Source organism: Pleurodeles waltl, chromosome 3_1 (genome assembly GCF_031143425.1).
Source record: "Pleurodeles waltl isolate 20211129_DDA chromosome 3_1, aPleWal1.hap1.20221129, whole genome shotgun sequence".
NCBI lineage: Eukaryota > Metazoa > Chordata > Amphibia > Caudata > Salamandridae > Pleurodeles > Pleurodeles waltl.
Genome location: NC_090440.1, coordinates 873,986,338 through 874,058,426, shown reverse-complemented (window position 1 = coordinate 874,058,426; position 72,089 = coordinate 873,986,338). Strand labels below are relative to the sequence as shown.

At 45.2% G+C, this 72,089-nt stretch overlaps 1 protein-coding gene across 1 annotated transcript; it reads right to left on the bottom strand.

Annotated features, from left to right (window-relative positions):
- Nucleotides 1-20,044: 20,044 nt before the first annotated feature.
- Nucleotides 20,045-71,590, bottom strand: ADPRS (ADP-ribosylserine hydrolase). Its single transcript, XM_069223836.1, has 6 exons — nt 71,219-71,590; nt 56,262-56,358; nt 44,506-44,713; nt 43,507-43,688; nt 24,499-24,599; nt 20,045-22,498 (listed from the first exon to the last, which is right to left on the bottom strand). Exons 1-6 carry the CDS (start codon nt 71,391-71,393, stop codon nt 22,188-22,190), a joined length of 1,074 nt encoding a protein of 357 aa, XP_069079937.1. The 5' UTR covers nt 71,394-71,590; the 3' UTR covers nt 20,045-22,187.
- Nucleotides 71,591-72,089: the final 499 nt, after the last annotated feature.

The following is a 72,089-nucleotide window of genomic DNA, read 5'->3' as shown; positions in this document are numbered from 1 at the left end:
TGGCAAGTCCAGTGGGAGAATTAGGGAAAACAGGGAAGAGTGACCACCCCAGCCAGGACCACTCCTAAGGTGTCCAGATCTGAGGTGACCCCATCCATGCAGAATCCTCCATCTTGGTTTGAAGGACAGGGACCAATAGGATTAGGTTTGTGCCCTCCTTCCCAGAGGGAGTGGGCACAAGGAGGGTCTAGTCACCCTCAGGGAAGGTAGCCATTGGCTACTGCCCTCTGACCCCTAAAACACCCCTAAATCTAGGATTTAAGGGCCTCCCTGAACCCAAGTTGTCAGATTCCTGGTGACCTGACAAGAAGAAGGACTGCATAGCTGAAGCTCCCAGCAGAGAAGAAGGAAGGCAACAATTGACTTGGCCCCAGCCCTACCGGCCTGTCTCCTGCTTCAAAGAACCTCCACAAGAACAGCAACGCATCCGGAGGGACCAGTGACCTCTGCCAAGCTCCAGAGGACTGCCTTGCACCCCAAAAGGACCAAGAACTCCTGTGGACAGCAGCCCTGTCCAAGAAGAAACCGACGACTAAGGACTCCCACCTCACTCCGAATGCGTGAGCCCTAACCACTCTGCACCAGACGCCCACAGCCTGTGTCCAGGTGGCCCAACCAGCTAGAGAGGATCCCCAGGTGATTCCAAGCAAGTGCCTACCTTGGTTTGACCTCTCCACCCCTCCATGATTCCGCCTGCAGAGGGAATCCCAAGGACCCCTCTGACCACGAAAGCTCAGGCCGAAGTAATCTGACGCCTAAAGACCCACTGCACCTGCAGCCCCCAGGCCTTGGAGAAACCAACACCCGGTGCAGCAACATTCAGCAGGTGGCCCTCCTCCCTGTCCAGCCTGTACTTTGCCCGAGATGACCCCCTGGACCTCGCCTGCAGCCTCTGAGCGACCCTGGGGTCCCCTCATAGAGAATCATTGGAGACCCGACATCTTGTTTGCACCCGGCCACCCGCTGATGGTGTATATTTGGTGCCTACTTGTGGCCTACCCCCAGGCTCCTCTAAAGCCCCCAGGTCTGCCCTCCGAAGTCGCGGGTACTTACCTGCCTGCAGATGTGAAACCGAGTGCACCCGGTCTCCATAGGACCCCATGTTAAGTTTGCCTACTCTTTGACCTCTGCACCTGGCCGGCCCCATGTTGCTGGTGGTGGATGTTTGGGGTTAACTTGAAGCCCAACCTGTAGACTTTCTAACCCCTCGGAGACTGGAACTGTAAGTGTTGTACTTACCTGTAAAACACTCTAACTTTTCTTCCCCCCCCCAGGAGCTGTTTCTCACAATTGCAGTGTCCCCATTTTTAAAACAGATTATTGTCAATATTTCAAGAACTATATAACTTATCGATTTCAAACAAAGTACAGTTGATACATGTGTGAAATACTAATCTATTGAAGTGCTTACCTGCAACTTGAAGCTTGAGGTTCTAAAAAGAAACTAAGAAAATATATTTTTGCTATATAAAAACTATTGGTCTGGAGTTGTCATTGAGTGTGTGCTTCTTCTATTGTCTGTGTGTGTACAATAAATGCTTTGTACTACCCTCTGATAAGCCTAACTGCTCAACCACACTAGCACAAGAGTATCTCCTTTAGCCTCTGTTAAGCCTCTGGGGCACCCCTGCACTATGTGCACACTATATCTCATTTTGATGTAGTATATACAGAACCAGATTCCTGCACACCTGTTAGGTGAATTTAATTTACCAGTAAGACCCTTGTAGAGTGGTATACCATGTACCCAGGGCCTGTAAATTAAATGCTACTAGTGGGCCTGCAGCACAGATTGCGCCACCCACAGGAGTAGCCTTTCAAGCTTGTCTCGGCCCTGCCACTGCAGAGCCTGCCTGCACAGTTTACTGTCACACTGACTTGGCAAGTCAAACTACTTGCCAAGGCCTAAACTCCCTTTTTGCTACATCTAAGTCACCCCTAAGGTAGGCCCTAGATAGCCCAATAGGCAGGGTGCTATGTATGTAAAAGGTAGGACCTATATCTTTATGTACTACATGTCCTGGTAGTGACAAACAGTCTATTTAGTCTCTCACTATTAGAAATGCTCTTACATATGTCTAAGGTATCTTCTGATCTATGAGGAATAGTTTGGGCATGTTATTATGTTTGGAATGGTAGTGAGAGATCCTGCTTATTGGTGTAGGTGTTTTTTTATTATCAAGGTAGAAATGCCACTTTAACAAAGTGGGCATTTCTCTGTGCTTATAACTCTGGTACTTTTGCAGCTTGACTCCAATCTAGGTCTGGTGGTAGATTGGCAGCTGGGCTTTGTGCATACTTTACAGATAGCCAGTCGAGGGAGAGTGGAAGTTTAATAGGAGTTCATCTGCATACTGAGTGGTCTTCCTGGGATGTGAGAGGTAAAGCACACTTACATTTGTATAGGCTGGTGCCTGCCCTGGCACAAAGGGCTTGTTTATCCCCACTGATGTCTGGAGCCAGGATGGATGGTTAGAGCTGGTTGAAAACCTTCTCCCCACTTCTAGAAGCTGGGCAAACTGAGTATAGGTTTAGAGGATGTTCCCCATGTTTTTGAGACACTGTTGGAACCTGTATGGACAGGACACTAGATGCTGGTTTAGGGACCGTGCAGGGACTGCACTGGGACTGCTCTGCAGTTGTGCTTACTTGTGATCTACTAGGTCACTAGAAGGGCCGCCACTGCTTTCATCAGCACCTCTGTGCTGGCCTGCCTTGCCAGGTCCTGCAGTCTTGTGCCCTCCTCCCTTGTCTCCAAGGGGTGGGGGAAGGAGGCCCCCTTTTCCCCCCAGTTCACTGCTATGTAGCGTGAGGGAAGCGATCTACTCTTTGATTGTAGCTCGTGCAGAGCGCTTCTCCCCTGCCTGACTCCAGCGCATGGTGAGCACTGCTGTGTGGTGCCCAGAAGTGACGGAAGGGGAGAACCTAATTTTTATTCAGAGTTGCAACCTGTGTTGAGTGCTGCACCTGACTTGGAAAGCGCATGTTGAGCACTGTGCATTGTCTGGAGGCGGAGAGGAACCCACCAGCAACCTCTCCTTGGGCGCAGGACGAGTCATGCTCTCTTAAGTGCCCTTGGGGAAGGCAGGCACCTTTTTTAGCTAAATCACTGACGTACCCTCCTTGTTATACTGTTGTTTATTATGTTCCAACACCTGATGATAGCTGGATGTCGCGCTAACCAGGTTGAGGGGACCACGCATGTTCCCAGGGCTCATAATTTGTTCATTTACTTTTGTGATAATGTGGTTCTGCACCTTGGGGTTTTGACTGGATGTATGTATTATGTCATGCTTGCCAGGTTGGGGTGACAAATATATTTTTTTTCAGGTACTTCCGAGCATGCAGTGGGAGGGTGTGCTTATAATGTAGACCTACAGAAAGGTTTCTTATTATGCACTGGATATAAATGGGGTTCCTGGTTGGCTAGGGTAGGCACCTCAGCCAGGCAGGGACCAACACTCTAGTCAAGGCAAGAGAGCTACACATGCAAGATAACTCCTGCTTACTCCCTTGGTAGCTTGGCACAAGCAGTCAGGCTTATCCCAGAAGACATGTGAAAAGCGTTGGCACAACACAATAAATACACCACAAAGGAGACACAACAAGTTATATAAAAATAAACTGTATTGTATAAAACATCATGAGACCAAACACATGTATCAGTAATACCACGAGCAGCTGTCAAAACATCACACCAGTTACTAGTACTCTGCAAAAGTAAGCAGTAGTCAGGTAAACATTATCACCTAAAGGTACATGTCATAACAAACACATCATCGTGATTGCAGACGAAGGTAACATTTCCATATTGCAGGAGTCAGGTAAAACATTACCATGCATGCCAACAAAAAGAACAGCACATACTATACAACCTCCTCGTGAGTGCCCATTGAAAGAAACATCTCCATATTGCCTGTCATGAACCCACCCTCCACTGAACAAAAGGCAGATCCTGAAAATATGAGGGGCACCCCAACCCAGCAGGCACAACCTAAACATAATCAGGTCACAAAGGGTGGAAAAGGATAAAGCATACAGGAGGGCAAGATTATTGCAATGAACTGTAATTATTACCGGATCATCTGTAAACACTTTCCATAAACGGGGCAACGGGGTAACACAATACACTGCATCCTACTCAGGAGCACCTGGGCTACTCTCACAGAGATTAAGGTAATCCGGGACGTATATGTTCCACTCCAGGAGCTGCTGCGCTCCGAGCAGAAAGCATGCAGTAAACAAGCAATAATGTTGGCAGAGCCCGCGGACCTCCATCGAGGGTCGCCACCCTGGCTTGTTACTGACATCAGCAGTGCTATATCACCGTGGCCCTCTCCTTTGGGGGTAAGGAAGAGGGAGGAGGCACACGGGCGGTCTGAATTAGTGAGAAGCTATCCCTGGGTCCCTCGCGGGGGAAAGGAACCATCAGGCAGCCACCAGCCTAGCTGCAGCAGCTGCTCAGTCCCGCGGTGTCCTTTATGGCCACCCGCCCCTCCAGGGGCACGTCCCGAGCACTCCCGGACTCAGTGGCCGGGCAGCAATGATCGAGGCAGGTCCAGTCTCCAGCAGCTGGGCCCACTGTCCACGCGGCAGTGATCTTCCCCCAAATAGGGGCCGGCTCGTGCCCAGGGGCAGCAACAGGTGAGCTCAGACAGAGGCTGCTGGCATGCTCCTGTCCACTTTCCTGTGTTGGGGAGGGGGCCCACAGCCACAGGGACCTCCAATGAGCCAAAAACGAAGCGCTCTTCACACGCTGCTACCGGGGACCAAGGAGCGCTCTATTCACACTCTACTCTGCCCCCGGATGCGCCACAGCGCTCCTCACATGCTGGGAAAGAAGCAAAGTGCTGTTCATGTACTGCTTCAGATTCACACACCCAGAGCTTTTCATGCGCTGCGGGGAAGTAAAGGTGCGCTATTCCACGCTCGTGATCTGACGAGCATAGCGATTCCCTTGCGCTGGATTAATGAATCATAAAGTGCCTTTCTTGTGCTTTGAGAAAGGGAAAATGTTAGGGAAAAGGGGGCACACCACCCAGCCCCTAGAGACAGCGGGGGGGAGGGGCACAGGACTGCAGGGCCCAAGCAAGCAGGCCAGCACAAGTGTTAAAAAGGCAGTGACAGTTCCTCTCAGTGACCTAACAGGTCACAGGTCAACAAAACAGAGGAGCAGTCCCAAAGCAGGTGAGTCTTTCCAGCAGCAACCAGTGTCCAATTCATTAGTCCATTAGTGTCTAAAAATCATGGGGCAAGCCCCCTTCTACATTATACTCATTTTGCACAACGTCCACAAAAAGGGAGAGGGGGGGTTTCCAACCAGCATTAACCAGTTCCAGGAGTGTCCCCTTCCTCCTTGACATCAGTAATAGGTAAGTGAGCCCTTTGTGAGAAATCAGGGAAGGGCCTTTATAGATGCAGGTGTGTCCCACCTCTTCCTCTCCCAGCCCAGGAAAGCCATTCAATATGCAGATGTACTCTTATTATACCTCCACCTTCCATGTGTATAGGCTGCCTGAAAAGTATGCACAAAGCCCAGCTGTCACTCTGCCCCACACGGGGTTGGAGTCAAGCTGCAAAACATCAGTCATAAGCACAGAGGAATGCTCACTTTCTAAAAGTGGCATTTCTATATAGGTAATAAAAATCCACCTACACCAGTAAGCAGCATTTGTCACTACCATTCCAACCATACCAAACATGCCTATGCAACCCCTCATAAATCAGACAATACCGCCTAGACATATGTTAGGGCATTTCCAATGCAATCCTATGAGAGGAGCAGAGCTGACAGTAGTCAGAAACTAAACTGGCTGTTTGTCACTACTAGGAAATGTAGTACATAAAGATATATGTCCTACCCTTTACATACACAGCACCCTGCCCACAGGGCAAGCTAGGACCTACTTAGGGGTGACTTATATGTAGTAAATTTGGAGTTCTAGGTCTGGCAAGTAAATTTAGAAGCCAGGTCTCTGTGGTAGTAACGTGCACATGCAGGCCTGAGTCCCGGTTTGAAAGGCTCTTCTGTGGGTGGCGCAAGCTGTGCTGCAGGCCCACTAGTAACATTTAATTTACAGGCCCTTGGTATAAGGATACCACTGTACAAGGGACTTACAGGTAAATTAAATATGCCAATCAGGTGTAAGTCAATCATACCAAGTTTAGAAGGGGGAGCATATGCACTTTAGCACTGATCAGCAGTGATACAGTGCTCAGCGCCCTACAGCAAACACAAATAGGTCAGAAAAATAGAAGGAGGAAGGCAAAAAGTTTGGGGATGACCCTGTAAAAGATATAAAATGGTCCAGGGGGATGCAATATTAAACCATTTCTATGCTAAAATTTTAACCACACCTAATGCCTACCCCAGACCATTTACTGGTAACAAACAGTATTGTACAAAGATGCATGCAGTACACCCCGTTACCACTAGGCACTGGTCAATATTGATTATACAGGCAGGAAATTATGTGGTATACTAAAAGTTGCACTTACCACTGATGCTCATGAATGGAATTACTGATGAGCAAGAACGTAAAAGCCACTGCTTGAGAACAATGCCTGAAAGGACCAACCAAAACTATTGTCCAGGGGTGCTGGTGCCAGGTGCTAGGTACAGCATCAAGAGTGCACATTATTCCCAGCAACTGCTGGGTACGGCTGCGAGGAATGTGTTCAGCAGGTACTGGGGTGGATTGTTTAAGCACATGGTGTGGCTGAAGGTTTCCTCTGTACACAACACCCACTGGGCACAGTCAAAGGTCATGACAAGTGAGGGTAAATGTACCTGGTTCAGGAGATGAGTAGACACGCCCTACTCCTAGTTGTTGAAGGGCATGGCCAAAGACTGGGTGACTGAATGCAAGGCTGAAGACAAGGAAATGCTCAGTTGAGCATAGCCAAAGGTAATGTTCAGCAGCTACAGTGGGTGTGTGGACAGGTGCTGGTGGGTGGCCATGCCAGGCAACCAAGCGGAATGCGGTGTGACCTATGACCATGCTCATTCTGCACCAGTGGTATAGAACAAGGGTTACAGGGCATGGTAAAAGACCACATCCCCACCACCTAGCACAAGCTGGGCAATGGCAGAAGGGCCTGAACTTTAGGTATTGGGGGAGAGGCACTGGGTGAGAAGTGACTGATCACAGGGTGTGGAAAGCGGGCATATCATGTGCTCACTGAGAACGACCAAACATCTCCAGGGGGCATGATGCAAGAGCTCTGAAAGGAGCAGGCGGCTAAGCCATGCCATGTGACCAATACCCACTGGGTAGGAAGACTGGGTCACATTGTGGCAGAAGTTCACTTCTTATACCCAGTGCTTTTGGGGTTGGAGAGTAAGCCCCAAATGACTGAAGGTCACACCCTGCACCAAATACCTCAGGTCACCACTTACAATTCCACTAAAAGACCAATACTTTGACCTGGTGTGTCTCCTTATATTCAAGCACATAGCTATACTACTGCTTTCCAAACACAGATCTGCCAGTGTGCCTCGATCAAAACCAGTAGCACTTCCTGCTATTGCAATACTAAGATTCAATATACAGGTCTGCCAAAGTATCTCCATTCGCACCAGTTGTCTCCCCTGTCAAAGTTTGGAGATTAATTTATTCATTTACTTATAACCTAGAAGCTTTCAAGGCACTGAAGTGGCACAGAGAAGATAAGGCTCCTTTAAAAATTCAATTAGGACTTTGGCTAAGAGTTGCTATTTAGTCTTTCTGTAGCACTGCCATTTGGTAGCCGCAGGGGTGAAGAGTGGGACTACACTCCGTTGTTAAGATGAAAGGGAACCTGTTAAATGAGGCCAGCCTTTTGTTTCGGTCTTCTTTGACTTAGTAGAATTCGAAGACTAACCCACTTGTTCCAGTTTCAAGTTCTTTGACCAAGAAGGAAGTGCTCCACAGAGTACTCCAAGAACTCCTTTGCAACCAGAGATGGTGTCTGCCCAACATATAGGTTTCCAGAGGTGAGGGAGGACATCAGCAGCAGCACTGCCTGGAAGGAAGAACCTATTCCACTGACCTGAAGCGCTTAGAAGTCAACCAGACTGCAGAGAGAGGGAAGGAGCCTGCCAACCCTGAAGGAGGTATGAATTTTAAGGCAAAGCCAGAAGCAGGTCCTAGTGTTGTGTGGGTCCACCAGAACAGGAAGACTCTGGAGAGACAGATGCATACCCAGGAGCACAGGTACAGTCTCCAGTCAGGAACCACAATAAGAATCTGTGACCAAGCGGACTGTGCTAGTACAGCAAATAATCTGCGCATGATTGGACTGTGTCACTGCATCTAAGAATATGTGCCTGAGCAGCTATGTCACTGCATTGATTGTGTCCATTCACTTTGCCACTTCACTGAAGAACTTTGACTAACTAAGTAAACTATGCCATTGCATCAGAGAAACTGTGCCAGAGGGAGATCACACCGCATCACAGAATGTGTCTGAGGTGGACTGTGCCGTTGTGACCTCTGACACTTGCAGCTTAATTCCCAGATCCCTCCAAGCCCTTTAGCAGGTTCTTTGACAGCCAGAGGCCTGCGTCGTTGCTGGAGCCTCACACTTCTGCAAGGACTCTCGGTTACCTGACAGCCATATGGCCGAGTCATTACCATAGATTCGCACATCTGCAGGAAATCAAGGCAAGTGGCTTCCACTGCTACCTGCTGAGGCCTAGAACTTCCAGTTGGCATGTTTTCTACCAGAACAGGGAGTGAGAAGAAAATGTGCTGTGGATCTCCGCTGACCGCCTACCATTACTGAAACAACTCTACGGTGGTAATAACTAACACAGGGACAGTTTCAGACAACCCAAAGCACACCATAATAAAAGTAGTAATCTGCAACTGAGCCCGACACCTGTCATGGACAGACTGACCTCAGAAATGAAGACCTTCCTCATTACACAGATAAGGAACATCTGGGAGAGAGGGGACCAGGACACAAAGTGCAGTAGCCCAAGTGCCAGTAAAGTAAATGTGCCTGTAGCCTATTCTGTGAAGTATTACATTTTACATGTGTATTAAAGTACTTTTCTTTCCCAAAGTAAAGCACCTGATTGGACAATCAGATATTGCCTTGCTGGATAATGCTAAATTCTGAGCTTACGTACTTCCACATTAGCTCCCCAAGATGCCTGTGAATGCTCTCCGTCACCATCACTTACAGTTAAGTGCTAAAGGGGTTATACCCTAGCCCAGTTTTGCAGAGCCATAATAGGATGGACCTCAGGACAGACAAAGGATTCCAGCCCCCCCACTGCTGAAGACCAGTAGCCCCGGCTTCCTCAAAGGTCCCCCAAACTGGTGTCTGGCATCTTCCTTCTTTCCAAAGACCTTCGAAACCTGGCTTGCCTCACATTCTAACCTGCTCCTTCCATCTTGACCTGCAATTCCAGATCTCATTCGATTTAATTCCTATCTGAAAAAGATCATGTGCTTTTACCAATTAAACAAAACCACATAAAATAACCACAGGGAGACACTGGCCAATGGCGCAAGATCCTAGCTAGTATGCTCTGGAGTTTTATTATAATTTGAGTGCATTCTACATAACTGCAGTAGTTGAGGAAGGAGGTGATCAGCTTCACAAATGGTCTACGATGTACATTGAAATGAGGGAGCAGGGGGTGTGGTCAAGATGGCGGGGAGGCGTGGTCAAGATGGCGGAGCGCTAGGACGTTCCTTTCTGCGCTCCGCCGCCTCGGCCCAAAAATCGACTTGTGGCCAGTCTGGGGGAGGCCTGGAGGCTTTCCCCGTATTGCGCTGCTCCCTCCGGGTGTCCCGGGCATGGCGGCACCGGTCGGAGCCGGGTTGCGCCGCTCCCGCGGGAGGAGCGGGGCGCGGCCCGGCAGTTGGAGTGCGGCCGCTGCGCGGCACGAGGCGCAGCCCGGGTCACGGGACGGGCCTTCCCCTGGGTGCTCCTTGTGGCCAGGGCGCCGGGGATTGAGGGCTGAGGGGCCTTCCTGGGGCCCCCCGACAGCTGGAGAGAGCTGCAGGGCCCGGCGCCTGGTGGAGGAGGTGCCTGAAGAGTAATAAGTGCTTCTGGTGCCATCTTGAAGCGGTGGCGACTGGCGGAGCTTCCTTGCCCTGGTGATTTGGAGCGAGGTCGGTGGAGCGCAGGGCCCTGGTGGACAGAGGGGACACGGTTACCTGGCTTCCGGGGGGCACACCTCGGTGCTTGGATCTTTGGCTGGCCTGGCCTGAAGTTCTGCAAGTGGGCGAGAGGAGCGGACCACCGTACGGGTGGCGGCTGGGAGCTGGGCCTTGGCGCGGTTCCGGAAAGAGCGGTGCCCGCCGACCGGCCTCGGAAAAGCGATTCTGGAGGACTCACGGTGCTGAGCTGGTGAGGTGAGGTCAGGCCGGTGCGCCATGGCGACATTGAAGGCCAAACGTGAGCGCTCAGTGAGGGATTTGTTGGTAGGGGCGCGCTCTGCACCTGGGTCTATGATGGAGGACTTACCTGAGACGAGGGCCTTGGAAAGTCGAGTTTAGACGGAGCTGGATGAGAGCTCTTCCGTGACGAAGGGCTTTTTGACCTCTCTGAGTCGCTCCGAGGCGATATCCAAGAGCTGCGTAGGGACATCTCACGGGAGGTGAAGGAGATACGAGGAGAGGTTACTTCCTTGGGTGAACGTGTATCGCAGCTAGAGGACAGTGAGATCCCTCGCGGCGAAGAGGTCGTGGGCCTGCAACAGGAGGTAGTTCGCCTCCGAGAGCAACAGGACCTTCTTCATATGGCGGTTGAGGACTTAGAAAATCGCTCGAGGAGACAAAATATCCATATACGAGGGGCCCCGGTGGGTGCGGAGAAAGGGGACATCCGGGGCTACGTGGTGGATTTGTTTCGCTCCCTGCTTGGCACAGAAGAGACACAGGAGGTGGTCTTGGATCGGGTGCATCGAGCTGGGCCTGCTGGGGGTTCTGAAGACCACCCCCCCAGACATTTTAGCCTGTCTCCATAATTTTGTCCTCAAAGAAAAGATTCTACAGCGGGCCCGCAATCTCCAGTCTGTCCTCTTTCGTGGGCATGAACTTCAGCTCTTTCATGATTTATCTGTGCAGACTTTGCAGAGACGGAGAGAGTTTAGGCCGATCACAGATCACCTTAGGGCACACAATGTGTCCTACGGGCCATCCGTTCCGCCTGGTCTTCCGTTGGGAGGATCAGCTTCGGCAGGTGAAATCGGTTACGGGGGCTGGCCGCGTCCTGGGCCTTGAGGACACAGGCCGGGAGGCGAGTGAGGGGGCGGCTCTATCGGCGGGGGGCCCTCCTCGGTGGCGGAGAAAAGATAAGAAAAGGAAGTTGCAACGACCGACGGCCTTGTAGCTGAGATCGGAGAGGGAAGCCGCTTTGAACATCGTGGCGGCTGGCACGTCGGCCTAGTTTGGGCCGCCAGGGGCGCCCGGTATCACTGCAGGCCACAGTCGTAATAATATGTTGATTGTTGCAGAGGGTCGGGGTGGCGGGGCAATGGATCGGGTTACTGAGATGGCGGAGTATACTGCCCCGTGGAGATTTTACCTTGCGAGGATGGACGATCGAGGACTTGTGTCATATGCACCGGTTGTGCTTTTTGGTTTTCTTGTTATTGGTTTCCCTGCGATGTTGGTCTTTTGAGAAGACATCCTCAGGCCTGTTTGCACTAGGCGGTCTAGATAATACTGTGGGTGGTAGTCCTAGGCTGTGCTTTTGTCTCCCCTGCTTGCTCTCTTCAGTATAAGTTATGACCATCAAATGTTTAAGCTTAAATGTTAGGGGGCTAAACAACCCTACTAAAAGGCTAGCCATCCTCTCAGCTTTAGAGAGATCCGGGAGTCATGTATATCTTCTTCAAGAGATGCACCTTGTCCTTAAAGATACCTCCCGTATGCGATCCAAGTGGTTTCCCAGGCAGTTTTGGTCCTCCCTGCTGTCAAAGCATGCAGGGGTGGCGATACTCTTATCACGCACTTTCCCGGGGGAATTCATATCCAAATTGCATGAGGTCCCGGGGAGGCTCTTGGCCTTTCGGATCCGATTGGGGGGTTTTACTCTCACGATCGCTTCACTTTATGCACCCAACTCTCAACAGGAAGCCTTCTTGAGACAGTCTCTGACTCCGATCCTACAGTCCCCTGATGGTGCTGTATTGCTGGGAGGTGATTTTAATTTGGTGATGGATAGGGACCAGGATCGTTCAGGTCAACGGTATGGTCAGACTGGATCCTTGTCGGATTCTGGGCGGCAGTGGCTTCATGAGTGTGGTCTGGTGGATGTGTGGAGGAGCGCGCACCCTAGTTGAGGGACTATTCCTTCTACTCGTCGGCAACCAAAACATACGCTATATTAGACCTGTTTCTGGCATCTCAGCAGCTTCTCCCCAGGGTTAGAGACCCAGCGATCGGGCCGCGGGCCATGTGAGACCATGCTCGGGTAACAGTTGAGATTCATACGGACATGGAGAGGGTTAGTCCATCGGGATGGCGACTGAGAGATTAGATGATTCAGAACGACGCAACGGTAGAGACAATTCGAAGGGCAATAATAGACTACCTTAGCTTTAACGATAACGGGACAAGCATTGCAACACTGTGGGAGACACTGAAGGCTGTTTTGAGGGGTGAGGTGATGTCGCTTTCTTCTAGGGATAACAAGGCGAGGACTCGGCTCCGGGAAGACTTGGAGCAGCGAGTAAGGGCGCTAGAGTGCTCACATAAACGCACCGGTGCTCCTAGAATATGGCGAGAGCTTGAGAAGGTTCGGAAGCAACGGAGGAGGTTGGACTGGGACAGGGCAGAGTATGCGGTAGTCCGACTCAAACAAAAGTATTATGTAGGAAGCAATAAGTGCGGCAAGCTACTGGTGCATAGGTTGAGAGCACAGCGCGCAGCGTCACTGATAAAAATTGTAAGATTTCCGTCTGGGGCGGAGGCACATATGAGCGACCAAATAGCGCAGGCCTTTGCGGAATTCTATCGAAGTCTATATATGGCTGAGAAGCCTGGTGACTTAGCCCCAGAATCCTTCTTAGAGGACATAGCAATCACGCCTATGTCGGCGACGGATTCAGCTTCGTTGGACCAACCTATAAGGGCTGAGGAGGTTATATCTGCGATTACTCGCTTGCAGACTGGGAAGTCACCTGGCCCCGACGGTTTCTCTGCGCTTTTTTATAAATCCTTCTGTGCGGAACTCGTTGCCGTTCTTGTGCGACTTTTTAACTCTTTTCGTCAAACGGGTGTGCTCTCGCCTAGTATGTTAGACGCTACTATCGTTGTTATCCCAAAGCCGGGGAAGGATCCAGAGGAATGCGCCTCGTATAGGCCGATCTCCCTCCTGAATATCGATGCCAAACTGTTTACTAGCATTTTGGCACACCGTCTCAACTATTATATGCCAGGGCTTGTGGATCCCGACCAGTCGGGATTTATACTCCATAGACAGAGTAGCGATAATACCAAGCGATTGCTCCATCTCTTGGATAAAACTGAACGTTCCTGTAGGGAGCCGCTTTTCCTGTCTGTGGACGCTGAGAAAGCCTTTGATAGGGTCCACTGGCCATACCTTTTCAGGGTGCTCGAACGCTTTGGACTGGGTTCAGGTTTTATAACGTGGATTCGATGCATCTATCAAGAGCCTCGGGCATCGGTCTGGGTTAATGGGACGCTCTCTTTGCCATTCGTCGTCCAAAGAGGCACCAGGCAAGGGTGTCCTCTTTTGCCCCTCCTGTTTGCGCTTTACATGGAGCCACTGGCGCAGAGGCTCCGGGACAACCCTCAGATCACGGGCATCAGGTTCGGGGGCGATAAGCATCTCATTTCGCTATATGCGGATGATGTTATTTTTACTTTGGCGGAGCCCACGAATTCACTGCCGGCACTATTGGGTGTTATTGAGGAATTTGTGCAGGGTTTTGGGATTCCGAATAAATATGCTTAAATCGCAGGCTCTGGGCAAGTTTATCACAGCGGAGCATGAAAGGGACTTGAAGGCTCGTTTTCATTTTACATGGACCTCTTCGGGCCTCCCATATTTGGGGATTGAGTTGGGTGCTACGGTCGCCAGTACAGTGAAGTTGAATTATTCTAAACTAATGCGAGAGGTGCAGAGCGACTTGGAGTCATGGGGAGGCTTAAACTCTCCTGGCTCTGCAGAGTTGCGGCGGTGAAGATGACCATCCTACCACGTATACTTTATCTGTTCCAGGTGCTCCCGCTGGAACCCCCGCAAACGATAGCGTCCCTCCAAGCGGCAGTCCTTAAGATTTATTTAGGAAGGGAAGGCGGCGCTGATATCACGGCAGGTTCTGTACCGTCCTAAGAAGGAGGGGGGGCTAGCAGTTCCCTGCCTTCTGCGATATTTTCAGGCAGCGCAGTTGCGCTTCCTTTTGGAATGGAGCCGGCCATCTTCGGAGAAGCATTGGTGTTTCATGGACCAAGCAGTGGCGGGCTCTCATATATGGAAGGAACCCTGGCTTAGGTGCCGCCACAGAGCACAAGGGTTGTATATATCACCAATAACGGAGGTTACGATGAAAGTGTGGGATCGGGTGGCCGGCAGGGCGGGTTTGACGACCTTCCCGTCCCCAATGACTCCACTGGGCGCGAATCCTGATTTTGGCCCTGGCTTACAGCCGGAGACATTACGTAGGTGGTATGAGAGGGGATGTAAAAGGGTAGGATACCTATTTGATGGGCAGGGGGTAATCCCCTTTGACCAATTGAGGGAGCAATATGGCCTGACTGAGGCCAATAGGATGATGTACTACCAAATAAGACATTGGGCATTGCTCCTGGTTAATAGGATATTAGTCGATAGGCCGTTAACCCCATTTGAAAAATGGATTCTAATGAAAAAGGACGATAAGCGTGTGGTTTCAGAACTCTATGCCCTCCTGCGGGGAGAGATCTGTTCAATCAAGACTAAGGGTCAATTGAGAGGGGAGAAGGAGCTTGAGAGGGAGCTATCGGAGGATGAGTGGGAGAGTGTTTTTTATAGGGTGCACCACACAGCATATAACGCAGCAGGTACAGACACAGCCTATAAAGTAGCCTCCTCCTGGTATTACACCCCTAACAGGATACATGCTTGGAATCACGATAAATCTAGTCACTGCTGGAGGGGGTGTGTGGGGGGGGGGCACGCTTGTGCATCTATTATGGCATTGCCCCAAGGTACACCGGTATTGGAAGGATGTAATAGACACTGTGGACAGGGCCTTTGACACTCAGATCCCTAGATTTCCTGCGTACATTTTGCTTGGTCTCCCCAACCCGCTCACATATCCCTTGAGATCTTTGAAAGGTCAGCAGATGGCCTTGGCCTTGAAAGGCTGCCGTGCAGCTTTTGCTATCTGTGTGGGGGACAGAGCAGATCCCGTCGATAGTCTCTTGGCTGCACAAGCTATGGTTTATCCTCGCCATGGAGAAGCTCTCCCTGGTCTCACAGCTGCGGGGTGGAGACTTTAGGGAACTCTGGCAACCGTTTTTACGTATCCTATCTGGGGAGTTTTCAGAGCTGACATGCCCAACTTACCTGAGGGTCCTGAATGTGAACTGATTGCCTGGGAGGTCCTCTACGATGTGATTTAATTCTGGACTAGAACTACATGGTAATAGAGCCGGAGATCGTGTGATTAATATATTTCCAACTAGCTGTGGGGAAACATAGTTGTGTTACTGTATAATTATTTTTCATTCATTGTTTAGCATTGAATAAGCTAACTATGCGCCTATTCGCAATATTGTGATGTAGTACATATACATGTGCGTTGTTCTAAAATTAAAAACTTAATAAACAGATTTGATCTATAAAATGAGGGAGCAAACAGGAGCCTTGGGAAAATCCTGTCATTGAGGTAAAATGCCGAAAGCAGAAGGAATGAGCGATCTATTAGGAAGCAGCTCAGTGAAGGACACTGCCCTTTACCGCTGTACGTTAGAGAGCAGAGTGGCATGATGAACCATATGATGGGAGGCAGAAAGGTCCAGGAGCAGAAGAGTCAATACTTCTTAGCGCACACAATACACTTGATGTCCCATGCCAGGTCAGGTGCTGTGTAACTCGGGCAAAATCCTGTTTGGATGTCAGAGAGATTATTTTCTTTTATTTAAGCTGATAATTTGAAAGATCGGCCTCTTTAAATCATTTTGCTAATGGGAAGCCAATTTCAAGTTATTTTTTTAGATCGAGGTTTGTTGGCTGAGGGTTTTTTTCTCCTTCAATTTAAACGGTGTGTTTCATGTTCATGACGTGTCTGATGGTAACTCACTGCCGGATATACACAATCCCTCATTCCCATACTGAGACCACATTCTTATGGTCAAATATATAAACTCAGTACTAATGCTTAGATGGTCATGTGGGCCAACACGTTTGAATCTCTCACATTTTGAATTTGTATGGATCATCAATATAATTTTGGGGCGACTTTTGCCACTTCGAATTACTCATTTCAAGAGATGTTGCCAATTATCAGACAACACCTATTCCATCTTCCTAATTATATGAGCAAAACAATTTCAGATTTTAGATCCTCACAATAACTTCTATAATTACATTATAATTTTCAATATGAGTAACTTGTTTATTACAAATTACTTAAACATATTCTAAACAAGGATGGATTGTTTACTAAGTAGTCCACATTTTATGGATTGTTTTCCTTTTGCAGAAATAATTCCTCATCTTATTTCTCAAGAAGGAATTTATATACTTTAGATTCAAATCAAAATAAACATCTCGAAAAGCTCTGCCATTTTTGGCAAGTTTTCAACTATGCAGACTGCTGTCAGCAGAAAAAGAGGTCTACCCATCTATCCTTCTAGTATTTGACATAGGTGTGCCCAAAGGCTCTTGCTTCTACACCCAGGCACAGGAGAGAAAAGTCATTGGTTCTGACTACAGTGGATTGTGCAATACAAAACCTCCCGTTTAAGCTACCCATCTGCCACGGTGTTTCCAAGTCTTTGGGTTCTATCTCTACAGAAGAGCCATACTGATGACTGGTGCTCAACGATATGCCTTGATTGACTCTGGATGCCTACGAAAACCTACTAGCTTTTGTATCGTACTACCAGGTGCTTCAAAAGAAGAAAATGGTGCATAAGTGGACAACCGTCAGAGAAATCACTTCTCTATGTGGATGGCAAGCAATCTGTATTAATTTTGTTAAAGGGCTACTTGAATGCTAAATAACCTGCAAATATACATTAGATATGTATTTGGAACACTAGTAAACAGAGGATTGGTATTGATCTTCACTTGCCGAAGACACTGGCATTTTCTGGGTTGTCATTCGGGGTTGTTCGTGCCCAAGGGTACTTTTTCCAGACGTGGAGGATCCTGATAACATATGATCTATAAATTCAATCGATGTAGCCCAGAGTGGGGTTCTCTAACCTCTTTGAAGGCCACATTTCACTTTTATGACTGGTACCTGGAAAGGACAACAATACAGAGGAGAAGAATTTTGATGAGCAGATTCCTCAGGAAGTTAGGGAAATCAATAATTGCCTCCCTCTTCACCAACTGAAGAATAGGACCAATGACAAAACCTGCAAGTGACAACCCACATCAGGTCTGGACCCCTTTAGACTTGAATGATGAAGAGGGTACTTCACTCAGTAACAGCAGTGCGGGATGTTTAACTCCTAAAGAACAGCAAGCAGGAGCCATTTCTCAGTTGGTGGACATCTCTGGGGCTTTCAATTGTCTTGATTGAGGAATGCAATTTAGCACTAAAAGAGACTTAAAGGAAAAGAAGGTGGGGGAAGAATGGTTGTACAGTGTTTACTCATTTTTGCATCAGGGCTTGGCGAGTAACTCTGAGATACCCCAGGTCTTATCCATATTGTTCAACATCCATGCGAAGGTAATAAAGGACACTATAAGAAAGCCTAGTTTTTCCAACTATTAACACGCTGATGACACAAATAAAGGTTTTACATTACAGCATGATAATACTACACACAACACCACGTGCACCTGCTCAACTGAGATGGCTTCAGGAATGAATGATTTAACCCCCTAAAGAATATTTAGAGAAATAAGATTCTTTGTCTTGTCTTTATTTGAGAAGTCTAGGACTCACAGGTGAAGTAGTCTGTATTCAGACAGCAAAAACGACCAGCACCAACAATACCACCAAGGCTGACTAGTAACTTTAAGACTATTTCTGGAAAAATCAAACCTACAGCAGGCGACATTAACTTCTTGTGGGCCTCCGTAATTTCTAAACTGCCAAGTAAGTATCAAACATATGCCACATTGAAAAAAGAACATTATTCAATGTTGCCATTTAGAGTCGGTAAGGCCTCGCAGTGGTCTAGGTCATGCTATCGGTTGACATGATGGGAATAGAGTGGAAAGGAAGTTGCGTTAAATACTGGGATCTTACTTTCTGGTTTTCTTAAAGACTGCGCAAACGAGTCAAAGGGGATTCTCTAATGTAGCTAACTGTATACACTATCCATATTACGTTTCGAGTGAGTAGTTAAAAGTTGGTTCCAAGACTCAGAATTTTTGTTTGGCTTTTACTTTATGTTGCTAAAAGTCCATTTGATCTTTAGGTTTAGAAGAGGGGCCTTTTTCAAGGGTTTAATCACACAGAAATTATTATTAATAAATAAATGAGTGAAACAAGAGCTAGGTAAGAAGACGGCACCTGTCTGCACACGTTACGTCCTGGGGAGACACTTATGGAGTAATATTACACATATGGAGCTTTTTCCTTGTATGCGCCGGGTACCATTTCAAACGGTGCGCCCTGCGCAAGCAAGGAGAATGCACAGTGTTAGAATGAATGTGCTGCCCCAAGGGCAGCCGCACACTTGCGCTGCTGAGGGAAGTGCATTCAAGTGAAATATGGAGCGGCTTTCACATTGCCGCCGCTCCGTGTTTCACTGTTCAGACGGCAACCCGCCTGCACTTTAAAGAGGGGTGAGAGATCCCCTTGCAGGCGGTTGCAGTCAGTGACTGAACCCCCATGCAGAGGGATGTCTGGGGGATCCATTGGACCCTCTTTAGACCCTCCAGAACGCTGCCATCAGGGGGCGCATTGACAGTGCACCAACGTTTGTGGCACACTGTCAGTGCGCTTCCTGAGAAGCTAATTTCCCTTTGCATGCACCTCTATAATATAGCGTGAGCGCAGAAGCAAAGAGATTTCCTCATTTGCATGGGGCCACGCTCCCATGCAAATTAGAGAACACCCTCTGTTGGTAGCAGTGGTGCTATATGTGCACCAGCGCTATCCGTATTACAGGAGGGGGCTGCATACGCATCTACTGCCCCTTATGTAACACCAAAGAACTCCGGGGGTGCGCAAATGCCCATTATGCCCCCGGGGCACATTGTGCAATACAGCGCATGATTGGCAAACGCTGAGCAGAACTGTCTACATTATAAAGGACCACTTTGTTTTAAAGTTCCGATGATGTAATTTTTTTTGGGGGGGTGGGGGGGCTCCCTGCTCCTTAGAAGGGGTATTGAGTTGATGGCTCATGTTGTACAAGTGACGTAAGATTTTCTTGACAGAAATCAATTCATATGCAATTACGTCAATGGTAATGCAACTGGTATAGGTCAAGCAGGATAGGAGGCCTGCTGTGTAATAAAAAGGTATGCCAAACAATAGGCAGATAAACTGACTCCAAAGATGGAAGAGTAGATTAGTTTTTAACATCATTCAAGTCCCTTATTCACAGACAAGCGGACATATTATTCCATTCCCCCAACTGATTTTTTTTAGGCATGATGAAAGTGAACACCACTTTCTACATATAGAACTCTTTCTTGTAGTGGCATACCAGTCTATCTGTTGAAAGAAATGTCTTGTTTAAGAACGCAGTGCTGGCCTAGGCAAAGAACAGCTAGTTAGAGAGAAATAAAACAAGACCACAAATGTTGCTATTGTTAAAACAATAAATGAAGCTGAATAAAACATATCTATGTTAAAGTGCACAGCAGCAGGCCTAGTGTGCTAAAATAACGTACATGGAGCTATAACTAAAATGGTTACACAACAATACAACATTTACATTAATAAATGAGCAAACTCAATGTTTCACTTAATGTTTATTAAAACTGTCGACAATCACCAATACAGTCAACTCTTGCCAAACTCACCCCAAAAAAATTCTACCAATTTGCCATGAAAACATTTCACTTCATAAAAATGTCACACGTAACTAAAAATCACTTTGCACATATCAAATCTATGAAGGACTTTCTTCACAGATTTAATTTGCGTAAAGATAGTGATTTTTTGTTTCGCGTGACATTTTTATTTCTCACTTTAGCTCAACCAGCCTGGCACTGTTTGCTTCCTGACTTTTCAGAACGTGCAAAAATAACTGTGGAGCCCAACCAGCAAAACAATAATCTTGCCTGAGAAACCAATTGCTAATGAGAAAAAATCTAAATACAGGCCTTTCCACTGGTGTTTCATAACCCAACTTCACACCGTTTTGGTTTAACACTGCTAATTGTTGGTTGGAGTATTCAATGGTCAAGCTCTACACGTGTTTTAATAAAACATGAATATATTTTCTAGAGTGTACCAACGCTTCAATAAAATGTTTTCTTGTGCAATGTAACCTAGGTTAATTCTCTACTGCACCAGGATGGTGCTTTCTCTTTATTCCAGTGCTGCAGGGCCACATGAAGTAGTTAATTTCGGCTGGTGGTTGCCAGTCGGCATCTATTGTAGAAGAACGGGGCACTATATATTTGTCCCACGGGTGGTCTTTCCAATTAGCAAAGAATAAAAGTAAACAGGACTGCTAAGTAGAGTTCTGTCAGGACAACCTTGCACCAGAATTATAAACTGCAACTTAGTAATTAAAAAATGTATTGCCAGACACAAAGCAATAACCATTAAACATTGATAAAAACCTCCATCTATTGTGGCCGAAAAGTCACTTTGGTTGTGGCTGACTGTATTAAGTGCCGTGAAGTCAGTCAGTCAACCAAATTACGGCTTCTCTCACAATATATGGAGATTCTTACGAATTAACTGAATGCACCATTGGTGGAGATGGGTGTCAGAACCCTAAAAAAAAAATTGGGAAACAGGCCAAAAAAAAAAAAAAACTGCGTGCGTTGAACAATTTGACGGTTAAAGTGCTGTCATTTCACTTAACATACAAGCTTATCCCCGCAGGACCTTTAATGTGGGAGTTAGGTGGGGAGGAAGCAGTCTGGTCACTTCAGAACTTGTAAATTGCTCCTCAGTATCAGAAAATTGAGCATTATTGGTGCTGCATAAAAAGACGTGCTCAGTTCTACTGGTACTATAGGAGTTCTCTGCTAAATCCTTCATGCAAGCGACTAAGGTAGTCAGTCCTTGAGATGGATGCCCAGCGCTGGTTCACGAAGCCCCAAACGTGCCCCATTTTCAGAATAACCACTAGGTAAATGTTTCATATTTGGATTCATTCACTGTATGTATATTCATCTCGAGCGAATATCATAAAAGTCGATTAGGGATCCAGCTCTCAGCTGAGACCACACTGTGACCATGGTGAACGTAACAGTTTCTCTGCACTGAAACTGTGCATTCTATCCAGGGCTCAACTGTTGTTCACAACTTCCTACACAAACCACGGCCAATAAGGACTCATTCTCGAATCAGTGAATGTGTGCATTCTTGCGGCAAATCCATCAACAGTGACGTTTACAGTACTTTTTTCCTAATTTGATTATCCAATATGGGCTGGTCCTCATTTTAATGTACTCAAAGACAAATGGCTGCATGTCAAATATTCGCACCTGCGATATTTATATTAACGTAGGGAGCATTTTAGAAGAAGGGTGTCACCCAACCACCCCTCTCTGCTGTGAATAAACACGAGGCACACGAATCCCCATACTTCTGAAAGCAAACTGCTCCCTGGGCTTCTGCCTCAGAGGGTCGCGGCTTCGAAGTCCTCGTAGGACATCTCCAGTTGGTCTTACTCTTGTGCTGCACGCATCTCTGGCTGGTCCAGCAGGAAGCGCGGGATGTTGCGGCCTCTGACCAGTTCTCAGGCTTTTCTGTAACTGTTTAAACCATTAGATGAATTACACCCAGCCCCAGGGCTTCTCGTCTGTTCATTCTACACCTCCTCGATAACACCCGGAACATGAACAACGCCACGCATAGTTGCTAAGGCATGTTGAGTGGTGTTTTAAGGCAGAATGACTGGCCAGGCCCAGGGACACTACACTGCGGCTGTGCTTTGACACCGTTTGGAATACAGTTCATGCAGTTCTTCCGCCCACTTCTCAGCGTCTTCGTACGCTTCGCAGCGCTGCTTCCAGCTGGAGGGCACCAGTTCCTCACCATAGTAGGCCCCAGCAATGGCTCCAGCCATGGTCGCAATCGTGTCAGTGTCACCGCCCAGGGAGAGGCAGTATATGATCGTTCTCTGGAGGCTGTTGTATTCCTCTGGAATATCAGGGTCGGGGGTCATGCAGCGGAGAAAGGAGTAGATTGCAGTGGGGACGGACTCCAACGCAGCAATGCCATGACCTGGTAATAAAAATAAATAAAAAAGTGTCAAAAATTGGAATCTGGCTCCAACGTAAACTCATCTTATATCCAGTATATTCTCCAGAGCACTTCAGTATACCAGACATGCTGGATTCAAGTAACATTCAAAACTACAAAAAGGACAACTTAGAAACAAAAGCGGTCAAATCGTAAGAATGCCCAAATCGCCCCGCCTTCTGGATGGACATTTATGAGGGTTTCTGTCCCTTTGCAGTATGGAAACACCTGGATTCTTGGTATTTAGTAACACCAGCCTACAATTCTGGCAATAATGACAAGGTTGTGCCGTTTTCTTTTCTTTTCCGACCAATGGATTTGCTTCCCAAAAGTCCCAAATTAGATTTGGAAGGATGCTGTCTTAATAGATGCACCAGGTTAAACAAACAAAAAAAAAAAAATGGTGGCGGGTCTAATCTCAGCATGCCATTTACTGGGAAAATAGCGTGATGTAGGAGCACAGCATGGCCATCTATGCTCATGCACAACATGATAAAACTAGGACAAAGCATTACTTATTGGCAAAAGTTAAATACTTGTGTTCCAATGTGTTCGTTATAGATCTGTCTTTTGAACTAATTAACGAATTAATTAACAGATTTCTAGGGTCTTAATATGCTACCTTTACACAGATGTGCACCGGTCTATAGTCCAAAGAGTTATTTGAAAATGCTGGACTGGTTTGTACAGACTGGACACCCGAAACCAACACCAATAGCCAGAAGTATAGTGTCCTGCATAGCTGCAGGTCATCACGATGATGAACTGGCCCCTTCCTGGGAAGCCCAAATCCCTTCCATAACCGGTAAAGTGGCTAATGCAGCCACTTAGAGAAATGTACCAAAAACCAAGATTTACAGCATACTTGACATTTTACAAGCATTATGAATCCATACGGTGTAATGACAATTATGTTCAGTATAAAAGGGAAAGCTTCAGGGTCGGTCTAACCTAAAAGGCCACCAGGCAGTGCCTGACAGGTCTGTGTGTGGGTCGGTTTTCTGGCTTTTTGTGAGACTTTTTTATGGTCTGTTGGTCCGGTTCTTACTGTCGATTTCCCTGATAATAAAATGACAATTGCCTGCAGCAGGCTCAAATCCGATATGTAGCTTCATCAAACCAGTGCTCTACACTCTCCCTGCGCGTCTCTCTAATTCTCGGCCTTGCCTACTCTGGACTGCGCGGCTCCTTCAGGGTCCAGGGCCTTCTCTGACCCCAGTCTCTCCCACCACGAGCAAGTAGCTTCCTCAGCCGTCTCCCTCCCTGGGATAAGGCATCCCATGAAGGCCAGAACGGCTCCCACTCACGGTTTTGTACCTCCTCTTGCCAAACCACTTCCTGCATTGTGTGTAAGAGCTCCTAGGAGGAGGCTTTCACCCACTGCGAGCCAGAAACTATGCCTCACGCCCAGAACTCCCCCCTCTGGTTTGAACAGCTCGCTAAGAATCAGTCGCTTAAGCGCTTGTCTGCGGAACTCTCACGAATACCCGGTCCTCTATGATTCTGACAGGTAAAGCCCCCAAAGTGGCCCAGCCCTCTACGGGCTGTAAAAAGCTTCACCATGCCAGTCCCCCAGTCACACAGGTTTTCCAGACACTCGAGTGTTTTGAATTATAGGCTGTATAACTCTCCCAGGTCTAATCTTATTGCCCGAAGAGTGCAGGTTTTAAATACGCCCATCCTTTAGTACCCTGGACTACAAAGCTCTTCCAGTGCTTTACCTATGGATATCTCCTTCTCAGAGCTTTTAAGTTTTTCCACACAACAATATCTTGCTTATTCAAGGCTGTCCAGCTCATTCAACCCCCAGCTTTTTACCACTAGATCTGTGCAGCTCTACTAGGAGCCCGTCTCTCTCCCTCTGGGGTCCCTGAAGGTCTTCAGAACGTTTAGTAGTCTCAGATTTTGGAAGATGCAACAAAGCCAGGCCCTAAAGGTAAACGATAAAAAATAAAGAAGAATCAAACAGAACAAAAACCTACCTAATTCCGATATCACATCATCTTTTGAAATCTGGCCCCTCTCCACAAACTCCTTAATCTTCTTTAATCGATTGGTGAACGGAAGCTCTACCAAATCCAGCCTGCGAGAAGAAAGAAGTTACAAATCAATGAAAGGGCACTTGAAATGCCAGTGATAGCGAAGTGCTGGAGGAGAATGAATCAGTGTACACGTCACAAACTAAGGCGTTGTTTGCCATCGTGTCCTATGTCATTACAATTTAGAACAAGCATTGCAAAGCCAATAGCTCTCGCCTATGCAAGTGCCATTGGCTTTGGCAATCTGATTTAGCCATTTCGTACACCAGTGTGGCTGATGTTCAGCATGACGAAAAGTTAGTGGCATGGAGTGTCCTACAATGAAGTAGGGGGAGTAGCACGTCAGAGTGGATTTGTTGGAGTTGAGTGTCGTAGAGGGGAGTAGCATGTTAAAGAGTGGATTTGTTGGAGTATAGTATCACAGAGTGGAGAAGAGGTGACTAGAGTTCCGTGGCTCAGTAGCAGAGAGTGTTGTAGAGTGCAGTGTCAGAGTGGAGTGGAGTAGAGTGTGGTGGAATGTGGTAGAATACAGTGGAGTGGGTTGGAGTGGACTGAGGTTGCGGGATGAATTGTATTGGAGCTAGAGTGAGGTGGATTTGATTGGGGTAGATCGGGGTGGATTGCAGTGGGTTAAAGTGTGGTGGACTGGAGTAGAGTGGGGTGGATTGAGTGGGGTGGACTGGGCAGGGGTGGACTGGAGTGGGCTGGATGAGGTGGAGTGGACTGAACTGGGGTTGGGTGGATTGGATTCGGGCGGGGTGGATTGTATCTGGGTGAGGAGGACTGGATGGATTGGGTGGATTGGAAGGGTGGGTTGGATTAGATTGGGTGGGGTGGAATGGACTGGGTGGATTGAGGTGGATTGGATGAGGTGGATTTGAGTGCAGTGAGTTGGAGTGGGGTGGATTGGGGTGTGTGGGGTGCAATGGACTGGGGTGGACTGGATGGGTTGGAGTGGACTATAGTGGGGTAGGCTGGATTGGACTGGGGACGATTAGGGTGTATTAGATTTAAGTGGGGTAAAATTGGAGTGGAATGGGGTGAATTGGATTGGTGTAGGGTGGACTGGATTGGAGTGGGGTGGATTGGACTGGAGTTGTGTGGATTGGAGTGAGGTGGGATGGGGTGGACTGGAGTGGGGTGAATAGGATTGGGGTGGGATGGAAAGGACTGGGGTGGGTGGGGTGGATTAGACTGAGGAGTAGGGTGGATGGATTGGTGAGGATTGGAGTGGGATAGATTGGAATGAGGTGGGTGGATTGGAGTGGTGTGTATTACAATGAAATGGGGTGGAATGGATTGTAGTGGATTGGAGTGAGTAGATTGGGGTGTGGTGGATGGGACTGGAGGGTGGTGGATTGGAGTGGGTTGGATTTGAGTAGGATGGATTTGAGAGGGTTGGAGTGAAGTGGGGTGGGGTGGGTTGGAGTGGGGTGGTTTGTGATGGTTTTAATTGGGTTGGAGTGGGATGTAGTGGACTGGATTTGAATGGGGTGGATTTGATTAGGCTGCACTGGATTCGAGTGGGGGGATTGCAGTGGGGTGGCTTGGAGTGGGATGTGGGGGGCTGGTGTTGTATGAATTGGATTGGTGTGGGGAGGACTAGACTGGGGTGGAATAGTGTGGGGTGATGTGGACTGGGTTGGAATGGGGCAGACTGGAGTGGGGCAGACTGGACTGAGGAAGATTGGTTTGAGGTGGATTGGACTGGGGTGGAGTGGGCTGGATTGGAATGGGGTGGACTGTAGGGTGGATTGTACTGAGGGGGACTGATCTGGGGTGGATTAGATTGAGGGGGTGGATTGGTGAGAGGTAGGGTGGATTGGAGTGAGGTGGAGTGGAGTGGACTGCGATGTACTGCACGATTATGTGATACAGCATAATTTCGGAAATTTCACATAAGAAAGAAGTCACTTTGCAATATTTAAAACAAGATTATCATCTCTTCAGATCAGCACCTACAAGCAAAAACAAGACTTGGTAAAATAAAAGAAAGTTCACTATAGAAAATAAAACTTTGCAATCTTGTTTGTCCTGCTCGGCATATTTTTGCCAGTCACACGACTTCTGCCTACGGGCACTAGAAGTAAAAAAAAAAAAAAAAAACAAAAAAAAAAAAGTACCTTAGACATGTCTGGAGCAGCCGACGGGTACTAATTAAGTTGACTCAATCAGTGCGTGGTCCCTACTCCACAGGAAGGAACAGAAATGAAGCTAGGTCTCCACTCACCAATTGCGAGGCTCTAAAGAAGAGTGCCACGCAAGTGAACATGCAATAGTGTCTCACAAGCGAGATGCTACTGCAGGCTCAACCCTAAAAAGCTAAGCAGCTGCAAACCTCCCCGTGCAGAATGGCCTGACGCACAATTTCCTGGGGATGCATCCAAAACATAATCTGGTTGCTTACAAACTATTTTAAATTACACTAACAGACCCTGTAAAACTGCCTGTGGACATTGTAATTGAGCAAAAAACATAAAAAGTGCAGATTAACTATTGGAGTAGACCATCAACACCATTAAGAGTGATGTCTAGAAGCAAATACTGTCCATAATTAAAGAGTTTTTTCAACTCTACACCTTAAAAATTCACACTTCCAGATATAGCACTTTAGGGGTACTTCCCAGAGTAACCTCTTTCAAGGCTCATATCTGAATCAGTGGATGGCCGAGTCACAGTTTGTTTGACTGCACATCCTGGCTTACATAGCACAGACAGGGTTGTTGAACGTTTTTTAGTTAGATAAGCTGCTCTGAATCAAATCGTATAGCCATGTGACTGACTGTATAGCAGCAAGGGGGAGCTTTTCGTATTCCCCATATCTAGCATTTAAAATTGGCAAACCTCTCCCAAGCCATAAAAATACATATTCAAAGGCAAAAAAGGAAGAAAATACGCAACATCAGAGGAAACCTAAAAAAAAAAAAAAAAAAAAAAAAAAAAAAATCACACCACCACTATGTTTCAAGGTTCCATTGTTTCTCATACCAGTTAACCTCACGTAGGCTTTTCATGAAGCAACAAAGACCAAAACATATTGTTTGTCATCTGATCACTGCTCTGCTATAACAACCAAATTGATGCCTCTACAAAACAGTTTTAAAAAGACACAGAGAGAGGTCGGGCAGTGCTGGCAGTCCTCGACCCAAAGGGTTTACGAATCAGGAGATACGATGGGGAAAGTGCTGTACTTGTTGGAGACCCAAGATGTTTCAGCGCGGGTGGTGCCACTCATTAGGGACCGGACTGGCGTTGCTCGGGAGGGCCTAGAGGAGACAGCACAAACCTTTGCCTCCTATTACGAGGACCTCTATTCCAGAGTGCTCCAACCCCCAGCGAACAGGAAAATCCCATTCTGAACGACATTTCCCTCCCCTCTTAGCTGCTGAACTGGACCTGCCTCTGACAAAGAAAGAGGTAGACTGTGCTATATCGGCCCTCAGGCTGGGAAGACCCCGGGCCCGGACAGCGAACCCTATAGAATATTATCAGAGGTTTTGTCGGCGCCTCGTTCCCCATCTCGTGAGCGCCTATGAGGCGGCCGCTCAACGAGGCGCATTCTACCCAGGTCTGGACTGAGCCACCATTGTGGTCATACCAAAGAGTGACCTACCCAGAGACCAGTGTTCCTCATATCGACCCATCTCGCTGATTAATGCGGACATTAAGATATTTGCAAAAGTGTTGGCCACTCGACTTGCCCCGTTCACTGCCCTTCCCTGTTCCCCCCAAACCAGTGTGGCTCCATGCTGGGTAGGAGCATGCGTCACTGCCTGAGAAGCTCCAGGTGGCACTCTCCCAGAAGGATAGACTGGAGGGGGATTTAGCACTCCTCCTAGTGGATTTCCACAAGGCCTTTGATACCTTGGCGTGGAACTTCCTAGAAGAGGTGCTGATCCGCATCGGTCTCTGCCCAAAATTCAGAGGGATGGTACACCTTCTCTATCGAGACCCGTCAGCCCAAGTACGGGTCAATGACATCTTGTTGGACCCCTTTCCGATCAGGAGGAACGAGTTAGGGCTGTCCTCTTTCACCCCTCCTATTCACCCTGGCCATTGAATCGCTGGCCCACCTTCTTCAGGGAGAATCGCTTATGAGGGGCTGGCTATGGGGGAGTGAATGAGAGGACCTTGTACGCAGAAGATGTTCTGGTGTTTCTGGGGAGGCCACGAGACTCTGGCCCCGATGCCTTGAGCTCCTGACGCTGTATGGCGAGGCATTGGGCCTGCATCAGAACCTAGGGAAATCAGTGCTGGTGGAGGTGCGGGGACAGGCAGGGGGGAAACAAATGGTGTCCCACCGTCACGGTGAGGCATAATGCCTTCAAATACCTGGGAACCCACCTCTCGACAATCCCAGAACTGGCCTGGGAACTCAACTTCCAACCACTTGCACGGACCCTGTCTGCGGACCTGGGCAGGCGGTGACACCTCCCCCTGAACCCATTGGGCCGCACTGCTCTTTTCAAGATGATCTGTCTCCCCAGATACTTGTAGGTCTTGCTTGACAAACTTCCCATACTTGGTCCCTCAGGCCTGGTTCCGATCCCTCACCTCCAAGCTTACCTCCTTGATATGGGCGGGAGGGCGACATAGGGTGGCCTATGTCGCCCTCCCGCTCAGCGTGGAAATCTCCATAAGAAGGGGGAATCGGAATTCTGGACTTGTACATCTACTACCTGGCGGCCCAGATGGTCCCCATCATTGAATGGTTCAAGGGCGGTTGGGACAATCTGGCTTACCGGCTGGAGATCTGGCAGGCGGGCTTTGAGGGTCTCCTGGGGCTGCTATATGGGAGCCGGATTCCCTGTGCTGCCCCTCACTGTACACAGGTGGTGGTGAAGTGCTGGAAGGCGGCACTGCGGTCGACGGGGTGGGAGCAACGCCTCACTAAATTGACACCCCTATGGCAGGGCACTTGGCTCCGGCAGGTCGGTGAATTAGAAAGATTTAAACACTAGGACAATATCGGAATTACTTATCTGGGTGATAACACAGAGGGGCTTATGTCATTCCAACAGCTGAAGGACCATTATGCACTGGCTAACACTCAGTTCTTCTGTTTCCTCCAACTGCGCCATGCCCTGGAAATCACCTGTCTCTGGCCTTGTCCCTCCCTGATTACAGCCGTCTTGAGGCGAAACTCCTGATGGGAAAACTGGGAAGAGGTGCCATCACCCAGACTCACCGCTCCCTACTCACTAACGCACCAGATGGACTTGACTAATGGGCAGCCTGGGTGGGTGACTTGGACGAGGACGACTGGAGGGAGGGCCTGCCTTGCACCACGTGAGCTGAGCATATCAGCGTGTTTGAGGATGGTGCAGATTAACTACTTTCACATGACATACCTCACTCCGCGGCACTTGCAACACATGAGTTCTGGGACCCCTGCGGGGTGCGCAAGGTGTTGTCAGGTGGAGGCACATCTCCTGCATGTTGCCTCGAAGGTGAGCCCCTTTTGGGAGGGGGTGGAGAGGGAAGTTTCTACGGTGCTGGGGGGCTTGATTAATTTGAATGTGAAGGTGGCGATACTGGGCCTTCTGGAGCAGTTGGGAGGGGCCCGAACGGAGAGAACTTTCATTGGAGTGGCCTGCCTAGTGGCCAAACGAGACATTGCGCAACAATGGAAAAGTCCTGAGATGCCATCCGTCACAAAGTGGCAAGTGGGGATGGACTGGTGCTCTCAAGGAGAAAAACTGATTTATGAGGCGAGGGGCTGTCCTTGGAAGTACGAGGCGATCTGGGAGAAGCGGAGGGCACATCATGGACTGAACTCTAAGCAATGTATTTGCCCTGGGCCAGGGTGGTGGGTATTCGGTTACCAACTGCACATCATGTACGGACCTATCCAATGTGCTTGTGCTTTACTGTACTCACTGTAGTGTTGGTGTCTTTTGTTTCCTATTTCAAAAATAAATAAATTTGGATAATAAAAAAAAAAAAAAAAAAAAAAAGACACATTGATCCTCTCAGGAGGCATCAGACAAGACATCCCATGGCAGACTTCAGAGGCCTGTCAGAGTATCATCTCACATGGAAAACCTTTCCAAGATCCTGGGGGCAAGGTCTCACACAAAACCAAGCCTTTGGAAAGCTAATGTTAACCATGATCAACCACGAGAAGTCAGGCCTCTCAGAAATACCAAACTAACACTGCCCAATACTCGTGAAAGTGGATCCTCAATGCTAAACCTGTCAACGGCGTATGATGCAGTCAACTATAAGACTCTACAAAATCACCTGGAAGAAAAGAACTAAGACGTCAGAGTGGTGCTAGTGTGGTTCTGACTCTTCTTCTAAGATAAGGGTTAACATACAAAAACTGTTAACAACCCAAGTGTTGGTCAAAACCAAGGATGTGCACCATCACCACAACTTTTCAGCATTTAAATGCAACCCTTGCTAAGCCACCAACTACATTCATAATGAATGCAATCAATAATCCGATCCATTAACACTTAGGTATCAAAAGAGAGCAAAAATAACATCCTAACTCAGCTACCCCAGGGATGTGGAATTCCTATCGCCCGACGCCTGGGACATCTTGTTTGGGGTCAAGGGCAACAAGTTTTTATGTTTACTTTGTCCTTGGGACAAGTAGGCCCAACCCCCTGCAGCACAAACCCTTTGGCTGCCTGTTTACAGAGAGTGGAACTCTCTGCAGTTGAGGTAATGTGTTTCCAAAAGATAATGCTGTTCGAACTTGTATTTATGGTTCATTATTTGAAAGCCTTCATTATTAGGGTGAGTGCAGTAAATAAATGTTTTAAGGTCACACTTCACTATTGACGTTGGTTCCAGTACAAAAAAAAACAAAAAACGTGTGCACACATGTTTGAAAAGTTTAGGCTAAGTATAATGCTCCCAGAATGCTCTCTGATTATATGCAAATGAAGTGTCATTTAGTAAAATGTGTTGTTGCATGCTAGTATTTCCCAAAAATATTTCTAATGGAAAATCAGTGTAACCATTTTCAACACGATTATGGGAAGCATGAAAATAAACAAACACTGAAAGCCAACTGATCTGACATATTTTTATAAGTCTTTTAGGTTTCATCAATGCGTGTCTTGTTTTGACATGGCTTTTGTAACACTTTATTGTTGTGGGAGCTACCAGGCCCTCAACATTGTAACAAACACTGGCAAACCCCCCCCAAAACGTTTTTGAACTCTAAAAGCACACGTTGCCACCAGCGGCATAACAAAGGCCCCGCAGCCGCCCTCCAGGGGGCCCCTTCAGCACAGCACCTGCCCTGAGTGAGTCTGGAGAGGGGGCTCCTCCATGTTCTTTGCAAAGGGGCACCCTCCAGTTTCGTTACATCACTGATTGCCACTGTAGTTCCTGACACTGAACAAAACTACTTTGTGTGGCAATATGCTCCTTGTGGAATAGCAGAATGCGATCACTCACAGTAAAGCCAGCCGAAAGAGAGAGAAATGTCTTTGTTAACACCAGACCTAATTAGGGACCAAGACCCACATGTAGGTAGCTTTTTGCATGTCGCAAACAGCGACTTTCGCTGTTTGCGATGTGCAAAAAGCACATTGCGATGCACAAACCCAGTTTTGCGATTCAGTAACCTGGTTACCGAATCACAAAACGGGTTTGCGACTCGCAATTAGTAAGGGGTGTTCCCTTCCTAATTGTGACTCGCAGTGCAATGTAGGATTGTTTTGTGACCGCGAACGCGGGCGCAAACCAATCGCAGTTTGCATCCATTTCAAATGGGTGCTAACACTTTCGCAAAAGGGAAGGGAGCCCCATGGGACCCCTTCCCCATTGTGAATATCACTGTAAACATTTTTTCAGAGCAGGCAGTGGTCCTGCTCTGAAAAAATGAAACGAAAATGTTTCATTTTTCGTTTTTGTTATGCATCTCGTTTTCCTTTAAGGAAAACGGCTGCATTACCAAAAAAAAAAACAAAAAAAAACCTGCTTTATTGAAAAGCAGTCACAGACATGGTGGTCTGCTGTCTCCAGCAGGCCACCATTCGCGGGGGGGTCGCAAATTGCGAATCACAGTTGGTGTCAAGGACACCATCCTACATTCGGATTTGCGACTCGCAATTTGCAGGTCACAAATCTGAACCTACCTACATGTGGCCCCAAATTCTTAAAGAAAGTCACAAAAGTGCACCCATGGTATATGTCGTACCCCTATAAAATATTTGTGAACTGTATCTTAGCATGGGTAAATACGATGTGTAGATTTGCTCATGTGAAAATCTATTGAGCATTTGCAAGTTCATTTTCCCTCCAGCCACTTTCTTCCCAACCCTGGAAGAAGTTATAATTCTGCCATTGTCAGGAGTAAATGTCCAACCTTTCTTATTATGGGAAAATATTAGAGAGAAGCTGGTAAAAATCTTTAAAACATGCAGGTTAGTAGGTTTGCAGACTCAAAGGCATTCCAGCCCTGGAACTATTGCTTACTGCTTCCTCCAGTCCCAGTATGCAGATCTGCAGAAAGGTGGCAAAATAAGGAAATTGCTACAGTAGGGATTGAAACTGCAAGTATTCAAGCCCTACTATGGTAGTAGCCCTGGCATAATCAGAGAGGCTATTAATTGCTGCCATAATTTGTCGCCACCCTACATGGCACCAAAGGGACAAGTAGATCTTTTTACAGGACAAGTAGATTTGAGAAGCAACCTGTCCCCTGGACAAGTAGATATTTAAATAAATTCCACACCCCTGTACCCACTATCAACAAAGGATAATCTACTTAGAGACAATGGCATCAAAACTCATTGTGTTAATTCTAGACCCATTCACAGCCTCCCTCCCTTTATATTGTTCTCAGGAATTGAGCACAGCACAGAAAGTGGAAATCTTTGCAATTTAGTTTATTCCAGATCTCTCCTCAAAACCGATCTCAACCATCAAATCTAGCACCAATTTATAATGCAGAGAAGAGTTATCTAAATCACGGATGTGGAATTCGTATAGCCCGATGCCCAGAACATATTGTTTGGGGTCACGGACAGGTTTTCAAGTTTATTTTGTCCTTGGTACAAGTAGGCCCAACCCCCTGCAGCACAAACCCTTTGGCTTCCAGTTTACAGGGAAGGTTGATGTAATTTTTGTGTCCATTTATGGTTCATTAATGCAAAGCCTTTATTAATAGGGTGAGCACTCTAAAGGAAGGTTGTAAGGTCACACTGCACTACTGACAGTGGATCCGGTAAAAAAAAAATAAATAAACACGTACGAAGGTTCGAAAAGTTTAACAATATGAGGCTACGTACATTAAATGCAAATGTTTGCAAAAGCTCATAAGCAAGATGGAGGATTCTTTGTTTCAAAATAGAAATTACAATGAACTTTCATGTTCTATTTCTTTGAAGCATCATTTAGTAAAATGTGTTGATACATGCTAGTATTCAAAAATAATATTCATAATAGAAAACCAGTGCAACAATTTTCTACAAGATTATGGGAAACATGAAAATAAACAAGCACTGGCAGAAGCCAACAATCGGACACTGGTTGTCAGTCTTTTGGTTTTGTCAATGCGTGTCTTGTTTTGACATGGCTTTTGTAACACTTTATTGTTGTGGGAGCTGCAAGGCCCTCACCATTGTAACAAACATTGGTAAAAAGCACAAAAAAAAAAAAACTATATATATATATATATATATATATATAAAAAACAACTTGTAACACTCCGAGCCCAACACTAGATGGCAGGATAACGCACAGCATGTGTATCTGCAGCTACACATGCCATCGAACATGTATATATATATATATATATATATGGAAAATGTCACTTACCCAGTGTACATCTGTTCGTGGCATTAGATGCTGCAGATTCACATGCTGTGCATTATCCTGCCATCTAGTGTTGGGCTCGGAGTGTTACAAGTTGTTTTTCTTCGAAGAAGTCTTTTCGAGTCACGAGACCGAGGGACTCCTCCCTTTCGGCTCCATTGCGCATGGGCGTCGACTCCATCTTAGATTGTTTTCCCCGCAGAGGCTGAGGTAGGAGTTGTGTATATAGTAAAGGTGCCCATGCAATGCAGTAAGTATGTATGTACATAATGTGTATAAAAACTAGTAAGTATTTACAAATTTTATTCAACTTAAAACGGCTACAGGCTCCCAGGGAGGCGGGAGGGCGCATGTGAATCTGCAGCGTCTCATGCCACGAACAGATGTACACTGGGTAAGTGACATTTTCCGTTCGATGGCATGTGTAGCTGCAGATACACATGCCGTGCATAGACTAGTAAGCAGTTATCTCCCCAAAAGCGGTGGCTTAGCCTGTAGGAGTTGAAGTTGTCTGAAATAATGTTCGTAGTACAGCCTGTCCTACTGTGGCTTGTTGTGTTGTTAACACATCTACACAGTAATGTTTTGTGAATGTATGAGGCGTAGACCATGTGGCTGCCTTACAGATTTCTGTCATAGGTATATTTCCTAGAAAAGCCATTGTGGCGCCTTTCTTCCTAGTGGAGTGCGCCTTTGGCGTAATAGGTAGATCTCTTTTTGCTTTGATATAGCAGGTCGGAATACATTTCAGTATCCATCTGGCAATGCCTTGTTTGGAGATGGATTTCCTGCATGAGGTTTTTGGAAGGCTACGAACAATTGTTTTGTTTTGCGAAACTGTTTCGTTCTATCAATGTAATACATCAGTGCTCTTTTAATGTCTAATGTATGTAAGGCTCTTTCGGCTACTGAGTCTGGTTGTGGAAAAAAGACTGGGAGTTCCACTGTTTGGTTTAGGTGGAACGGTGATATAACTTTTGGTAAGAATTTGGGATTTGTACGGAGAACCACTTTATGTTTATGTATTTGTATAAAGGGTTCTTGTATAGTAAATGCCTGGATTTCACTTACTCTTCTAAGAGATGTGATAGCTATTAGAAAGGCTACTTTCCAGGTTACGTATTGCATCTCACAAGAGTGCATGGGCTCAAATGGTGGACCCATGAGTCGTGTTAATACAATATTGAAGTTCCACGAGGGGACTGGTGGTGTTCTCGGGGTATGATTCTTTTTAAACCCTCCATAAATGCTTTGATGACTGGGATTCTAAAAAGTGAAGTTGAATGTGTAATCTGCAGATAAGCAGATATTGCTGTGAGATGTATTTTAATAGAAGAAAATGCTAGTTTAGATTTTTGTAAGTGTAATAAGTAGCTTACAATATTTTTTGCGGAAGCATGTAGTGGTTGAATTTGATTATTATGGCAGTAATAAACAAATCTTTTCCATTTGTTTGCGTAACAATGTCTTGTAGTAGGTTTTCTAGCTTGTTTAATGACCTTCATACATTCTTGTGTAAGGTCTAAATGTCCAAATTCTAAGACTTCAGGAGCCAGATTGCTAGATTGAGCGATGCTGGATTCGGGTGTCTGATCTGTTGTTTGTGTTGAGTTAACAGATCTGGTCTGTTTGGTAGTTTGACATGATGTACTACTGACAGGTCTAGTAGTGTTGTGTACCATGGTTGGCGAGCCCAGGTTGGTGCTATTAGTATTAGTTTGAATCTGTTTTGACTCAATTTGTTGACCAGATAAGGAAGGAGTGGGAGAGGGGGAAAAGCGTAAGCAAATATCCCTGACCAACTCATCCATAACGCATTGCCCTTGGACTGAGGGTGTGGATACCTGGACACGAAGTCTTGGCATTTTGCATTTTCTTTTGTTGCGAAGGGGTCTATTTTTGGTGTTCCCCAGCGTAGAAAGTAAGTTTGTAGTATCTGGGGATGAATTTCCCATTCGTGTGTTTGTTGGTGATCTTGACTGAGATTGTCGGCCAACTGGTTTTGAATCCCCGGGATGTATTGTGCTATTAGGCGAATGTGATTGTGAATCGCCCAATGCCAAATCTTTTGTGCTAAGAGACACAGTTGTGATGAGTGTGTCCCTCCTTGTTTGTTTAGGTAATACATTGTTGTCATGTTGTCTGTTTTGACAAGAATGTATTTGTGGGCTATTAGCGGTTGAAATGCTTTCAATGCTAGAAACACTGCTAGCAGTTCTAAATGATTTATATGCAGTTGGCTTTGTTGAAGGTCCCATTGTCCCTGTATACTGTGCTGGTTGAGGTGTGCTCCCCACCCTATCATGGAAGCATCTGTTGTGATCACATATTGAGGCACTTGGTCTTGGAATGGGCGCCCTTGGTTTAAATTTATAGGATTCCACCATTGAAGCGAGAAGTGTGTTTGGCGGTCTATCAACACTAGATCTTGAAGTTGACCCTGTGCCTGTGTCCATTGTTTTGCTAGGCACTGTTGTAAGGGCCGCATGTGTAGTCTTGCGTTTGGGACAATGGCGATGCATGAAGACATCATGCCTAGGAGTTTCATTACAAACTTCACTTGATAATGTTGGTTTGGGTATATGTTTAATATCACATTTTGGAAGGCTTGTACCCTTTGTGGACTTGGAGTGGCAATCCCCTTTTGTGTGTTGATTGTTGCTCCTAAGGATTGTTGTATTTGACACGGTTGTAGATGTGATTTTTGGTAGTTTAGAGAGAACCCTAGTTTGTGTAGGGTTTCTATGACGTATTTTGTGTGTAGAAAACACTGTTGCCGAGTGCTGATTTTTATTAACCAATCGTCTAAGTAAGGGAATTCGTGGATGTGCTGTCTCCTGATGTGAGCGGCTACTACTGCAAGGCATTTTGTGAATACTCTTGGGGCTGTTGTTATGCCGAATGGTAATACTTTGACTTGGTAATGCACGCCTCGTATTACAAACCTTAAGTATTTCCTGTGTGAAGGATGTATGGGTATGTGGAAATAGGCATCCTTTAGATCTAACGTTGACATGTAGTCCTGTTGTTTGAGCAAGGGAATCACGTCTTGAAGTGTCACCATGTGAAAGTGATCTGATTTGATGTAAAGATTCAGTGTTCTGAGGTCTAATATGGGTCTCAGTGTTTTGTCTTTCTTTGGGATTAGGAAATACAGTGAGTATACACCTGTTCCTTTTTGATGGTTGGTTACCAGTTCTATTGCTTCCTTTTGTAACAATACTTGGACTTCTAGTTGTAACAGGTCTAAGTGTTGTTTGGACATATTGTGTGCTCTTGGAGGCACATCTGGTGGCAAATGTAGGAATTCTATGCAATAACCATGTTGGATAATGGCTAGGACCCACGCGTCCGTAGTTATGTGTTCCCAGTTGTGGTAATATTCTGTAAGCCTCCCCCCAACTGGTGTTGCGTGGTGGGGGTTTGTGACATTGAAGTCACTGTTTAGTTTGTGAGGTTTTTGGGCTCTGGAATTTCCCCCTTGGTTTAGGGAATTGTCCACCCCTATAATGTCCTCAAAACCCTCCTCTCTGATATTGGCCCCGATATGTGGGTCTGGGTTGTGAGGTGGAAGGCTCTGTGGATTGAGCACGAAACCCCCCTCTAAAGTGCATCTTCCTAAAGGTGCCTCTGCTATGTGGGGAGTAGAGCACGCCCATGGCTTTTAGCCGTGTCTGTGTCTTTTTTTAGTTTTTCTACAGTATAGCCTTATCCACCTCCGGCCCAAATAATTGTTGTTCATTGAAAGGCATATTCAGCACAACCTGCTGAATTTCTGGCTTGAATCCGGAGGTTCGTAGCCATGCGTGTCTCCGAATGGTTACCGCCGTGTTTACTGTCCTGGCCGCCGTGTCTGCTGAGTCCATAGCTGACCTTATTTGGTTGTTGGAGATAGTCTGGCCCTCCTCAACAACTTGTTGAGCAAGTTTCTGGAACTCTTTGGGAAGGTGTTGAATGAGATGTTGCATTTCATCCCAATGTGCCCTGTCGTATCTTGCCAGTAGAGCTTGTGAATTGGCAATTCGCCATTGATTGGCTACTTGCCTCCCTCTTGCCTGCTGCATCGAATTTCCGACTTTCTTTGTCAGGCGGTGGTGCGTCTCCAGAACTTTGGGAGTTTGCCCTTTTCCGGGCTGCTCCTACTACCACCGAATCAGGAGTCAACTGTTGTGTGATATATTCAGGGTCAGTAGGGGGAGGTTTATATTTCTTCTCCACCCTAGGCGTGATGGCTCTGCCTTTTACTGGGTCCTGAAACACCTGTTTGGCGTGTTTTAGCATGCCTGGCAGAATTGGCAAGCTTTGGTATTGGCTGTGCGTAGATGACAGGGTGTTGAACAAAAAGTCGTCCTCTATGGGCTCTGCATGCAATGCTACATAATGGAATATAGCTGCCCTTGAAACCACCTGCATGTATGCAGTACTGTCCTAAGGTGGTGACGGCCTTGTTGGGTAGCAATCAGGACTATTGTCTGAGACCGGTGCATCATACAAATCCCATGCATCTGGGTCATCCTGGCTCATCCCTGTGTGTGTAGGTGACTGCATCATTGGGGGTGTCGCCACCGGGGACAGATGTGGTGAATGTGCTGGCAATTGCTGTGGCGAGAATCGTGGTGGTGTCTTTTCTTTAGCCACTTTCGCTTTTGGCTTCATTTCCACCTCTTGGAATGCGAGCTTGCGCTTCATTTTTATTGGAGGAAGAGTTCTGATCTTTCCAGTGTCTTTTTGTATATGCCTCTGGGTATGGTCTGGCTCTCCCATACCCAGTTCTTGTTCAAATCTGTGGCCTTGTAATTGTGCTGCAAGGCCTTGTTCCTCTGTATAGGAGCTCTGTTTCGGCTCCAAAACTGCATGTTTCGGCACCGAAATCTTCTCGACAGTCTTTTTCGGCTCCGAGGAAACCTTTTTGACTTTCGGGGTGCCGAACTCTCGGTGCCGCGTCTGGTCGGAGCCGGTATCTCGACCGGAGTCGGATGTCTTCGGCTGCTGGGAGGCCTTTTTCGGTGCCGATGTTTGGTCACCGTGTTTTCGGGTAAATCCATGGCCTGTTGGCGATGGCGTCCCCTTGGCCTTCATTATTTTGGTGTGAGTTTTTACAGGGGCTGGTTTACTCACGGTTTGTTGCGTTTTTGGCTGCCCAATCTCGGACTCGTCCGAGACCGAATCTCGAATGGAGAAACTCTCCTCTTCTTCGACGTCGATGTGCCCGGCCGGTGTCGACGCCATCTGGAGTCTTCGAGCTCTTCGATCCCGTAGTGTTTTCTTGGATCGAAATGCCCGACAGGCCTCGCAAGTATCCTCTTTGTGTTCGGGAGACAAACACTGATTACAGACCAAGTGTTAGTCTGTATAAGGATACTTTGCGTGGCAGTTGGGGCAGAAGCGGAAGGGAGTCCGGTCCATGAGGTTTTGAAGATGGACGCGGTCGGGCCGACCAGGCTCCGCCGAGGTGTGGAGGCCCCGAAGTCGATGTGCACTCACTAACCCAGTACCGAGCGCAAACAATACCGTCGAATTTTCCGATAGCTAATTAACTTTTCCGAACCGAAATACGGAACGAAGAGGAACACGTCCGAACCTGATGGCGGAAAGAAAACAATCTAAGATGGAGTCGACGCCCATGCGCAATGGAGCCGAAAGGAAGGAGTCCCTCGGTCTTGTGACTCGAAAAGACTTCTTCGAAGAAAAACAACTTGTAACACTCCGAGCCCAACACTAGATGGCAGGATAATGCACAGCATGTGTATCTGCAGCTACACATGCCATCGAACATATATATATATATATATTTATATTTCTTTGGTCCCAAAAAGCACACATTGCCACAGTAGTTCCTGGCATTGAACAAAACTACTTTATGTGCCAGTATTCTCCTTGTGGAAGAGCACAATCCTATCACTCACAGTAAAGCCAGCCAATAAATGCATAGAGAGAAATAGGATTTTAATAAAAACAAAATATCTTGGTTAATGCCACAACTAATGAGGGGCTCAATTCTTCTAGAAAGTCACAAAAGTGCACCCATGACATATGTCTTTGCATTTGTAGGTTTCATGAATTCTCAAGAATTTACAGAAACAGACCAGGAAATCTACTCCTAGAAAATATTTGTGAACTGTATTTTAACACGAGCAAATATTCATGTGTAGATTTGCTCATGTGAAAATCTATTGAGCGTTTACAAGTTCACTTTCCTTCCAACCACTTTTTTATCAACCCTGGAAGAACTTCTACTTCTGCCCGTGTCAGGAGTACATTTCCAACCTTTCTCAGTATGGTAAAAATAGAGAAGAGATTGTGAAAGCCTTAAAACATGCAAGTTAATAGGTTTGCACAGCCTCATAGGCATTCTAGTCTTGGAACTATTGCTTACTGCTTCTACCAGCCGTAGTATCCAACAAAGGTGGCAAAAAAAAGAAATTGCTATAGTAGGGCTTGAAATTGCTAGTATTCAAAGTCTCCTATAGTATTAGCCCTAGCACAATCAGAGAGGCTATTATCAGAGTTCTTGCATAATGAGGTTGCTGCCATAATTTGTTGCAGCATTACACAGCACCAAAAGGACTAGATTTTGTACAGAACAAGTAGATTTAAGAAGCAACTTGTCCCATGGACAAGTACATTTTTTATTAAATTCCACACCCGACTAAATCCTTTGCAACACATGCTGAATCAAGCACCCAAGAGACTGACATTTCCTCCCAAATTCCAGAAATTCAGTCTGAAGAGGATTACCACAATGCCCCCACAAAAAGCAAGTGTTAAGACCTCAGTGCACAAATTAAACTCAGTCAGCAAGATCAGATGTTTCATATCACCAGGATGAATACCCGACTCCCCAACATTTCCCAGAAGGACAACAACCTAAATCTCACATCCAGACTCCAAAACGTTGAAAATTGGGTGAAAAGTGATGTGTCAACACTCTACAAAACACAAGCACATACAGGGAGTGCAGAATTATTAGGCAAATGAGTATTTTGACCACATCATCCTCTTTATGCATGTTGTCTTACTCCAAGCTGTATAGGCTCGAAAGCCTACTACCAATTAAGCATATTAGGTGATGTGCATCTCTGTAATGAGAAGGGGTGTGGTCTAATGACATCAACACCCTATATCAGGTGTGCATAATTATTAGGCAACTTCCTTTCCTTTGGCAAAATGGGTCAAAAGAAGGACTTGACAGGCTACGAAAAGTCAAAAATAGTGAGATATCTTGCAGAGGGATGCAGCACTCTTAAAATTGCAAAGCTTCTGAAGCGTGATCATCGAACAATCAAGCGTTTCATTCAAAATAGTCAACAGGGTCGCAAGAAGCGTGTGGAAAAACCAAGGCGCAAAATAACTGCCCATGAACTGAGAAAAGTCAAGCGTGCAGCTGCCACGATGCCACTTGCCACCAGTTTGGCCATATTTCAGAGCTGCAACATCACTGGAGTGCCCAAAAGCACAAGGTGTGCAATACTCAGAGACATGGCCAAGGTAAGAAAGGCTGAAAAACGACCACCACTGAACAAGACACACAAGCTGAAACGTCAAGACTGGGCCAATAAATATCTCAAGACTGATTTTTCTAAGGTTTTATGGACTGATGAAATGAGAGTGAGTCTTGATGGGCCAGATGGATGGGCCCGTGGATGGATTGGTAAAGGGCAGAGAGCTCCAGTCCGACTCAGACGCCAGCAAGGTGGAGGTGGAGTACTGGTTTGGGCTGGTATCATCAAAGATGAGCTTGTGGGGCCTTTTCGGGTTGAGGATGGAGTCAAGCTCAACTCCCAGTCCTACTGCCAGTTCCTGGAAGACACCTTCTTCAAGCAGTGGTACAGGAAGAAGTCTGCATCCTTCAAGAAAAACATGATTTTCATGCAGGACAATGCTCCATCACACGCGTCCAAGTACTCCACAGCGTGGCTGGCAAGAAAGGGTATAAAAGAAGGAAATCTAATGACATGGCCTCCTTGTTCACCTGATCTGAACCCCATTGAGAACCTGTGGTCCATCATCAAATGTGAGATTTACAAGGAGGGAAAACAGTACACCTCTCTGAACAGTGTCTGGGAGGCTGTGGTTGCTGCTGCACGCAATGTTGATGGTGAACAGATCAAAACACTGACAGAATCCATGGATGGCAGGCTTTTGAGTGTCCTTGCAAAGAAAGGTGGCTATATTGGTCACTGATTTGTTTTTGTTTTGTTTTTGAATGTCAGAAATGTATATTTGTGAATGTTGAGATGTTATATTGGTTTCACTGGTAATAATAATTGAAATGGGTATATATTTTTTTTTTGTTAAGTTGCCTAATAATTATGCACAGTAATAGTCACCTGCACACACAGATATCCCCCTAACATAGCTAAAACTAAAAACAAACTAAAAACTACTTCCAAAAATATTCAGCTTTGATATTAATGAGTTTTTTGGGTTCATTGAGAACATGGTTGTTGTTCAATAATAAAATTAATCCTCAAAAATACAACTTGCCTAATAATTCTGCACTCCCTGTATAAAAGATCTCTTAATGCAAGTTGAAAGCTGGCGTATTATCAATAAAGCAGAAAGTCTTCCTAGATCCCTGTCCATGCAAGGCAGTACAATCAGTGCCATCTAAATTATTTCCACTTCTTGATTTAAGATAACGTCGTAATTCATGAAGATAACAATCTGTCCCCCTGCTATGTATAAATGTGAGTTTGGGCTCTGCTCAACAGAATTTATTCTGTATCAGGTTTGTTTATATGGCTCTTTTGTTGGTAAGCGGCCCAACAAACCTGAATGCCCCATCTTATGCTGTGCGTTTAAATAGGTTTATTGGTGTTGAGGAGGCTTTGTGAAACTCATCTATTCGGTTGCCACTGTTATTTTTTTAATCTGCAATAGAAATGGAGATATTTTTCATTGTACAAAAAAATCTTAGGTGATAACTTGCTTGGTATGAAAGCATGAAGAATGTCTATCGTATCAGCTCAAACCGAGGGTACACGAATGAGCATCTACTTTTCTCAAAGCTCCAATGTCTGAACAAAGCTCACACACACACCTGCTGCTGACACTCCCGCCTCACTCACCCACAGAAAATAGGGATACTCACCAAGACAAAGTGTAACAAGGAGAAATTGATCTTTATGTTCACAATTCAGACCTCACTCCTTCTGCCTGTTCACTTACTCTTTAGCATCAGCTAGCGACTTCTCATCTCCTTCCACAGCTTCCATATTACTGATGAGCTGATCCAGGAACGTGTTGGTCGGCACGCCCTGTAGAGCATAGTGCACAGCCAGGGCCTGCAGAATGGCACCGTTGTAACCCAGTGAAGCAGCATGGGTCAACTGACCACTGATCTTGGCAAACTGTCACAAAATGAAGTAAGAAAATCAAAGACATACAAAAATACAGGGATTAGACCCAAAAAGCATCACACAAGTGCCTTGAGAGTGATAGTGAATAAAATGCATTGCAACACGACATTGGGCTCTTCTCAATGGCCTAATGTCATTAAGATTTTATACATTTGCATACATGCAGAGGTGGAAACGATCTCCATAAATCAAGGTACACAGAGACTAGAACTGTGCTTCACTTTAACACCCTTTATCTAGCACAGTTAACAGTTGTGCCGCAGCAATAGCTTTGGACTATTGTCATTTGCTATCACTGTGAGTCTGGAATGTGAGAGTAGTACCCTATATTTTGATCCTCTCAAGCAGTTATGGGCTATTCTCCGAACTCTCATCCAGAAATAGAGGTAACTGGACCAGCCTTGCTCTACAAGGCGGGTTAAGGCCTGCATACCTATTGTGACAGGTCGTCCTACAAAAATATACAAAGTTACATGGTGAAGTGCAGAGGAGAACCTGCAACAGTGTATACCCACGTACATAATCGATAAACACAGCAGTAATCTTGAAAGGTGCTCAAGAAGTTGATTTGGACTCTTAAATGGCGATCAGAACAAGCAGGACAGGCCATAGTCACCAGTAACGGTTGGTCAGGCAATGTCCCCAAAAATAGCAGAAATACGAAGGACCACCATGTCTTGCAAGCTCCAGATTTCCCACGGGGGCCTCCCTATCTTCAAACTAGTAGAGACTCAGTTTGGAATAGACAAGCACCTCCCACCAGGCCAAATGAAGAAATAAAAAAAGAAAAAACAACATATTAACTAACCTTTTTCACGTCCTTGATATCGGGATAAGCAAGTGGAATGCCAACTACCCTCATGGCTGCCCCATTGCCATATGAGCCTTTGCCTTCAAACTGTTCACGTGCTGGCTCAAACACATCGGTGCTTTGGCTGGTCAACAGCTTTTTGAAAACTGTGACAACACCCATCCCATAGCCTCGATCTGGGTCCTTCACATACTCCTCAGCAAACCTTAAGAGAAGATAGAGTACACTAAAGTCAATTAATCAGAACTCTATTTTTTATGTACTAGATTCTGTTTTTGGTCCCAAGGAAAACATGAGCTCTAATGTTTAGTTTTGTCACCATGTCTGCGCCTGATCATGACGTTTGTTGAAACGGCCTTAATGTACAAGTTACTTACCTTCGGTAACAAAATATCTGGTAGAGACAGATTCTAGTTGCAGATTTCTTACCTTAGAATTTCCCCTAGGCGTCAGAATGGATCTGGAGATTTTTCTTCGAGCAATACCCTTGCTTCAGTAGGTGCTGTCGGTCGACTCAACAGAGTCGTAGGTGTCGTGGTCAGCGTGATGACGTCGGGAGTAATACATAGACGCCGCCCTCACGCAGCGATGTCAGTTTAACGACTTTCCACGCCAGAGCGCAGAGCCGCTAAGAACACTGAGATTGGTGCGCCAGAGCTAAGGACCTGAAAGGGGGAATCCCTGTCCCTAGAAATCAGTTCACAAGCAGGGAGGATGGGTGGGCAGTAAGGAATCTGCAACTAGAATATGTCTCTACCAGATATTTTGTTACCGAAGGTAAGGAACGTGTATCTCTGATAGAGACTTCTAGTTGCAGATTCCTTACCTTAGAATAGATACCAAAGCAATGCCATCCTCGGTGGTGGGCTGCAACCTAAGATCATACTAGAAAGTCCTGCAGGACCGGACGACCAAAGTAGCCGTCTCGACGGACCTGACTATCCAGGTAGTAATGCTTAGCAAACGTGTGCAGGGATGCCCACATAGCTGCCTGACAGATATCCAGGACAGGAACTCCGCGTGCTAACGCAGTGGAAGCAGCAGTTGCTCTGGTGGAATGACCACGCAAGCCTTCAGGAGGTTGCTTCTTAGCCAAAGCGTAGCGCATTTTGATGCAAAGAAGCACCCATAGAGAGATGGTACGCATTTGCACTGCCTTCCCTTTTTTCGCACTCACATAGTCAAAGAAGAGTTGATCGTCCACACGGAAATCTTTAGTACGATTGAGATAGAACACCAGCGTTCTTTTTGGGTCCAGACGGTGGAGTCTCTCCTCCTCATGGGAAGGATGTTTGGGTACGTAGAAGGTAGGCAAAGTGATGGGCTGGCCTACATGAAATGGTGTAACCACCTTAGGAAGGAAGGAAGCTCTAGTGCGTAGCACTACCTTGTCAGGACGTACAGACAAATATGGAGGTTTTGAGGAAAGGGCCTGAAGCTCACTCACCCTGCGAGCAGAGGTGATAGCGACCAGAAAGACAGTTTTTAAGGTGAGGAGCCGCAAAGGACAATCATGCATTGGCTCAAAGGGGGTACACATCAAACAAGTAAGTACAAGATTAAGGTCCCACTGAGGCATGATAAATGGAGTGGGAGGAAATAAATGGGTGAGCCCTTTTAGGAACCTACTCACAATAGGTGATTTAAAGAGTGAGGGCTGATCAGGGAGCCTAAGAAAGGCGGAAATGGCAGATAAATAACCTGTAAGGGTGCCCAAAGCAGAGCCCTGCTGGGCTAAAGAAGGAATGACCAGAAGAACCTCTGACAGAGGGGCAGAAAGGAGATCAACAGATTTGTTGGTACACCATGCCACAAATTTATTCCAACGACAGGCGTATACAGTGTTAGTCGATGGACGCCTGGCTGCCAACATTGCAGACTTTAGGTGGAAGGGTGAAAGCCATCAACTGTTGCCACTCAATCTCCACGCATGAAGGCGGAGGTTGGACAGGTTCAGGTGCAGATTCGTGATCGACTGTGCGTCGACGGCTGAGTTAGTCTGCTCTAGCATTGAGGGAGCCCGCCAGATGTTGAACCATCAGGGTAATGCTCTGATGTTCCAGCCATGTCCAGAGGCGTAGTGCCTCCTGACAAAGGGTCCAGGACCCTACTCCACCCTGCTTGTTGGAGTACCACATGGCGGTAGTATTGCCTGTGAACACCTGCACCACTTTCCCATTGAGAGAGGGAAGGAATGCTTTTACCGCAAGCCTGATCGCCCGGAGCTCCAGCAGATTTATATGGAGCCCCGATTCTGTCGGAGACCAGAGGCCTCTGATCTCCGCCTCTCCCATGTGGCCGCCCCAACCCAGAAGTGACGCATCTGTCACTATACAGAGATCTGGTTGGGGAAGGGAGAGGGATCTGCCGTGGACCCAATTCGGATTCGAAAGCCACCACTGCAGGTCTTTCGCAGTCCCTTCTGAGATCTGGACCATGTCGGAGAGATTCCCCTGATGCTGCACCCACTGGAACTTCAGGTTCCACTGCAGAGCCTGCATATGCCATCTGGCATGTGTTACTAGCAGGAAGCAGGAGGCCATGAGGCCCAGCAGCCTCAGAGTCAGTCTACTGAAACCCAAGACCAAGGCTGAAAGATTGGAATCATAGCCTGAATGTCTTGGACTTGCTTTTCGGGAGGATAAGCCCGAAACTGCACTGTGTCCAGAACTGCCCCGATGAAAGGGAGCGTCTGAGAGGGAGTCAGGTGTGACTTCGGCACATTTATAGTGAACCCCAGCGTGTGCAGGAGGTTCGCCATAGTCTGAAGGTGGGAGACGACTGTCTGGGGCGAGTCTGCCTTCAACAGCCAGTCTTCGAGGTAGGGGAAGACTGAGACCCCTAATCTGCGCAGATGAGCTGCAACCACCGCCATCACTTTTGTGAACACCCGAGGGGCGCTGGTAAGGCCGAAGGGGAGCACGCTAAACTGAAAGTGCTCGTGACCTACCACGAATCGTAGGTAACATCTGTGGGCAGGCAGGATAGGGATGTGGAAATAAGCAGCCTGCATGTCCAACGCAACCATCCAGTCTCCTGGGTCTAAGGCAGACAGAACCTGAGTCAGGGTGAGCATTTTGAATTTCTTCTTCTTGAGGAAGTAGTTCAGGTCCCCAAGGTCTAGGATAGGACGTAAGCTCTTGTCCTTCTTTGGTATCAGAAAGTAGCGGGAATAACAACCACAACCTACTTCTGCCACAGGGAACTTTTGTATAGCTCCCTTGGCCAAGAGAGCCGCGACTTCCTGGCGGAGAAGCGCCAAATGATCCTCGGAAGGTGATGGAAAGATGGTGTCATGTGTGGTGGAGCAGATTCGAAAGGGAGGGAGTAGCCCTTCCGAATGATCTGCAAAACCCACCCATCCGTGGTGATATGTCCCAGTGGGGCAGGTGATGGCGGATCCTGCCACCAACTGAGCAGGAGTGAAGGGCGGACTAGGAGGGTTTGGAGGCTGCAGCGGGGGCAGAGGTGGACTGGACAGACCTCTGGTTCCTTGTCCCACGGCCACGTGGGATTCCGCGTCCTCGGCCACGCACAGGCTGGCCAGCATGCATGGCACAGTGGCTGTGTGGAGGACGTGACAGGGCACCCCTTCCGTGTCCACAAAAGGGGCGGGAAAGGGGTGCTGGAACAGGAATTTTGGGTGGTTCGGAGCGGGCCGATGGCGGGGTGCGATAGTCCTGTTCACAAGAGCCCCTGTGTTGGGTTTGGACCATGTACCCAAAAGGACATCGGTGAGGGCCTCATTGAATGGTAAAAGGGGTTCTGAGGTAGAAGCCCCAGGCTGAAGCACCTCCGTCAGGAGATTAGACCTGACCTCTACAATAGGCAGCTCAAGGCCGAGGACCTCAGCTGCCCTACTGACCACCATACCATAAGTTGCTCCCTCCGCCGTAGCCACGGTAGGAGGAGACAGCATGCCAGTGTCAGGAGAAGTATCCAGACCACTGGCTTCGCCCGAATCCTGTGCCCAGTCCATAACAGGATCAACCTGGTATTCATAAGGGTCCATGGACCCCTCCAAATCCTCCCCATATTCGTACCCATAGAAAAAAGGGTCTGAATCGGACCTGGGGCGAATAGGTCCCACCGAAGCCGAAGGCTGCTTCAATCGACGCCGCTCCGACTTCAAGTCGTCGGGGATAAGAATTGGGTCAACGTCGATATGGGCACCACCGATGCCTGGAACGTCAATAATCGACCAAGCGCCGGGGAAGGTCTTGAGGGTGCGACTGGCGACGGTGCAGATCCGCGCGCGGATCTGGAGGTGACCTCGTGGCCAGGGTCGAAGCTGCTGGTGCGGAACCCGAAGGCCCCTCAGCCGAGCTCCTTGAGCCCGAAGGCACCATATCAGGGTCGGCCCGCCAAAAAATGAGGCGCATGGCCTCGTAAAACTCTTTTAGTTGGGCGGAGGTCGCTCCGGCTTCAGGAAACTCGGTTTAGGTGATGTTTGGACTGGCACACACAGCCACTCCTTTCAAGACCTCCAAAACACTTATGATCTTACCCACACTCAATGCTACAAACACCTGCAATTACTGCACGCCATCTAAGTTCACATCTTCAAGTCTGTGACACTACTGGAATATAGCCATCTGGAGGCTAAGCTCCTTATGGGGGGACTGGGCTGTGGTGGGATCCCCCAGATTTACCGTACATTAATAATCCACTCACCAGGCACACTGGAACATATTAAGCTCCGCTGGGAGGGGGGATGGATAGGTCCTATAGATAATGAAGACTGGCTGGATGTCCTTACGGCCCCCAGTGAACTCGCTATTTCCTCACGTCTACGGTTAGTCCAAACATACTATCTTTACACCGCCTACGATATTCGACTCACCTGCACAAGGCAGGCCTACCCACTGACTCCACTTGCCCCACCTGCGGACACACCTCAGCAAACTTTTACCATTTGGTGTGGGATTATACAGCAATCTTGACATATTGGGCTGAGGTGACTTATGAACTACCCAGAATTATCAGGTGGGAGGTACCGCTCACCCCCCTTATACTACTACTTGGGGTGATAGAGGACTCAGAATGGACGAGAGCCGAAAGAATGTACCTCAGTACTGCTTTACTGGTTGCAAAGTTAGATGTGGCTGTGCGATGGATGTCCCCTGGTCCCCCCCACTCTAGCAGTGTGGCGGCAAAGAGTGGACTGGTGTGCTCGGCAGGAGCAAGTGGTCTATGATGCCAGAGTCTGCCTGACAAACATGGACGAGTATGGGGCGAATGAATAGGTCAAGAGGAATGATGTTTCCGATACATGCTGAAAACAGGTCTACTCTCAATCTCAGCAAGACAAAACGGTATTCAAGGTTTGTTGGTCATTACCTAATATTTCTAACTGTAACAGATGGATAATGTGTCTTATAGTTAAACCTGCCAGTTATGAACAAAAATTAATAAAATCTGTTTATCAAAAAAAAATGACGACCTGAATCTACACATTACTGCTCATCTTTATCCAAGAGACGCATCTTACCCTTATTAGCTACACTTATGCTAATCTCCTGTCGGCTAGCCAATATATCATTCCCAATTCCAACCTGATAAACATTACTACAACAAGCTTTCGTCCTCTCATACAAAAATCTCATGAGCTGAAATAGATAGCTTCTTTGATAAGTTGACCACAGCCTAACTCAAACATGCAGAAGGGTACTTCTGGCACAGTTGTCACTGGAGATTCTAAAAATATGTCATGAAAACAATGCCCAATGGCCCTGCTCCTGATACGGCTTGTATAAGTACGAGTTTCCATACAGAATTAGTGTAGGAATAGCCCCCAACATTATGGCACTATTTAAGGAGGTGGTTCTAAGGAGTCAACTGCTGCTCACGATGCAAGAAGCCCTGGTGGTGACGCTTTTAAAAAATCATGGCAGGTTGACTTCAGTTTTAGCACCTTCTTCAGCACCATCCACAGCTTAACCTTGGAGTAAATGCAGTTGTGGTCTTCTCAGATTCCAAGACGGCCACTGATTCTGAAGTATGGGAATATAAGTTTACAGACGTGGACAAGATAGGTGTGGCGGAGGTGTTCCTCAGATTGGTACGACTGCTGTACATTGTTCTCACTGACAGAATCCAGGTCAACAGTTATGTTATTGATCCAACTGCTATCTGCAGGGGAACAAGGCAGGGCTGCTGTTCCTATACCCTCTAAAGTATGAACCACTCTGTTGCACTCCTAGAGAGTGGCACACTCAGAGGGGGTTGAAATTGTCTGGCCACAGACAATCCTATTTACATATCTTTACGATTGACTTCAGGATCTCTTACATAAAGTAGGCAATCTACCAGAGTTCAGCCAAGAAATATTGTGCTTTGGTGGACTCACAGGATTAAAACTAAACTGGGATAATTAGTTTAGTTTCTCCCAGACAGCCTACATCATAGTGTCTGCTGGAATTCCTCTTCAAATGGATACTGGAGCATGTACGCTGCCTTGGGATCATGATGCACAGGAACTCTGTGGAAGTTTTTCCCGGTAACTATAGTGCAGCCATTGACAAGTTAACAAACCGAATAGAGAGGTAGATCAAACGTACTTGGTCTCTTGCAGGAGAAGTGCCATTGTGAAGCTCTGAATTCTTCCCAGAATGTTGTATTTATTTGAAAATATATAAATTATCCCCTCTTGTGCTTATTTCAGCAACCTGCAGAACTTGCTCACTAGATTTGCCTAGGCCGGCAAACAGCCAGAAATCAAAGAGGTTACAATGGCTCTCCCATGTGAACAGGGTAGTCTGGTTGCTGCAGACTTGGAGCTCTATTACTATGTAGCGCAGGCTCAATTCATCCATTATTGGGTCCATGGCCCCCATCACCTACCACACTCAAGGCTTGAACATGATGTGAGTGAGTTCAAGGCTATTATAGCGGGCTTGCTCAGCTCTGCCTGGAAAATGCACCTACATACTGACCTGATTGGCTCAAATATAAATAAACTGAGATGACTAACTTTATCCTGTGGAAATGTAGATCTTATGGTGTACGTGGCTACCTATGCTCCAAGATAAAGGCATCAGCACCAAGTCAGAGAGGCTTGTTATAGTTCATATGGGTAACCCATTCAGAGAAAATAAATTTAAAACTCTTCAGCAGATGAGGGAGGGTGATCCCAGCATGACGGCCCTTGATGTGTTTCGGTATTACAGAGTCCAACAGGCATTGAGAGGTACCACTGCGGACATTCCTAAAGAGCCAAATTCATTTGCACTACGCATGTACTCAATCTAAGCAAAAGAACTGAACAACATGATTTCTAGACCTTACAAGTTAGCTTTACGTGTTATACCCCGGATGGCAAACAGGCACAGCAACAATGGGATCACAACTTAGACTGCACCATCACAGCGGCTATACTGCTGTTCGTTAGTCAGAAGTGTTACACCAGTAGAAAAGGCATAAACAGTTTATCCAACAATACTATCATATGCTGACCAAGCTACAGAAATACGAGCTGGTCTAAGATGAAATCTATCTAAAATGCAATTGGGTTGGGCAGACAAAATGCACTTGGTTTGGTGGCAGGTATTCAAATCCATCGGAGTAATATTTTCACCGAGTTGAACTTGGAAAGTTTAGAGGCAACTCCTCTGTGTGCACACTGCTGGGGTAAGTTAGGGATTTCCCAGTCACAAACCGAAAATATACAGCTCTGGCACTTTTGTTAGCTAAACGTCATATTGTGACGAGAAGGGAAGGGTCTACTTCTAATAGCCCACAAACAGGTCCAGGATCTTATATACTTCAATAACACAGCAAATATTTATAATGCGGTGTTTCCAAAACTGTAGGTCACGACTCACTGGTGGATCCCGAGCATATTTCTGGTAGGAGGGGAAAAGCTGAGCAATAAAAAAAACATGCCTTTAAATTCTGAGTTTATCTTTTCACTTTTGTTTTTACAGGTGCTTCAGGGGTCAAATGTCAGGTTACGTCTTCTGATAAATTGCTGCAGGATTGGTGTTTACTGTTCTTTCTGTAAATGCAAAGTGACACGAGTTTTCAAAGTGAATTTTGTGACAATCTTGCTGAAGTACAGAGAATGTGAAAGGAAAGACTGTAGGATGTCGTTTTTTTGCAACCCACAACACAATGTAAACACCTGTAAATGAACTGTATGTATTCAGCAGTTAGGAAAGCAAACACTGAGCACACTTGTAATTCTGAAAAGAGATTTTAATAAGATCAAAAAATATCATGACACTTTAACTTGGTGATGCAGAAATGAAAGATATTCATAGAACCCCGATTTTCATCCATTGTAATTTGTGTGCTCTATAGTTTTATGAATAAACCTGTAAGTCTGTACAATGTTAGTGATCATTTCAATGTAAAATGTGCTGTCTGTAAATGACAATGCCCTACCACAAGATACTTAAGTTACATTCAAAAATCGCCCTCCTCATGTCCATTAAAGGTAAGCGGGTCACAAATGTTTGTCGTTCTATAAAGTGGGTCATGTTTCTAATAGGTTTGGGACCTACTGGTCTTGTGATCTAATGCCCATTAAATCCAGGCCTAAGGATATCTGGTCAATCCTCCAGCAATACCTGCTACTGCAGCCTCAAGGAAGACGACGTTGGTACAAGTTTCAATGATATTTAATAAGTTAAGTAATTCATTTTCTGTTTTTTTTAGCAGATTATAAGACGTGACGTGATTGTGTCGTGAATCCCATACTAGTGCGATTCGGCTAATTTGAAGGAATTTCACATGTTGAATAAATCAGTCACTGTGCTTATGCTTCGTCGACAGTTACCACTTTGATTCACATGCTGTATTTTATGTTACTTGATTCAACAAACATAAAAGAAGTTTTAAAAAGAGCTGATCCTTAATAAAAAATACTGCAGTCAATGCATCGCTGGGGTTTAACATAACTGAAATGTATCCGTGTTAATATGGCTACCCTTTACTGACAAAGACTCTCACTCCACTGCTTTATGGAGTTTTTTTTCTATTATGTTGTTAGGCGACAAGTTCCAGAAATCTTGGAGGCGAAAGGGAAGACGCAAACTAAGTGCCCATTGTCATTATCTCAGAGAAACAACAGCCTGTATCTCTATATATGAAAACCAACCTTTTAATTTAGCATCTTAGAACTTACTGTAAGAAAACGCCACAAGTGCAGTTCAGGTAAGGTCCGCTCGTCATAGTCTGTGTAATGGAAATGATTTTGTATAATGTTGTATGCACGTGTTATTGGTAGATTCCCTTTGAAAAGTCCGACATGCTTTCCTCACCAGCACTCTATTCATTAATAGGTTTACTTTAGCCTGCTACCCTAGAGCCGCTCTCCATAACAAATATGAACAGTTGTCGTGTTACCTTGTGAGTGCGATACATATGGCCTGTGCTACTTTTCTTTGGGAACAAGTAAACTGCATGGCTACAGTACAGCGGACTTTAATTATCACTGTATGTTTGATGTTTTTATAAAAAAAAGTTTAAAGTGTATCAGTCTCTTTGATCAAATGACAATACATGTAACTCAACGTAAGATATTGTTTTTCAACTATGTTACCATTTAGCTGTAATTGTCTTTAAAACTGCTCCTAACCAGATCAGACCAGTGTATTTTTATTTGTAGACATTTGTAATTGCTTGTGTGTTACACAGATGTCATAAACACAGTGGGGATGATTAGTTTAATGTTGCCAATGTCCTGTTAACGTTCTTCCTTCACCTGCCACAGGTCAAAAGCCATTAACAATTAGGCAGAACACCAAGGGTCAGCTTCTTCTCATTTGATTAAATCTTTCTTTTTGTGCAGTGAAAATGCGTGTTATTGTTTTCCAAGCACTTGATGGGTAGGATTACGAACTCTAGTTAAGGGAAACTTGCGGATGCATGCGGCTGTTTGATTTTAAAAAAGCAAGACTTCTGCTGAAGTGGTCATTTTTATGGGGACAAAAGGTGTGTACATTTGGAGTGAGCATGGGTGTTGTGCCCACTGCCCGCCACTGTATAATGCTGAAACTAGCACAACAGTGGTTTTCCTTGGCAACTTGTAGGCATTTATGGCATTGTCTTACAACATAAAAAGCTGGCCCTGGAATCATGCAGGTAATTTCTGGTATACAGTGGGCTTCCATGCATATCTCGGACATGAATCTGGCTCTAGCAGAATGGTAGCCGCTCTTGACATATTGTGTATACGCACTGCACAAGAGTATTCACGATCAGTATCAATAGCAGTCTTGTAAGTGTGTCTGGAAGCCTCGCTATCTTGTGGAAATCCAATGCACGAAGGTGTGTAAACCCTGCATAATGTTCATCCTGGCACTGTGGGGGTAGTTCCCACCACACTTTGGCCCTCTACAGCACAGTGATTGTTCTGACAACACGGTGGTAATGGTTTCCAAATTGAAGGCATCTGAGGCACAATAGTGGTAATTCTTGGCACACTGTAGCTATCTATGAGACCCACACCTGCTATAATGCTTGCATATGCATTAAAGTGGCAATTCATCACTTGATGTGTAATTTGTGCAAAGTCCAGGCCTTGTCTTAATGGTGATAATTGCCAACATATCATGAACAGTTATGGTATGCTGGGGACAAGGAACACATATAAAACTTTTTGAGCATATTTAAAGTTCAAGCATACTAATGAAATACAAAAATCAGTGCAAGTGATATAGGTAATATGTAGGCATCTGCACATTCTTGGCGCGCTCTCTCTTCAAAATTTAGGATAAATGAGTCTTTGCCATTTTTAAGATATTAGAGAAAAGCATGCAAAAACCAGGAGATATTAATTACTTTCCTTCTTTCAAAATACAGGCCCAGATCTTCAAGTGGTCTGTGCCACCAATGCGTCACTTTTTTGATGCATTGGCAACGCAGGCTGCTGACCCACATCTACAAGGCCATGCAAAGCCAATTTGCATGGCTTTAAATATCCTTGTAGAAATGGAATAAGGCAATGCAGCACAAATTGCTGTGTTGCCTTAATTTGCACCTGGGAGGCATTACCATGGATGTTGCATGGGTCCCATACATCACCCATGGATTCTGAAGCGTTCACAGATTTGCAAAGTTTTGTAAACATGAGAATGCATAAAAAAAACATATGCCTCCCCAGGGGTAGGCATAGAAGTGATGCAACAGGGAGAAATATCTTTATTTCTCCCTGTTTTTTTCCTCTTGGGATTGTTTTTGTGCAGGAAAGTGCACCTTCCTGCAAAAAAATAATAATAAATAAATAAATAATCATCCCCGCAACACAGGAACCCTCTCACCATGGTGCAAGGGTGCCTGTGTTGTCGCACGGCAGCTTGTGCAGCAGCGCAGGGGAAAAGGACAGGAATGGACCTTATGTCGCAGATTTTGGGGCACAGCAGCACCACAAGGCTTGCGGCGTTGTCCTGTGCCAAAACGTAAATCTGGCCCACAATACTTTAAAAACAAAACATTTTAAAAGCCAATGACTGTACGTTCAAGTCATCATTTGTCCCAACCTATCTAATGGCGACAGTAGAGAAAATGTATTGCAAATGGTAAAACACTTGTATTTAGAATGAACATTATATGGTTGGGGTTGAGAGACTCAAAGTACTAACGGGGCATCTGGGAGCTTAGCATTGGAATAGACATAGTACTGAAGTGCAATAAATATCTTGTTCCTGGTTGGTTACATGACTCCTTGCCTTTCTCACTGGCTTCCCTGAAAGTTAAACTCAGAAATATTTTTTTCGAACTATGTAAAAACGTGGCATGTTACACCTTACCTCTTCGCCATATCCACTTCATCAAACTCTTCATTTGATAAAAGGGACTGCACAACAGATCTTGCCATGGCTGTGTCATCCGTGAAATCCAAAGTACCTAAAAATAGGAATTACATGAGTGATTACAATCCCGGTCATTTACTGCCAAGGTTTCCTGATGCCAATAAGGCCCATACCTGCCAATGTTCACCCAACCCCAATTTACATTCCCATTTCCTTAATATGGCCTAATTAAGGGCACAAAGTGATAGAGGCAACAATGCATGCTAAGTAAAATACCTTGAACACTAATGTTACAGATACTCCCTCCAACAAATCTGCAGCCTCCAATTTGTGACATTGATTAACAGTTGCTGTTCTTCTTCTGGTCTCTCAACAATTTGCTCTTTTACACATTCCTCATTTCTTCTAACGTTTCTCTAAGCCTTTTTGTATCCCTGTACAATGTTCCATTACACCAGTGTCCTTTCTCTTAAAGGAGGCTATGTTTGATGTGGTCCATCTCTAATCACTTTCTTCATTCACTGCCTTGCCAATTTATATTCTTGAAACAGAAGATCCACAGACATAAAACAAACTCCACAATGCACCAAGACCTTCATCTCATCCAGCCCAAGAACTTTTTTAACACATTTTAGCACTCATTACAACTCACTTCATTCTTTTGTTGACCATTTCTCTAACCTTTCATTTTTTGTTACATCCACATCCAACCACCAAGGATTTAGTCCTGTGATCGGCCACAGGTTATCTAAATAGATGTTACTAATTTATCACTACAACATTTCACTTTAAAAGTTGATTTGGCATCCCAATAACTGTATATTAGGGACATTTTATCAATCATTTTAGCAATCCAAGTCCAATGGTACACTACATATCTATTTCTCTGTATCCCCTTTAAACAATGGTCATTTAAAAATGATGTACAATGAAGGCAAATATATCCCATCCTCAAATGTTATCTTCCTCCTCCTCACTATCATCCTTCACAACAATAATCTTTCTTTATTTCTGCAAATTGAAATATATTGTACTCAGGGGTGTGGAATTTGATAAAATAGTTACTTGTCCATGGGACAAGTTGCTTCACAAATCTTGTCCTGTAAAAAAATCCACTTGTCCTTTGGGGTGTCATATAGCGCAATGTCAAATTATGGCAGCAATCTCCTTATATAAGAGCTATGACTATAGCCTCTTTGATTATACCAGGGCTAATACTGTAGTAGGGCTGTAATTCTAGGATTTTCATTATTTTGCCACCTTTCTGAAGATCTACATACTGGCTGGAGGTAACAGTAAGCAATAGTTCCAAGGTTGGAATGCCCTTTTGAGTATGTGCAAACCTACTAACTTGCATGTTTGGAAATTTACTCCTGACAAGGGCATAAGGAAAGATTCTTCTACGATTGGGGAAAAGTGGTTAGAGGGAAAGAACGTGTAAAAGCTCAACGTATTTTCAGATGAATAAATCTACACACACATATTTGCTCATTCTAAAATACAGTTCACAAATACTTCTTAGGTGTACGATTTTCTAGTCTACTTCTACAGATTCTTGTGAGTTCATGAAATACTTTAATCTGCACTAATGCAACAACATACACCATATGCATGCACTTTTGTGACTTTAAGAATTGGGCTTCAAATCAGGTCTGGCGTTAACCAAGACCTTTTGCTTTTATTTAAATTCTATCTCTATCCATCTATCGGCTGGCTTCACTGTGAGTGATAGCAATCTGCTCATTCACAAGGACCATATCAGCACAAAGTAATTTTGTTCAGTGCCAGGAGCTACTTTGCTAATGCATGCATTTTGAGACCAAAAATATTTTTGCTTATTGCCGATGTTTGTTACAATGGTGAGGGCTCGGCAGCTCCCAAAACAAAGTTTTACAAAAGCCATGTCAAAACAAGACACACATTGACAAAACCCAAAGACTGACCACCAATTTCAGACCTACTGGATATGCCAATGCTTGTTTATTTTCATGTTTTCCATAACCTTGTTGAAACTGGTTACACTGATTTTCCACTGTGAATATTTTTTGGGAAATACTGGCATGAATCAAAACATTTTACTAAATGATGCTTCAAAGAAATGGTACCTGAAATTCCACAGCAGTTTATAAAAACATTTTGTTCCTTCTTTATGTTTTTGTGAACATTTTATTTTGAAAGCAAAGAATCATCAATCTTGCTTTCAAGCTTCTGCAAATATCTGCATTTATTCAGGGAGCATTCCGGAAGCATTATACAAAACCTCATTGTTTTACTATGCAAACATGTGTACACTTTTTCCATTTTTTCCTGGAACCACAGCCAGTAGTGCAGAACGAGCTTACATTTATTTAGAGCACTAATCCTAATAATAAAGGTGAACCATAAATAAAAGTTCGAACTTGTAACATATAGCCATAAACGTCACCTCAACTGCAGACGATTCCCTTCCCTGCTCCATAATGTGGTTCTGTAAACTGGCAGCCAAGGGGTTTGAGGTGCAGGGGGTTGGGCCTATGTGCCCCAAGGACAAAGTAAACATGAAATCTTGTTGTTCTTGACCCCAAACGATATGTCTTGGGTGTAGGGCTATAGGAATTCCACACCCCTGATACTCAACACAGGAAGTCAAACCTGAACCTTTCTTAAAGCCCAGGCCATCCTTAACAGAATGACCAGATATACACATTTATCACACTTCTTATAAATTACTGGGAACATTTTTGTTCTGGCTCAATAAACAACTGATGCAAAACCTTACGTTATGAACCTGAAAAAGAGCTTGCAGGAGTACTACAGAGAAGGCCTTTAGCCCTACCTCCACATTAAGTGGCAAGAGCATGTTTTGGTTGGACAAAAATAGCGTGCTTCCACAGAAAATGTGCTTCCCATCCATGCAACTTTGAATATTTTATCTAGCTGCCTCAGCCAACAGCACTATGAACACCTAGTAAAGGTAACTATCAAGCTTACAATAGGATGCGCTTTGACCTTTTGGGGCTCACATGGCACTAAAATGCTGTTAAAGTGTCTTAGATAAGTGGATAAATATGTGTTTTCCTCTGACAGCAGCAAAGACGGGAGGAGGGCAGTAATGAGGAATGTATTGCAGCTTTCCAGATGTGCACCTCCCCTTCCCTTTCCATCATTAACTTTAAAATTCAATGTGCAGTTTTGCACATTATGTGATACCCAGGGCTACTCTAATCTAAAAGCCTTTATTGGTTTGGCTTGACAGTGTAGCTGTTGCCAGACCTTACATCATCAACAAAAAGAGCATTCAGAGTACTACTGAGAGGAGCTTAGGCTCCACCTACAACTTGGTTTCGCTGAGTACAAGATGAGGTTATATGCTTCATCTGAAAACAGTGCTTATATTGTATTTTCTGGCTTGTGTCAAAGCTTATACTCAATATAGCAGGACTGAATGGGTTATGGTGGCAAGTCAGTCACCATAGCTATAGGCCTGACCTGGTTATTATGAAATGTTACAATAAAGGAAGTATGCCCAATATATTCATTGTGAAAATCATATGTCAACACTAGATAGAATTATAGATGGGTATCAGTCAACTCTGAGGAGTTCTCAGTGACATCAAATAGACGACTAAAGCAAAGCTTGAGTTGTCTATAATGTCACTCAGAACCTTGAGATGAAAATCATCCTCATAATTCACTTGTTTGCCATCACTAAATGTATGTTGTGTGATTAATGGGAGAACTATACATATCATGGTCCCTCCTCTCTTTTATCGCAACAAAGTATATATCCTTGTCGCCTCTCCAAACCACCCACCCACAAACCCCCCATGTCTTATTTCCCCCTCCTCTACCATCCGGATATGCTCTCTTCTCTGCCAGCTCTGCACTCACAGGCTTTCTGAGAGCCCTGCCAGAGCAGCCTGGATTTCGTTCATGACATAGCAACAGTGGGTAGCATCTTATGTTAACAACTGTTGCTACTTCATAGCAGTGAATTACCAGGCTTAGACTCTGGCATTTATGCTAGTGGCTCTCAGTGAGAGCCGTACATAACATATAGAATATAGAATTATAGATTCTAAGTGAATTGCGGGAATGTTTTTCACTGAGGGGGTTCTGACTGAAAACAATTAGAGCGAAGCTCGAGTTGTCTATGGTGTCACGCAGAACATCAAGGTGCAAAACATTCCCGTAATTCACTTTTTACTCATCTATAATTCCATGTTATGTTTGGGCCCCAAAACCCTGAAAATCATCTGCCCCTGCTTTCAACTGGCACACAGGGGCAGAGGAATAACAGGCGCCTTACATAACACAGCTGCTCTTCCCTGTCCCAAATGTGTAAAGAAAAAGAAAAAAGCCTTATCTGCCTTATCTACCATCCTTAAGCAACCCCCACCACCACCACCTTCCCTTCCTTCCTTCCTTCCCCCTCCTGCAGCTGTGCTTTTTTTCTGCTTTCAGTGAAAGCTTGTGCTGACAGGCTCTCCGGTAGGCCTGTCAGTCTGGCCTGGAATGCCTTTATGACGCAGCAACAGTGGGTAACAAGTTTTTTTTTTTTTAGCAACTGTTGCTATGTCACAGCAGTGAGTTAAGACATTTAGAAACAAATAAATGCTAGAGACTCTCTACCAGAGCAATACATGATAGATTGTTATTACTCTATGAAAGCCTGCAGATAAGCATTTTGTTAAATGAGATCTCACCGTTTACTGTAGTAGGTAATGATTTTAGTGTTGGTGTTGAGGAGAAACTGTGGATACAGACTTGCTATAAAATCATTCTTGTCAAGCTCACTTAAGAGAGATTGCATTTTGCTAAACCAACTGTCTTTTGTATGCCTTCATAATTTTAGGCCTGTGTGACTGATGGTGGTCTAGTGGGAAAGCGGACACTCAAATCAGTAAGCCCGAGTTAAGATTACAAGCTATAGTCCTGACTAGTGTACTGGGAAAACGTATGTCTGATGCAATGGATGTGAGTTGCTTATCATGAAAACTTATGACAAAGACAACAGACCTAGATTATCTACTGTGAAAAGCATTTGATAAATCCAGTAGGCCTTTACCACCATTATCACACTGCATTACAGCTTCCGGAGAGGAATTTTGTTACATGTAACCTTACCGAGTACTGTTGTAGGCAAGGGTTTTGGTGTTGGCCATTCACTCTTATAAACCCCCAAGGGGTTTTTCACTGTGATGATTCTTATTAGGCACTACTGAGAAGGGTGGTATATTGTTTTGCAGATTGTATTTTTCTATGTTTTTGTGAATTTATAACTATGCACAGATGCAAGCTTACATGCATTCACTTAAACAGGCCTGTGCCAAGGCACCAGTAAAGGCTAAAGGCCTCATTAGTTCATTGGGAAATGTTATGCCAGATTCCATTAGGTTTGATCTGCTTATTGACAACGCCAGTAGACCTGACTTACTTACTATGAGTAGCATACATTAAAGGCAATAGGCTTTTAAGGGTGGATTGTGGTGACACCGTGTTAAAGCATATAGGCAGGAGTGATCTTACATGAATCTCACAGATTGCTGTAGTAGGCAAGGGTTTTGGTGTTGGTGATCCATCTTTACAAAAGGAGAGAAAATGGACTCTATGATATTCCTTTCTAGGCTCTCTCAGGTGGGATTTTAAATTGTTTTGACAACTGTAATTTTGAATATATTTGTAATTTTATTAAGGAATACCTGATAATTGCTTTGTGGGAAAGTTTATGCCAAACACAATAAGTCTGATTTAGTTACGGTGAAAGGCAGTGATAAACATTAAAGGGCTTGATTGCTATGAAAATGTATGATAAAGGCAGTAGGCCTGACCTATGTATTGTCAACAGCCATTCAAAGGTGGACTGGTAGTACTCTGTAGTAAAGCATACAGATATTTTGTTACATGGAATCTCACAGATTACCCTAGTAGGCACAGATTGAAGTGTTGGTTACTTCCTCTGGCAAACCTTTGGGATAGGAGAGTTCCACTGTGAGAATCCTTGTCAGACCCTCTTAGGATAGTATTTTGCTTTGTCAACTGTAATTTTGCCTACTTTTTTTAAGAATGTATGCCTAACTGCTGCCTTGTGGGAAAGCTTATGCTCAGTGCAGTAGGCCCCAGATATTTAAGATGGCACGCCAACAGCTATGTGTCTGACTTGGGCATTGAAAAAAGTGATGCCGGATAACATATTATGAAAAGATATGACAAAGGCAGAAGGGTTTAAAACCATGTGTTAAAGACAATAAGCCTCCAACAGTGGATTGTTATCAAACTGTTTCAGGCTGTAGGCAGATATTTTGTGAGTTGTAATCTCTCAAATTACCATAGCTGGCAAGGGTTTTGGTGTTGGCAACCACTCTGAAAACGATGCGAGTAGAGTCGGACAAGGATTCTCACAGTGTGTAGGCCCTACAGGCAGGAACTGTATACTGTTTTGTCAACTATAATTTTGTACATATTTCCAATTTTATAAGTCCATGAACGATGGCTGCTATTCATACCTACTCCTGTAGACCCACGTTGATTATAGTGCAAAGCAGATGGCAAATGCCACTGCCTTAGTGGGTCACTGGGAAAAGTTAAGTCGCAGGCCTTGCGTGCGAGCCGTTCATAACAAAAACGTATGGCAAAGCAAGTAGGCCTGAATTATTATGAAAATCATGTATTTAAAGCACTCAGCGTTTGTGGGTGGATTGTTATTACACTGTACTAAACCTTGTAGGCAATACTTTTGTTACACAATATCTTGCTGATTACCATAGTAATCAAGGGTTTCGCTGTTGATGGCCCATCGAAACAAACCATGGGAATAGTTGTGACAGTGTTAATTTTGTACTAATTTGTAATTTAATTATGGTACACCCAATAGTTACCTTGTGGGATAGATTTTGCCCAACACATTATGTCTGACTTGGTTATTGTAATAAGCCAATGATAAAGGTTATAAGCCTGATTATTTGTTTTGAAAAAGTACAATAAATAAAGGCAGTGGGTCTGATATATTGATTGTGAAAAATCATATGCTGAAGTCAATAGGTATTTGTCACAATCTCTTTTATAGGGCCCCACAACCGTGACAGTAGAGGCCTTTTACTCCTGATTTCCCAGGGCCCGACAATGGATCCTGAGTAATTGGGTAAAGTTCTCCAACAATTGACTTTCAGGGTATGTGCAATTGGAGCAGTCCAGTGTTTCCTGGTGGGGATTGTAAGGGGGTCAATACAGGCTAACAACTCAAGTATGTGCAGTAGCTGTAATAAATCATTGTCCAGCCAAACACTCACTTTTATAACTAAAAAGAAGTATTTTATTTCTACTGCTAACTACACAAATGAAGAATAGGACATGCACACACAATTGCTCAGTCCTCCCCTGAGGTTGGGGTTCTATTGCCTCTTTGGCAGTTCCCGGTCTCACTCATCCCATGCATGAGCGATTGTGGTTATTTTACCATTCTCTACTTGTAACCTCCAGGGAATAACCCACCAGTAGTCCGAGTCTTAAGAGTCCACTACAACTCCGATTTAAAGTCAAAAGAGTTTCAGCGCACATGCGCTTGATTTGGGAGCAAGTTCCCCCAGGGCCGTCAGACCTGAAATAAGTCTTACTCACTCTGGCAAAAGTAAAGCAGTCAGAGTCCGGGAATTCACCCTGTCTGCGAGCGTTCGCAGCAGCTCTAGTCCAAGGTCGGTGAGTCAGTTGCACACAAACTCAGTGGCTGCACTCAGCGACACACGCTCGCTCCCTCACAGTCACTCTTCTGTAGCGATCGAAGGTCTACTGCAGCTTCCGTGGGGTAAGTGTTCACATGCTCCAGATGGGAAGGATGGCTATGACGATCCTGTTCTTGGTCCCACAGCATCATTACTTATGGGGGGGGGGGGGGCGTCGATCGAGTTGCAGTCTTTGTTGTTCTAGTCCAAGGTCGGTGAGTCAGTTGCACACAAACTCGGTGGCTGCACTCAGCGACACACGCTCGCTCCCTCACAGTCACACTTCTGTAGCGATCGAAGGTCTACTGTAGCTTCAGTGGGGTAAGTGTTCACATGCTCCAGATGGGAAGGATGGCTATTACGATCCTGTTCTTGGTCCCACAGCATCCTTACTTATCGGGGTGGGGCCGTCGATCGAGTTGCAATCTTTGTTGCTCTAGTCCAAGGTCGGTGAGTCAGTTGCACACAAACTCAGTGGCTGCACTCAGCGACACACGCTCGCTCGCTCCCTCACAGTCACTCTTCTGTAGCGATCGAAGGTCTACTGCAGCTTCCGTGGGGGAAGTGTTCACACGCTCCAGATGGGAAGGATGGCTATGACGATCCTGTTCTTGGTCCCACAGCATCCTTACTTATCGGGGGTGGGGCCGTCGATCAAGTTGCAGTCTTTGTTGCTCCCTGCGACCTACTGGTCACCACCGCTCACTGCCCAAGGGTTCCGGCCCGGTCACCGCACTGCAACTGCACAAGTCTTCGGCCCTTACCGCACAGCAGTCTTCAGCACCGTTATGCCTCTCTTGGCATGCGGGGGATCACTAAATCAGTCCAGCACATGGGAAATGGCCCAATCGGTGCAGCAGCTGTTTCCCCACACCTCGCACAGGAAGTCTACTCAACAGGGCTCCCCACTGGACCTCTCAATCCAACGCTGTTATCTCCCTCACAGGGAACACTGGCCTTGGCAAGCATACAGGCACTAGTGCTCCTGGCTGCAGGGACGGTGATAATGGATTTCTTGGTGTAATGATATGTGTGTTTTGACCACTGACTCCATGTTGCACTTAGCCTAGCAGCACACCGTCACATTAGTGACCACCAGCTTCATTTTATCTATTGACTTTATTTTAGCATTAGCCACCTCCACGTTAAAAGCTTCAAGTAATTTTCCACGTTGTTATACTTTTCATCCTTGGCGTGGTTTCCCTTAACCTTTTATTGACTCTTTTCCCAAGGTTATTGATGTGTGCTGGACTCTGATTCTGCTGTTTTTGTTACTCTGGGCACTTTACCACTGCTAACCAGTGCTAAAGTGCAAGTGTTCCTTTACAAAATGTGTATGTAATGGACTTATCCATGATTGGCATATTCGATTTATTTTGACGCTGAAAGCTGTGTCTTCCATAACACCCCCACATGGCATTCCCACATGGGTTACTCAGAGCTGCAAATGCACATTACAAAACCCTAACAAGTTTGATTTTTGCACTGTGATTCTTTCTTTTTCATACTACCGTACGGCTCTGTTCCAAACATAACATCTTTAGAATGGAGCCGTATGGTAGTATGAAAGAGAAAGAATCGCAGTGCAAACAGTGCTTAATTTGAGCCAGTGCTTTCCGCAGGGCTTAATTTGAGAAGGTGGTTTCCAGTTTTCTGCATCAGACATTTAATGAGAGCAAAAGATTCATATGGGAAATGTGGAGGAAAAGAAAAACTACAAAGCATCACAAAGGGAGAAAGTAGAAAGCTGCATGAGTGAGCTTAAGGAAAGGGATTGGCTGTAAATGAATTAAAGAGGCCCGAGAAGGCTCGCACATTTAAATTCAGCATCCGCTTATTTCAAAAGAGAGCTTTGAGCACCAGCACATTTTTATCTACAAATTAAGCAGTGGCGTTCCAGTGGGGGGAACCGGCACTTATTTTTAAGAACTGACACTTAGGCCCATATTTATGAAAAGTTTGCGCCAGATCTGCATTATTTTTTGGTGCAAAAGCAGCACAAACCTACAAAATATAATTATATTTTGTAAGTTTGCGCCGCTTTTGCATTAAAAAAATTACGCAAATGCAGCACAAACTTTTCATAAATATGGGCCTTAGTTTTCTGCATCAGGCATTTACTGCGAGCAAAGGCACATATGGGAAAGACGAAGGAAGAGAAGGACTGAAAAGCTCCACATTGGGAGACATATGCAAGAGTGAACTGAAGGGGCAGGGAGAGGCTGTAAATGGATTGAAGAGGCCCAAGATGGCTTTAGGATTACCACTGCCCCAATGTCCTGTGCATGTTTATTTAATTGCAGCAGCCACGTGTTTCAGAGGAGAGCTTTCAGGTACGTTTTTATTTATAAATAATTAAACACTGAGTGAAAACAAATCAAGCTTGATGGGTTTTACAATTTACTAAGCAACACTGCAAAACCCTAACAAGTTTGATTTATTTCCACTGTGATTCTATTTCATACTACTGTTCGGCTCCATTCTAAACGTAACTTGTCTTTGGAATGGAGATGTACAGTAGTATGAAACAGAAAGAATCGCAGTGCAGATGAATCAAACTAGTTAGGGTTTTGCAATGTTATGATGTCTGTTGTAAAATCCACCAAGTTTGGTTTGGTCCACTGCAAGTCTTTCTCTTTCATACTACCATGCAGCTTTGTTAGCTGTACGGTAGTATGAAAGAGAGACTCGCAGTGGACGCAAATCAAACTTGTTGGGTTTTACAACTTACAACATAACATTGCAAAAGCCTAACAAGTTCGATTTATTTCCACTGTGATTCGTTTGTTTCCATACTCCTATACAGCTCCATTCTAAATGGAAGGCATTTTTAGAATGGGGCCGTAAGGTAGTACGAAAATGAAAGCATTTCAGTGTTCCCTTGAAGTGTGCGGCGCCCCTGGTGAGTTCTGATGGTGCACCAGGGGGCCACGACGCACACTTTGGGAAACACTGACCTATGCCAACAAAAATCAGCATTAGGGATCCAGACATCAATACAGTTTTGCTCTCAGGGTAGGGGTACACATAAATTGGACATTTCCGTCCCAACAGTATTTAAGGGTGGATTGTTATCAGTCTCTGTTGAAGTCTACTGCTTTGTATTTTATAACATAGAACTTCAGTTTATCATAATAGGCAGGTTTTTGGGTGTTCGTTACTCCCTCTGACAAACTGTGGTTATAGAAGGTTTGCACAGTCAGAATCCTTGTTAGACCCTCTTAGCACAGATATTTTGTGTTGCCAAATGTAATTTTGCATACTTTTTGAATGTCATTACTGTATGCCAGAGGGTTGCAATATGGGAAAGATCAAGCTCAATACAGTATGCCTTAGCAGGTTATGGTGACAAATCAATGATAACAGCTATGGTTCACTGGGACACTGGATTGCAGATGCCATAGGTCTGCTCTGATTATTATGAAATGTTATGACAAAAGGTAGTAAGCCTGATTCATTTATTATGTAGCACATATGTAGGCCTTGAAGAGTAGCTTTTTTGCACTGTGATAAGGCCTGAAGTAGGGTATTATGTCACATGAAATCTCACAGATTACCTTTGTGGGGAAGGACTTTGTTATTTGGGTAAAAGATTTGCACTGTAATAAATTTTGCTAGAATCTCTTTGGGATGCCTGACAGACATAGCTATCTGCCAGGATCTTGTAATAAAGAAAAATCATAAAATAAATACTACATACATCCATGGATGTATATATATATATATCCATATAGATATGTATAGGGTCTTTTGGTCAGCTTTCTGGCGCCATTGGTCTAGGAGTGTCATTTACACTCTGCTTCTATCCATGGTAGCATGTTGCATGGGGTAATAGTTTAGTCCGCATCTGCCACTCGCTCTCTTAGCCTGTGAAAGGTAGCATTTCTGATCATGTGTGCTCCTCCACCTAAAAATGAATGTGCTTTAGTGTAATAGCTAGTTGGCCAGTCACTTTGTTTTCAGGGTTCTACTTTTTATAGCTTCCCTTTTATTTCCTTGCTTTTCCTCTTTTTATTTGTTCAGGGGTGTGATATTTAATAAAATATCTACTTGTCCATGGGACAGGTTGCTTCTTAAACCTACTTATCCTGTAAAAAAATCTACTTGTCCCTTTGGTGCCATGTGGTGTGGCGCGAAACTATGGCAGCAATCCCATTATGTAAGCAATCTGACAATAGCCTCTCTGATTACTATAGTAGGGCTTGAATACTTGCAGTTTCAATCCCTACGACAGCAATTTCCTTATTTTGCCGCCTTTCTGCCGATCTACATACCGGGGCTGGAGGAAGCAGCAGAAGTTCCAAGGCTGGAATGCCTTTGAGTCTGCAAACCTACTAACTTGCATGTTTTAAGGATTTTCACCGGCTCTTCTCTAATCTTGTCCCATAGTGAGAAACGTTGGAAGTTTACTCCTGACAATGGCAGAAGTAAAGGTTCTTCAAGGGTTAGGGAAAAAAGCTGGGAGGGGGGTGAACTTGCAAATGCTCAATATATTTTCACATGAGCAAATCCACACATGCATATTTGCTTGTGCTAAAATACAGCTAACAAATATTTTCTAGGAGTACGATTCCCTGGTCTAGTTCTGTAAGTTCTTCTGCATTCATGAACACCACTAATTCTATGGGTGCACTTTTGAGACTTTTTTTTTTTAAGAATTGGGTCCCTAATTAGGTCTGGCATTAACAAAGACATTTAGTTTTTATTAAACTTCTATTTCTCTCTCTATCAGCTGGCTTTACTGTGAATGATCACATTCTGCTCTTCCACAGGACCATATTGGCACACAAAGTAAATTTGTTTAGTGCGGGAAACTACTTTGGCAATCAGTGTTGTAACAAAACTAGAGGGCCCCCCTTAAAAAGAATATAGAGAGGGCCCCCGCAAAGAATATAGAGAGGGGGCCCCCCGCAAAGAATATAGAGCGGGGGGCCCCCTCCAGACTCACTCAGGGTAGGTGCCTTGCTGAGGGAGGGCCCCTGTAGAGGGGCTGCAGGGCCTTTGTTACGCCACTGGTGGCAATGTGTGCTTTTTGAGAACAAAAGCTTTTTTATTTTTCTCAGTGTTCGTTACAATGGTGAGGGCTGACAGCTCTCACAACAATAAAGTGTTACAAAAGCCATCTCAAAACAAGACATGCACTGACTAAACCAAAAGACTCACAAAAAAATGTCGGATCAGTTGGCTTTGCCAGTGCTTGTTTATTTTCATGCTTCCTATAATCTTGTTGAAAATGGTTACACTGATTTTCCATTAGAAATACTAACATGCATCAACATTTTATTAAATGACACTTCAGAGAAATAGCACCTAAAATTTCATTGTAGCAAAACATTTTTTTTCTACTTGCATTTTTTTCTGAACATTTTATTTTGAAAGCAAAAAAACGTGATTCTTGCTTATAAGCTTCTGCAAATATTTGCATCTAATCAGAGAGCATTCTGGGAGCATTATACTTAGCGTCCTATTGCTAAACTTTTCAAACGTGTGTACACTTTTTTTTTTTTTTTTACTGGAACCATTGTCAGTAGTGCACTGTGACCGTAAAACATTTATTTATGGTGCTCACCCTAATAATGAAGGATTTTCATTAATGAACCATAAATACAAGTTCAAACAGCATCAACATATGGGCACACATTACCTCAACTGCAGAGAGTTCCCGTCTGTGTAAACTGGCAACCAAAGGGTTTGTGCTGCAGGGGGTTGGGCCTACTTGTCCCAAGGAAAAAATAAACATGAAAACTTCTTGCCCTTGACCCGGGTGTGGGGCAATAGGAATTCCACATCCCTGTTTGTTTTTTTCCTTAAAGAGGCTACTATAGCTTCTCACAAAGAGCTAACAGGCTCTTTTAAAATGCAGTGCAAACATCTTGCATGGTCACTTACTGAAAAAAACACAAGAGGACAATTATGGAATGCTGTTGTCCATAGTGTATCATTGTTCTATCATTCCAAGATGGCAAACATGTTGACTCTAAACGTGGGGGCTATGTTGGGGTTTTAAAACAACAGACTAGAATAACATTGCAAGATGGACAAATGTTGCTATGTTTAGGGTTGTTATTGCAAGTATATGCCAGCTGTTTTTAAAACAGCAAAGTATCTTTTCTTTCTACTTGTGTTCTTGAAATTTATCTTGCATCTGTTGTTGAGTTTATGTGTAATTTACTGTTGTCAGAGGTTGAATGCAAGAATGAGTCAGTGGAAGGATGAACGGATTCACAAGAGCAAAGATAAGCGACAGAGTGCATTTAGGATAACTTAGGAGTGTCTTCAATGACACAAAAGACACTTTCATTCATAAGCCAGACCTTACTGCATTTCCAGTGCTTGTTATTGTATGATAAATGCATGCAAACACTTAACACACGTACATTATTTTCTTCATATCCATATGCACCCATTTTTCTATGGTTCTTTTCTCATCCAGACCCTCCTTTCTGACTACACACGTCACTACTGCATTTTACATGTGTTCTTATACGACATGGACTTTGCTATAGTAACTGTCTTCGCCGCTTAACCACACTCATTTCATAGCAAAGCGCTAATAACCGATCCTTAGTGACTGGTCATACATCACACCGGAATTACACGTAGCCGTCACTGCCCATTCTGCTGTCAAAAAATAGTCCACTGCCTCCTCAGCTCCACGTCCGCATGAATACGTTTATTAATCACATTAAGAAAGTTCGCGTTTTCAAACGTTCTATGCCTTTCTCACGAACTTCTTGTGTTTCTTTTCTGTTTTCATCCACGTGTCTTAAAAAAGGAAATAATCCTTGCCCGTTTGTCCCCAGAGTATTAATCAACAAGTCCTGCTCTATGCTAAAACGTATAAGCTACTAGGGTCCCACATGCCGCAATACATTTCTACGGTGTCCATCAACCAGGAAAAGGTCGCATATTTTGAAAATAAACAAGGCAAACTATACGCTCGAATGACCACAGCCAATTGACAAATATAGAATCCGCATAGTGCAACAGCTTGCATTATCCTTAGCACCTGCCGAACGCTGCTAGTGATTCCGATGCTTGTTCTAGAAACGCCACACCCTTGTACCTAAATAAGAAAGGTAGCAAAATCACCAGCTCATGCCTGCCACGGTAACACGGAGTTTTTTGTTGCAAATGTAAAGTAGCACACACTGGTCTGACTTATACTTAGAATGTATCCTACAAATGAACGCTCAGTTTACTTTTAGTATTCTTTTAACAGTGACACCGATTAAGGTTTTCCCTATTTCCCCAGACCTTGCCCACGGTCCTCCTCCTCCATCCGCCGCACGGTCCGGATCACGGTCGCAGCTCGCATTGAATTCTGTCCCTCGAACTCGGACCCGAAACAGTCGCCCATCAGAGCGCCGAGCAGGGCTCCTCGAAAACGAGATAGGCTAGCTGGCCGGAGCAGAGAGCCGGGCACCGACATCCTGCGGCCGGTTGGGAAGACACAGCAGCACCGGAGCCACTTGCAGTAGGTACGACCGAGGAGACAACAGAGGGAACGCCCCCGGCCTTCGCACACGGAAATTGCAGAAGTGTAAAGTCACGGAAGTCGAGGCTATCAATTGTCTACAGCGGCTGGAAACAAGACGGCCATGTTGGAATAGAGTTATTTCTCTTATTAAAACTTGTAAGGGGAGAGGTCGGGAGTGACAGGGGTGTACGGAGTCCCTCACTATTGTTAGTAAGTGTAATTCCTTCTTAGTCAGTGTCCCTGGAAGGCTCAGGTGTTTTGTTACCTTTGTCTCTCCACCGTATATCATACACTTGAAATTGGATCTTACGGTGTTTTCAACCCTGCGTCCAGCTGGCAGCTTTTTCCGTATTTCAGAATAATGGCCCAGCAGCAGATTATTTCTGTACCTTCCATGCCCGCACCATCCGTAGGTTTAATAAAGTGAGAATACAGAAATTAAACGAATAAACAGCATGTGGCTAACGCGTAAAAAAAAGAAGCACTTTTTATTTACTTTGTACAAGCAGTTTAAAAACGTAATTACCGAGCTCAGTTTATAACGTCAATTAAGCATTGCTTAATGACAATCAAACAAATATTTATAAAAGGTCAAACTTACTTTAAAAGGGTCTTCTAACATTTTTTGAATGACTTCATTAATGTGTT

Excerpts from the sequence above, each read along its gene's own strand:
- ADPRS (XM_069223836.1), bottom strand. The coding sequence starts at position 71,393 with ATGTCGGTGCCCGGCTCTCTGCTCCGGCCAGCTAGCCTATCTCGTTTT. Across the intron at positions 44,714-56,261 it reads GAAGTGGATATGGCGAAGAG|GTTTGCTGAGGAGTATGTGA; the intron begins GTAAGGTGTAAC and ends TCTTCTCTTAAG. Across the intron at positions 24,600-43,506 it reads TCGCTAGCTGATGCTAAAGA|GCTGGATTTGGTAGAGCTTC; the intron begins GTAAGTGAACAG and ends TTCTTCTCGCAG.